This window comes from Xyrauchen texanus, chromosome 31 (genome assembly GCF_025860055.1).
Source record: "Xyrauchen texanus isolate HMW12.3.18 chromosome 31, RBS_HiC_50CHRs, whole genome shotgun sequence".
Lineage (NCBI taxonomy): Eukaryota > Metazoa > Chordata > Actinopteri > Cypriniformes > Catostomidae > Xyrauchen > Xyrauchen texanus.
Genome location: NC_068306.1, coordinates 31,401,546 through 31,473,634, shown reverse-complemented (window position 1 = coordinate 31,473,634; position 72,089 = coordinate 31,401,546). Strand labels below are relative to the sequence as shown.

The 72,089-nt window shown below is 38.7% G+C and overlaps 2 protein-coding genes across 2 annotated transcripts; one reads left to right on the top strand and one right to left on the bottom strand.

The window, feature by feature from the left end:
• The first annotated feature begins 24,530 nt into the window (after positions 1 to 24,530).
• LOC127624923 (uncharacterized) lies at positions 24,531 to 61,348 on the top strand. Its single transcript, XM_052099850.1, has 10 exons — positions 24,531 to 24,861; positions 25,099 to 25,223; positions 29,941 to 30,138; positions 33,757 to 33,892; positions 41,345 to 41,509; positions 43,935 to 44,112; positions 54,466 to 54,588; positions 57,721 to 57,863; positions 59,122 to 59,333; positions 60,997 to 61,348. Exons 1-10 carry the CDS (start codon positions 24,721 to 24,723, stop codon positions 61,346 to 61,348), a joined length of 1,773 nt encoding a protein of 590 aa, XP_051955810.1. The 5' UTR covers positions 24,531 to 24,720.
• Positions 61,349 to 64,438: 3,090 nt separating this feature from the next.
• Positions 64,439 to 71,784, bottom strand: LOC127624759 (vesicle transport protein SEC20-like). The gene is made up of 6 exons (XM_052099623.1): positions 71,363 to 71,784; positions 71,095 to 71,187; positions 68,085 to 68,176; positions 67,874 to 67,975; positions 67,575 to 67,693; positions 64,439 to 65,438 (listed from the first exon to the last, which is right to left on the bottom strand). The coding sequence occupies exons 1-6, from the start codon at positions 71,444 to 71,446 to the stop codon at positions 65,242 to 65,244; spliced, it is 687 nt and encodes a 228-aa protein (XP_051955583.1). The 5' UTR covers positions 71,447 to 71,784; the 3' UTR covers positions 64,439 to 65,241.
• Between the last annotated feature and the right edge of the window lie 305 nt (positions 71,785 to 72,089).

Sequence of the window (72,089 nt, the reverse complement as noted above, 5' to 3'; positions counted from 1 at the left end):
TTATGATCTTGTATAGCTAAATATACATATACTGTATAATATATTATTATTATACTTGTTTCCACAACCTCACATTAACTAAGACAATAGTTTATTTGCACTTCAAGAAAAAAGTTGAAAGGTGATTAAGATCTTTAAAAACTTTGAGTTTTTTTGAGTTGATCTTTAAAAGCTGAGTTGTCACAGCACCTAAAATACACACTTTCCCTTGTACTTTCAAGCACATTTTAACCTAACATCTGTATGTTGGGTTTTCAGACATGATATTTGTCTGAGCTATAAAGTGCTTATTTTAGTGCTTTCTCTAAAAAATTTACAGTGGTTTATATGTTTTAAACTTATGACAATGTTTGCACTGTGGGGCCCATTTTCATGATTAACAGTCAATAGAAATTGGGCCAGAATGTCCAGGGGCACTTTTTAGTCCCAGTCCACTCCTGCCTCTATAACTGACATCTATATTTTCCTCAAGGATCCAGAGTATCATCATCATCATCTAGGAGCACTTTATTTTTTAAGACAGATCAGAGCGGATAGTGAAGGGCAGATAGCAGGAGAATCACTCACACCTCCATTATTCCCAGGAGTCTATGATTGCTCTGATGATGCTGGTGAAGGGAGGGTGTGTGACTTTGAACAGAGGGTGTGAGGAGTGAGGGAATACCCTCATGAAGAGAGATGGCAAGTGGTGTGTGTGGGTGGAGAACGAAGAAATGCCTTCAAATGCCAAATCTCTCTCTCTTTCTCTTTCTCTCAGTGATGTGTGGTGGCATGAGGAAGCCGAGCCTCCAACCCATGTTTAAAGATTCATGATGCTGAGCTCTGCGTTTCAGCAGAGAGCTCCACTTACACACATACGGTTCACACACAATCCATATGCTTCTGTTCCAGCAGAGAAATGCTAGCTCATATCCTTGCGCAGATGGCTGCTTTGGTGTAGTGCTCTCTAACGTTTTTGTTGCTTTTGTTTGTTTGTCATATTTTTCCTCACTCTTTCCCAATCAGTTTCATCAGGGATGAACTGCTGAATATTCAGCAGAGCATACCTGATTTTTTTGCTGGTGTTTGATTATTGACGTTTTATTAGCCATTTTAGTTGGAGGCGCAGCGGTGCTCTACAAGTGATCCAAAAGACGCACACGAGGGAAGCGAGTCTGCGCGCTTGTGAAGCTTCCTCAACACCGCTTTAGGACTGCAGAGTATTCATCTGGCGAATGTCCACTCCTTCACCAACAAAATGGACAAACTGCTTCTGCTCACTCAAACAAAAAAGGACTTTTCTAACTCAGCTACTCTGTGTTTCACAAAAACCTGGCTGAACGAAGGCATCCCGGACAGCACGTTTCATCTGCTGGGCTTCCAGCTGTTCAGAGCGGATCGCATTGCGGAATCATTGGGGAAAACGAGAGGTGGTGGAACATGCTTTGACATCAAATAAAGTTGGTGTACAGATGTAACAGCACTGAAGAAGATGTGTTATCCTAATTTAGAATCGCTCTTTATCAACTGTAAGCCTTTCTACTAGCCGCAGGATTTTTCCTCGTTCATTCTGTTGAGTGTTTATATTATGAAGGTGTGGGAATGCAGGAAGAGGCAGACGGGAGGTTTGGGTCCAAACGCGGTACTTTTATTAAATAGAAAAGAACATAAACACAGGAACAAACTAAAGGGTCCACGATGGGAAAAAATAAGCTAAAACACTGGGTAACAGGCTGAAGGGGTGCAGGTGTGGGGATCCACGAAAGGGCTGAGGAAACATACAGCGGGGAGCAGGTAGCGAACTTCCACGAAGGGTCGGGGAGCAGGTAGCGCACATCCACGAGGGGTTGGAGAATCCTAGAATGAGCACAAATAAACAAGGAGCAGGGAACAAGGACAAGGAACATGTAAAGATATTAACGAACGTGAAAACGGACAAGAAAGTTCAATGATCGACCGGGGAAGGAGAAAACAGCGGGGTTTAAATGGACAGACACGGTGATAACAAAATGACGAACAGGTGCGGACAATAAAGCTGTGACAGCCCTGGGAAAGACGGGAAGTGAAGTTTACACACGGACAGTGAGGCTCAGGGCGGACAACAGGGAAAACGTGACATGGAACGGGATCAGTGCTGGGTGAAACAGAAAACACAATGCGGACGACACGAAACACGGTGCGGATGACACGACACCGTGACAGTTTATATCCCACCACAAGTGTACGTGAACGCAGCATTGCAACAGCTGGCTGATCACATCATACTTTACGTACATCATATATTATTATTCTGGGAAATTTTAATACAGCTAACCTCAACCATGAACAGACAAAATACAAACAACACATCACATGCCCCACCAGAGACTTAAATATACTGGCTCACTACTACACCACAGTACACCACTGTAAAGGATGCATATCACTCTGTCCCATGTGCAGCTTTAGGACTCTCTGATCACTGTCTGGTTAAACTTCTCCTGACCTACAGGCAAAAACTAAAATCAGTTAAGCCTGCATTAAGGACTTTAAAGAGATGGACCAATGAATCAGAGCTGGAACTACAAGGCTGCTTTGACTGCACTGATTGGAGTTATTTTGAGGCTACAGAAACAGACCTTGACGAACTCACGGATACTGTGACATAATATATCAGTTTCTGTGAGGATATGTGCATCCCTACTAGGAAATTTTTATCATTCAATAAAGATAAACCATGGTTTACAGGAAAACTCAGACTTCGTCATTCCAAAGAGGATACTTCAAGGAGATAAAATATTTAACAACCAGGCCAGGAACACACTGACTAAGGAAATCAGAGTGGCTAAAAGAAGCTACTCTGAAAAGCCAATGATCCTGCATCTGTGTATAAAGGCCTGAAAAGCATCACCAAGTACAAGACCCCTCGCTCTGTAGAAAGTCAACTAATGGCTGATGAATTGAATGTGTTTTACTGCAGGTTTGAAAAGTCCAGTCTAACACCCCTCCCCTGCTCTGATATTCACTTCACACACACACACACACACACACACACACACACACACACACACCCCAACACCTCCTGGATCCCCCTCCAGTTACTCAATCTGCACTTATGATCTGTGAGGAGGATGTTTGCAGAGTCTTTCGGAAACAAAAGACTAGGAAATCTTCAGGCCCAGACAGTGTTTCGCCTGCCTATCTGAAAGTCTGCACTGACCAACTGGTCCCCATCTTCACAAAGATCTTCAATAGATCACTGGAGCAGTGTGAAGTCCCCTGCTGCTTCAAATGTTCCACCATCACTCCAGTCCTATGCACATTTACTCCTCAGGGAAGCATACACTTTCCACTGCTCTTCTCCCTGTACACAAATGACTGCACTGCAAATGACCCCACTGTCAAGCTCCTGAAGTTTGCAGACGACACCATAGTCATCGGTCTCATCTGCGATGGTGACGAGTCAGCTGGCTGTCTGGTGTGGTCACAACAACCTTGAGCTGAACACACTCAAAAAAGGGGAGATGATAGTGGACCCGCCACCACCATCCTGAACAGCACTGTGGCAGCAGTAGAATCATTCAGATTCCTGGGCTCTACCATCTCTCAGGACCTGAAGTGGGAAACCCACATAGACTCCATTGTGAAGAAGGCTCAGCAGAGGAAGTTCAACCTGACACAGGAGCTGCTGGCACAGTTCTACTCGGCCATCATTGAGTCTGCCCTGTGTACATCTAAAATGATCTGGTTTGGTTCAGCCACCAAATCAGACAGAAGGAAACAACAACAGACAGTCAGGCCTGCTGAGAGGATTGTTGGTGCAGGTAGAATCACTCTGGACCCCACACACCCTGCCCACTCCTTCTTTGAACTGTTCCCCTCTGGCCGTTGGTACAGATCACTGAGCTCCAGGATATCTAGGCACAAGAACAGATTTTACCCTCAGGCCATTTTCCTCATGAACAATTTAACTGCCTCAGGACTCCCCCCATAGTGCAATAATGTAAATACATATCTCATGAACATATGTAAATTCACATATTTAATTCAATAACTGTACATAGCCCTACCTTGCATATACATTACCACTTTCACATGTACATACGCCATTCTTTAATATGTCCTATTATTCTTATGTCTATTTATACTCTTACCTTGTTTTATATTCTGTGACTTACTATATTGTTCTGTGTGCACTTGTTTATCCTATCACCAAAAACAATTCCTTGTGTATGTGAGCACACTTGGCAATAAAGCTCATTCTGATACTGATTATAATTTACACAGCCTCATGTCATTCAAAACCTGCATTAATTTTTGAGAATAAAATAAATTGTAAATGATTACACGTCTCTTTTTTCCCCATACAATAAAAGTAAATGGGGACTAAGGCTGTCAGTCCCTAACATTCTGCCTGACATCCCCTTTTGTGTTTAACAGAAATCATATGAAATTTGAACATGAGATTAGATTAGTTTCAAATGTACGATTGTGCAGAGTACAAGTACAGAGCCAATGAAATACAGTAGCATCTAAACAGAAGAGCAAATAGCAATACGTATTTAAATTATGGTGCAAATTTAGAGAATGGCAGGTAACTTTTACAAAATGCAAAATAATAATGTAAAAATACAGAACCCAGACTTGGTCAAGTATGTAAAAATTTGCTGATGGGTAAAAAGGAGGTACAGTATAATACATGGCCAACTGAGGATGAGTAGATGACAGTATTGGCAATTATCCCTTAAACATAGTAAATCTTTTATTCAGTTTTTTCAATATTTTGATGACACAAACAGGTATTTCCCATGCAGCCTAGAAATTCAGTTTACTAAATTAAGATTAAAACAGCGGACTGACTGATGCCTCAAACATCAAATGACACAATGAACTGTAACACAAAAGTGTAACACAAAAGTGCTGTAATCAGGACATTCACTTTTAGAATAATTTATTTTCAATTTAGTATTAATGAGAGAAAATGAGACAAACCTTAAACCGCAGTGAGATTTTCTCTGCTGTCTCAATGATCTTCACCTGTTCATGTTTGAGCAGGTAAGCCAGAGTCACACTGGAGTGGCATCAACTCTCCACATTGATTGACTGGCTACAGCAGTGGTTCTCAAACCTGTCCTGGAGGCCTCTCAACAGTACACAGTCAAAATGTACGCACTATTAAATATTTGAGCGTTGCACCATTAAACTTAAGTAGGACGTTACCCTACGTATGAACTAAATATTTACAGAAGCACAGATGGAATAAAAAAGCTGACTGTTATTTTATGACATCAATGAGCTCATGTTTTGGTTGAGTTCAGTCCTTTCGACATGTACACTCACCTAAAGGATTATTAGGAACACCTGTTCAATTTCTCATTAATGCAATTATCTAATCAACCAATCACATGGCAGTTGCTTCAATGCATTTAGGGGTGTGGTCCTGGTCAAGACAATCTCCTGAACTCCAAACTGAATGTCAGAATGGGAAAGAAAGGTGATTTAAGCCATTTTGAGCGTGGCATGGTTGTTGGTGCCAGACGGGCCGGTCTGAGTATTTCACAATCTGCTCAGTTGCTGGGATTTTCACGCACAACCATTTCTAGGGTTTACAAAGAATGGTGTGAAAAGGGAAAAACATCCAGTATGCGGCAGTCCTGTGGGCGAAAATGCCTTGTTGATGCTAGAGGTCAGAGGAGAATGAGCCGACTGATTCAAGCTGATAGAAGAGCAACTTTGCCTGAAATAACCACTCGTTACAACCGAGGTATGCAGCAAAGCATTTGTGAAGCCACAACACGCACAACCTTGAGGCGGATGGGCTACAACAGCAGAAGACCCCACCGGGTACCACTCATCTCCACTACAAATAGGAAAAAGAGGCTACAATTTGCAAGAGCTCACCAAAATTGGACAGTTGAAAACTGGAAAAATGTTGCCTGCTCTGATGAGTCTCGATTTCTGTTGAGACATTCAGATGGTAGAGTCAGAATTTGGCGTAAACAGAATGAGAACATGGATCCATCATGCCTTGTTACCACTGTGCAGGCTGGTGGTGGTGGTGTAATGTGTGGGGGATGTTTTCTTGGCACACTTTAGGCCCCTTAGTGCCAATTGGGCATCGTTTAAATGCCACGGCCTACCTGAGCATTGTTTCTGACCATGTCCATCCCTTTATGGCCACCATGTACCCATCCTCTGATGGCTACTTCCAGCAGGATAATGCACCATGTCACAAAGCTCGAATCATTTCAAATTGGTTTCTTGAACATGACAATGAGTTCACTGTACTAAAATGGCCCCCACAGTCACCAGATCTCAACCCAATAGAGCATCTTTGGGATGTGGTGGAACGGGAGCTTCGTGCCCTGGATGTGCATCCCACAAATCTCCATCAACTGCAAGATGCTATCCTATCAATATGGGCCAACATTTCTAAAGAATGCTTTCAGCACCTTGTTGAATCAATGCCACGTAGAATTAAGGCAGTTCTGAAGGCGAAAGGGGGTCAAACACAGTATTAGTATGGTGTTCCTAATAATCCTTTAGGTGAGTGTATATGATGAGGTTGACATGTACTCTCGTTTACATTTACTGGAGAAAACATTATGTAAAATAGGTCTTCAGCATGAAACCGATCTAACGGTGCACATTCTTGAGTACGGTGTCAAGTTTAAAAATATACAATATGTATAAGATATACATTGAATAAATGTCAATTTCTCCAGCCTGTTGGATGAGTATTTTTTTATTTATTGTCCCTTATTTGTTTTAGATAGTTATTAAATATTGTTATATAGGCTAAATATACCATTAATTAAATAGTTTTATTACGTATCGTATTTTATTTATAACAGTTGACAGTTACGGGGGCAAACAAGGTTTCAACATTAACTGTAACGAGATAAAACTGAAATGAACGGATTTTTAATACTTCTGTGTACAAATTTGAAGGCTGCTTATTGGATCAATTAATTTAAACTTCATATTACGCGACTACGCATGACTTTACGGAGAGCTTACAACCTACTAGTTAAGTCTTGCTTTAAGAACAGGTGGTGCAACAAAATTAAGCACTGACTTAGTTACAAACTAACTAGTAGTTACTAAGCTTTAGTGTGAACTTTATGTCCTAACTTACATAAGAACCTATGCACAGCTGGTGCAACCCTACCCAGCTCATTAGTGGAGACTTAAATTAGGTGTTTCAGAATAGGGTGACATGCAAATTGTGCTGGAGGGCTTTCAGGCAAGAAGGTCTACCTGCAAATTTTGGAAGTGCAAGAGAAATATTTGGAAATGAGAGCAAAGAAAAACACAATGCAAGTGTGCAAAAAAATAAAGTAAATATTAGCAAAAAATTTCAGAGAGAGCAAAAAGTAATATAACAGTATAATAAGAGGAAAACATTATTTTGTTTGCAATGCTGATGCTTTTGCTTTCGATTGCCTGGGGGGGTTGCAGTACATTTTCAAATATATCTTTAATTTTATAATACACACTTATTATTTTTTGACCTGTGACCACAATATATTTGCCATTTTTGATGCCATGGTAGCCCACTTAACAACAAAACTGATATGAAAACTGTATTGCTACATTAGAGCTCATATTTAACTGTAGAAGATATTTAACAGATTTTGCAAGCTAGCATAGCTCATTTCACCATTAGCAATGTGCTTAAAATATTAATATTAAGATATATATTGTTTTGTAATATTGATCTGCAAAGGTGTTGGTGATTTCCTATGGTGCTTGCTTTGGATACTCCCCTAAAGAAAAGACTGGCAAAATGTACATTTAAGAATGAAATACCATTTATATTTTCTAGTAAACTAAATTCAAGTTTGCATCACAATTTCATCGTTAATTTATGCCTCTGTGTTGCATTGAAAGTTATACACAGATACAATTGTGATAATTTTTGGATCATAGGGACAATTTGAATATATATTAGGCTAATGGGCATGTAGTAGCTGAATACTGAAAAATAATCCTCATCCTGCTGGAAAAAAAAAAGAAAAAAAAACAGCTAAAACCAGCCTAAGCTTTCAGGCAATTTTTAGCTGATCAGGCTGGGAGACCAGCTGGCCTACCATCTAAAACAGCTGAACTCCATCTTGGTCCAGCTGGATGACCAGCTTAAACAAGCTAAGACCAGCCAACCAGTTTAGACTGGTTGCAGCTGACTTTTTTTTTTTTAACTTATTAAAAAACTTTTAAAACTTTTTTTAACTTTACTTATTAAGTATAAGTGTGTTCAGTAGCCAATCACATGCAAACACACCACACATGCTCTCCAAAAGTTTAATTTTTATGTATTTATAATTTCTGTACAGGAGGATGAGTGATAACATTTTAGACTTGGCTCATGTTTCCCAAATCAATATTCCATATCTTGCCTAGGTATCTGAATCTGTTGCTTCGAATGATTTCAATGTAAAACAAAAGCCAAGCATCTTGACTCTGACAAAGATATCTGCACATGTATACTGTATATACAGTATGAACTATACTTAAGAATGGCTTGAGGTTACTTTGAGATCCTGAAGAGTGATTATCTTTCACTGCTCTGTCTACATCTCACGCAGAGCCATGTGGTTTCTCTGGAAGGAAAACAAATGGAAAATATCCTCAAGAGACATGGATAGATCCCCATCGGAATTCAATCTAGCACATCAGGGTCATGCAGAGAATGTAAATCTCATACAAAATCACTCAAAGTCTGGTTGTCTTGAATGGTGTGTAGTGTATTCCAATAACAGGGGCACTCCAGGACAAATTGGCTTCTGTATGCCACAGTGAACAATGAGATGGTGGAATTCTGTGACCATGGCAACATCCTATTAAAAATCCCATAAAATCAAAATAGGACTTTAGTGGCTTTTAGTCTGTTTCGTAATGCTTTGAGGTCATCGATATGTTTGTGTACTCCTAAATGTTGATCAAATAAATTTTAGCTGACAATACATATGCATTTAAAATGTACAATCTTTATCTTTCAGTAGAATGGACCAAGAATGATGACTCTGATCTTGTACTCAGGGGCTTAAACAAATTTTACTGCATGGTATGTGTTATATACTACCGTTTAACATTTTGAGTTGAATTTACAGCAAAAATAAATATATCCTGGTGTTTCAGTACCGTTACCATGATTTAAATTCATTTATAACTGGGAAGCTTTTGGACAAAGATGTGAGTTGTGGCCCTGGAGGTAAAGGGTGGGTTGTCAGAGCCAATGGATGCAGTGTAGATTACAGAGTGAAAGAGAACCGCTGAAAGGTTGGTTTGCAAAGAAAATATGTGTTAGTTTCCTATGCTGACAAGCTCTCTCCTTATTTGCAGCCAAAATTAGATTCAAATGCATTGCTGAAAGCAATATTATTTTTCCATATGCACAGTGATTTTGGCACCTCATTTGACTGGGTGACGTTGACAGTGGTCACAGTGTACTGTACATTCACAATGTACTCTAAGCAAGCCAACATAATAACCACCCATAGAACAGACAATATTAAATAAGATCTCTTTAAAATTTCAATGGTTACTCCTAGACAGCAATGAGATGAAATGGAGAGCAAATGGAGACTCGTCTTTGTCGACGAGTACGGATTTTTAATACCCCTGTTGGACGGAACACCTCGTTGCATTCTCGGGGAACAGAAGGGGTCTCCCCCGCCCCTGGCAGTGGTTCTCCTGCTCCAGGTGGTCTACAGTGAGCCCCTCCCCACTCACGGTCAGTGGTCTCAGACCCCACCGCGTTTCAGCGGCTGGTAGGGGCCTCCTCTGCCCCTGGCAGCGGCCCTGACCACTCCAGGCGGTCGGTTAGGAGCCCCTTCTCCCCTCGCTCTCGGCGGCCGTTCCTCCGCTTCCAACCGGCCAGGCTCCTCCATTGGGGTGGATGGTAGTGGCGAGAACTCTACTACGGCATATCCTTCATCCTTACCGGGTCTTCGGCACCAGTGTAAAGGGAATATAAGGGAAAGGAGGAGGCAAGAACCAGCTTGACATTGTAATTAATATTTTAATGAAAAACTTAAACAAAAGACACAAACATCAACACACGATGGTCAGCTGCTTGTTAACGATCTCTCTCTCACTGTTACAATCCCTGGTTGTCAGCTCCGTGTTTCTCGTGTCCTTTGTAAAAAACTACACTTCCCACAATTCCCGGACCTGATTGTTGTTTGTGATCATCCTGTGTCTGTGTATTTAAACCCTGTTTGTTTCTCCATTCCTTTGTCGATCGTTGAATGTTTCTCATGTGTTTAATGTTTCGCTGTTTGGATGTTTTTGATGTTCCCATGTTTACTCCGTTACCCGTCAAGCCGTGTTCATCCTGCCGTGTTTTCCCAGTTCCGTGTTCCTCCAATGTGTTCGTGTTTTAGTTTCAGTTTTCCCCCCGTGGATGTTTCTTTTGTTCCTGCTTGTTTGTTTTCACTTTGATTAAAAATAAAGAACCCGCACTTAGATCCCACTCCTTGTCTGCCCTCGTCTGCATTCTTAACACTCACGCACAACCATCCGCAATTGGCCTTTATCCCTCTCTAAGGCTTAATTAGCCTGATAAGGGATCGGGTGTGTAGAATCACCACCCGGCCCAGCACTCCACCCTGTTACAGTCCCGGCCCCGCCCTCCACCCTGCAACAGTCTGCAATCAAAAGTCAGAGATTTCACCAAATTCTTCCAGGACCCAATTATCTTAGCTATTTTATTCACATAAATTTGTATAGCTGTATACTCTTACTGTATGTCAACAATTGTCTCAGTTGTGTCTATTTTTATTTCTGCAACTTATATATGAATATGACACTTCAATAAAATATAACTGAGAACTCCATTAAGTCTCCAAAGCTTTAAAATAGCAACCTCTGAGCAATACAATTTTCTTGTTGGCAAACACTGGCATTGACCATGTGCATAAATCAATGTTTAGCTCCAACTTTCATGTGCATCTATGACAACAGTCGTAATTTTAAAAGATTACTCTAGGACAATGGATTAGCTATCTGCATAGTGTAGCTTTTCCTGTATCTCTTAACCTACACTTCCCTGCTGGCATGAAACTCTTTTACTTATTCATCAAGTCCTGCTTTATGCTTTTTTAAATCCATGTATGACTGACATACAACTGAAATTCCTAGTCTTTAAAGGAATAGTTCACCCAAAAATGAAAATTGTGTTATTATTTACTCACCATAACTTAATTTTCAAAACCGTATTACTGTCTTTCTAAACCAACTTAAAATGTGACTTTTGCACTATATTCTATGTCTTCTGAAGAGAAACGAACATTTTTGTGACGAAGAACAAAATTTAAGTCATAATTCACTCTCAAATTAAATCAAATAATTAATAAAGCTCTGATTTGCAAATCAGTCTAGTAGTAATGATAAGCTTTTAAGCTAATAAGCTTTTTGTTTTTTATTGTAACATGTGTTGAACAGAAGCGCCGGCACACCTTGGATACACTTCCTGCTGCTGTTCTACACTGGTAACCATGCCGACCACACAGATGGCCAATCTAGTCTATTCCAATCAGAGCAGTGCCACCCTCGTAAGGAATTATTAATAGCCAGCAACCCAAACCTCACAGCAAACCTCATCAGCTGATCTCTAATAATCATAAGACTTGATGAATCTCCTTTACACAGAGCTCTCATGGACATCAAGATGATTCTCCACAGTGAAATGTGACCTCAGAGCACCTAAAAATCTTTCACCTCGAGTGTGTGTGAGAGTTTTGTGTATGACTGAGCGATGGCCTTTAGTCATGCTCAGTCAGTTCATGTCACTCTGAAATCCTGCGATAATGAGAATTTCAGTGTTGCCACTGGCTTCATATTTAATCTACATTTTATTTCATAGTAGGAGAGTTTCTGCTTTCCATTGGCAGTGAAATAATTGAGGGATGGATGGATGGATCTTTCTGATGAATGATATTGGAGGCATGGATGGATGGATGGAGACATGAATTGATGGATAGATGAATAGATGGATGGATATTTGGATGGATGGAAGGATGGAGGAATGATGTAGGCATGGATAGATAGATGGAAACGATAGAGGAGATGGATGTATGTATGTATGGATGAAGGGATTAATGGAAAGATGGCATGGATGATAGAGACATGGATAGATGATGGATGGATGGTGGGATGGATGGATGGATGATGAAGGCATGGATTGATAGAGGCATTGATAGAGGAGATGGATGGATGGAAGGACAGATATATCGATGGATGGATGGATGGGTGGATTAATGGATAGATGGCATGCATGATGGGGACATGGATAGATCAACGATCGATGCATGGATGGATGGATGGATGGATGGATAGATCTTTCTGATGGATGGATGAATTGATGGATGATGAAGGCATGGATGGATAGATGCATTGATAGAGCAGATGGATGGATGTACGGATGGAGTCATGAATGGATATGTCTCTGGTCCCTCCTTCGATGTAAGTCTGGATGGGATTCTTTTCACAATTTATCATCTACCAAGTGAAATCATAAGTTTGTTCACTTAGAAAAGTTATTAAATATCACACCTATCCTCAACAAGTAGCATGATTTGAGGTATAATTCTTATCTTTAGCACAAACAGTGCAGATGAATTATTGACCTTTAATACTGAGGGTTAGGAGTTTGTTGAAATCTACAGTATATATATTTAAAGGCTGTTATATAGACATATGTAATGATATACACACCATCAAATTAGGTTTCCATTAAAGATGTCATATGAGATTATTATTTCTGGAGTAAGGTATGTCAATTGCATTGACTTATTTCATTTGTATAGTTATAGACAGGTGCCCTTTCAACTATTTTATCATAATCCAACATGTTAGAGTGGATAGTTTCCTCTACAAATACAGTGCATAGGAGCAAACATTTTGAAAAGCAATTACTGTATCTTGGCCTGTGATAACAAGCATGAACCTGATATAAAAATCTGTTACCGTCTTACTGCTCAGGGAGAGAGTAAAGGAGGAACAAGTTGCCTTGGCAACCGAAAAGACTTGTATGCTCATTCAGAGCATCAAATTAGATTTGTGTGACCAACTGGGTTCGTTTGCACAGACGAACAGCTGATGAGCTTCTATTACTGTGTGTTCAATATCTTTTGAGATGTCAAAAGGAAATCCAATACAGAGGCCCTGTGATTTTGTGTGGACTGAGTAGAGAGAGACAGGGAATCTGTATTTGCCAAGCTTTATAATCTTGTATCCACTTTCATTCTTTATGATCTCATATGGATTGAACAATATGTGCAGAAGCCATAAATGGAGCCCACACAAAAGAGTGGGCAGTAACTCACATGATCATTTAGCAATGTTCTACTGGTGCATATAAAGTTTTAGGGTGACTATAATGTAGTATTTTTCATGATCAAATAGGATGTATTTTTGTGTTCAAATAGTTTGATATTTGCTCTGTTCCAAAACATAGTGAGCAGCCTAAGGAGGCGGAATTGTATGGCATCATCAAATGCAAAATGTTTTAATTGTATTTGATTTGCAAATCAAACACAAACTGGAGCCTTAAATGTGAAACAGGAGTCATTTGACATGAAGTGTTTTATATTGCTGTCTGAGGCAAAGAAAAATGCATTTATAGGTCATAATCTGATTAATCCCTTTTTGAGAATGAGATTGACACCTCAATATAAAGAATAAATATGTAAGTCTTGTTTCTGATAATATAATCTGACAAGTCATTTGGATATGTCCTCCGGTCTTCATTTGCAATGCTGTAAAACAAATCCTGTTGTTTTTACAAAAATAAATAAATAAAAATGGCAGCTGTGGTTGCCAGAATAATTATGTAAAAAAATACAGTAAAATGTAAACAACTTTACAGAACAACCTGTACATTTTACAGTTTAAAACTGTTGTAATTTACATGACCATGCTGACACTGTAAAAAAATGTACAGTAAAACAAATGCCATAAATTTGATATTAACTTCCTGAAACTGTAAAAATCTGCTTTTTACTTTATAATGTATTGTCAATCACCATACAAATTACAGAAAGCACATGATGACATGATGTTCACCAATAGTGGCTCTTCCAGGTGCAATAACCAAAAAACCTATTGAGACAATGCTCACTCACACAAACACTAAAAACCATCAGGGTAACACATGTGAAATTAAAATAATGCAGTAAACATCAACTAAACGACATCAAATATAACGCAGAACACCGCAATGAACGTCACTGATATAAAAAAAAGAAGAAACATGACTATTCTCATGAAATATGATGGGTTATGCAGGGAATTCTGGGAACCTCCAATTATTGTATTTTACTGTAATTTTAACAATAATTGTACTCTCTTGTTAAACAATGTTTTAATGTTTACAATTAATTATACAGAAAAATCATAGTTTTTACATTTTAAACATTTACAATATTTTATTGTAAAAACTACTGTATTGTTTTACCGTATATTTTACAGCCAATACTCATTAATCAATAAAAAAAAAAGATTCTGTAGAATTTTTCAAGCATGTTATTTTTACAAATGATTGGTTGCCTCTCTTTAATTTTATATAGTTTAACAGGTCAGATAGGCCCACAGAGAAATGAATAGTGACTATTTCCCACAGCTTAAACTAAGCATTATACAACATCAAAACTACAATGCATATCCTTAGGGTTATTTGTTTGTAAATCTAAATTAGACAATATGCATTCTCCATAATGTGTGTGTGCAGATTCATACACTGCCATTCAAAAGTTTGGACACGCCTAGTTATTCTTAATTATTTTATTAATGCCATCAAACCTATGAAATAACACCAAATTGAGAATGGAAATTATGTTGTTTCTAATTATTGTCAAACAAAGCAAAACTATATTATATTTACTGTATCTTCTTAAAGGAAGCCACCCATTTTCAATATTACAGCTCTATACTGTACTGAGGTGCATCCTGAGATAATTTTTAAAGAGATAGGGTAACACTTTAGAATACTGTATCTTACTTAATGCATAACTAATAAGGAATTACTGCAGAACTAATAGGTCATTCTTCATTAACACTTAAGTCACTACTATTAACTACTAAGGAAGATGTGTTAACTAATCAGTATGTAATAGCATTTTATAGTTGTGTTAAGTAACAATTAGCTAATCAATAACTATTGAATTCAGTCATGCCTCCTGATTAACTACTTTTAATTATCTACTAATTCAGCTTCAGGAGAAATAACTATTGAGTAACTACTAGTGAACAGTCGATTAATTACAATTACAATAATATCATAACAATTAGCCATTACAATATTCAGGTTGTGGCACTTTCTTCTTCCTTACTTCTAATGTTATTATTACTATGGAAATGCAATATACATTTCATGGAATTACTACACTCCCAAAATGAGTCATTACAGCGAATTTAGTAGTTTTGGCCTGTATGGTCAATTGCTTTGTGAGTGTGGTCTGTAACCAGAAATCAACAATGGAATGGAACCCCATCCCCACTATAAGTGACTAGCCAACTTACCTCAGGTAGGTTTATGATTTATATACAGTATAGTGTGTGTGTCTCTTGTTTTCCTCAGCACATATCAAATTACATTTGGGTAAATTATTCCTGTATGTAAGGAAATGACTGAGGGGAAGGGAACATACAGGGAACCCCTGAGTAATTAATAAAAATTACCACATAATTATGAGGGAATCATTTACAACCTGGAACAGTATTCTGACATGAAAATACAGGGAACCCCATTAATGAATGATTGTTTAAAACAACAACAAAAAAAAAACTTTAACAAGCGTGGTACATAGTAACTGAGTTTTTATACTGATTTAGCATTTTAGTAAAATGTTTGACACAAGTGTCTGTTTCACTTTTTTTATTAGTTTAGTTTATTAGTAAACAACTTTACTGAACATTGTAGTGTTTGAATTACAATATATGATGTAATGCCTTAAATGCAGTAATACTTTCTAATGTCCTTCATCAAACGCCTCAGAGGACCATATCTGTGCTCCATCCCCATCCAATAAGACCACACAATACAAGCCAAGTGTTCCTTCAAGAGCTTCTCAGTCTTGTTGCCTCTCAATCTCCAGATCTGACTTTTGTATGTAGACCACAGCCTTTCAATATGTTGTGTGTGCCCTCCATGTTTTACATTTAAAAAAATATTTTTGCCTATTTTTAAGATTTATCCATTTCAGTTGAATAACAAATTTCCATCTAATGTTTTTGTTTTAAAAAATTTCTTTAACTAAATAAAATGTATAAATCTTACCAAATGCAAGTTTTATTAATTACATTTTCTTCAAGACTATTCAATTCAATTAGATGGAAATTTGTAAATAATCTTAAAAATAGGCTAAAATATTTTTTGGAGTGTGGTGTCCTAAAGTACTGGGGAAATGTCTTAGAAAAACATTTGTCTAGAGAGTATGTTATCAAAAACAATGCCATAAATAGTTTTCGCTTCTCAATTAACATCATAAAAAGCTAAATGAATATTCAGTGTAACTAACAGACTCAATAATGATGAGATCAGGACCTAATTGGGGTCGTACCATATGTGGCAGTGAACTCTATTTGATTGATAATGTCACAACAGATGATAGTCTTATTGAGTTACTAATCATGCACCTTTTTCCTCTCCCAGTGTTTCTACCAGAGCATGCAATACAAAGATACAAAAAGGTCCTGCAGTACTTGGAACAGGGAATCACTAAAAAGCTGGCGTACCTCAAGTGTGGGATGGACCGCAAAACAATGTATTATTTAACTGTAATTTTAAACATGTATTAAATACATACATGTATTAAACTTGATTTGTATGACAGTGTGTTTGTTTTCTAGTGTGGAAATAAAGTTAAAAAAATTATAAAAAGTTATCAAAACTTATTGCAAATAATTCCAATGTTCTTATAATTTGTCATCTTGTAATGTGGAATTACAGTTCTGTACCAGATAATCATTCATTAATGGGGTTCTGTAACGATGTGAGGAAGAGGCAGACGGGAAGTGCGGATCCAAAAGCGGCTTTACATTTACATTTATGCATTTGGCAGACGCTTTTATCGACTTACAGTGCACTTATTACAGGGACAATCCCCGGAGCAACCTGGAGTTAAGTGCCTTGCTCAAGGACACAATGATGGTGGCTGTGGTGATCGAACTGACAACATTCTGATTACCAGTTATGTGCTTTAGCCCACCTACGCTGTTTCTCACTCTTGTGTGAGTTCGAGCTGGTTCGAGCCCCACAGCCACCACCATTGTGTCCTTGAGCAAGACACTTAACTCCAGGTTGCTCCGGGGGGATTGTCCCTGTAATAAGTGCACTGTAAGTCGCTTTGGATAAAAGTGTCTGCCAAATGCATAAATATAATAAATATGAAATATACACAACAATATTATATTGCTTCTGAACAGTGTTGGGGTAACACATTACAAGGAACACATGTTACGTAATCAGAATACTTTTTGAGTAATGAGTAATGCAATATTTGTTTTATTTTAGACCATAATATCTGAGTTACTTTTTAAATAAAGTAACACTTTGCTTTTGTACACCTCTAATTTCCCTGTGTTGCAAGAAATTAGGAGTAAATGTGTGCAAACTTTGGGGAGGAGACGTAGTGCATGATTGACATCGTAGTTCTATACATTATGAGGCCACAGACTATTTAGCAGAGATGAGTCAATTCTATTTAAATGAATGGGAGAAACGCGTTTTAGCTCAATATGAGGTCAACATTCAGTTGAGTGAAACGCGATTGATTCATGTGTTAATTCACACTGCAGTTAAAGAAACAGTGAACGCATTTAGGCAGAGGGATTACCTTCCACTGGCCATGACATGATACACAGGGTGAAATATTCACTCAATTCACTGACTTGTGCAGATTAACTGCTCCGTGTTACAGCTCCCTGTGACTGGGAGAATGGGATGAGAAAAGCTGACTCTGGATCAGTGGTTCTGAGCAATGATCTACATAATTTGTTTATGTACAGAAAATGTCTTAGTTTCTAAAAAGATTCTACATTTCTGTTTTATAATAAACAAGTATTCTGATTGATGAAACAAACAATTTTTATGACATTTTGGTAGCATTGAAAATTATTCCATTCAAGTATCAACATGCGCCTTTGAAGTTGTGGCGTCTGTACGCACCGTGGATCAACTCAAAACAAGCTTGCACAAAGATGACTTAAGTGAAAAAATTGTCTTTATTATCAGACACATTCCTTGAACATGTTAGGTTGGTATTTCCCACTGAATTTAATCCTGACTTCTGAAAAACATCTCAAGTTGAATGGCATTGTTGATGGGCACAGCACATGATGACATATATGATGCAGGTTCAAGTGTTGGACTTCGCTGCTTTAGTTAAGACAGTGGTTATTCTTCATTATTCATATTGGCTGCCATGTTGATTGAAAATCAAATCATGTATATTTCAGTTATTGAGTCTTTATTATAAATATGATGCGAAGACCTACTTTCTAAATATCTGTTTGTTTTCTATGTTGTTTTGACATGAGTGTTTTACAGTAGCTAGCATGACCTGTAATGTCTCTTGTATGCAGTGCAAGGCTTATTTGTATGGGTATCATAGCACAGTAGAAGAGAAAGTGGTGGTGAGAAAAAAGTAATGCAAAAATAATGCAAAAGTTAAGTAACAATTTACTTTCCATAAGTAACTTTTTTATGGAGTAACGCAGTATTCTAACAAGTTACTTTTAAAAGTAACATTTCCCAACACTGCTTCTGAATATATGGATTTAACCACTGGAGTCTTATGGATTACTTCTATGTTTCCTTTATATCATTTTTGGAGCTACAAAGGTCTGTTCTCCATTCACTTGTGTAACGTTACTTTTAAAAGTAACTTGTTAGAATATTGTGTTACTCCTTAAAAAGGTAACTTAATTAATTAAAAAGTTAATTTTGAGGACCTACAGAGCTGAGATATTATTTTTAAAATCTTCGTTTGTGTTCTGCTGAAGAAAGAAAGTCATACACACCTGGGATATCATGAGGGTGAGTAAATTATGAAATCATTACAATTTTTTGTGAACTATCACTTTAAACAGTATTGTTTCGTTCCAATTTATGTTGGACACTTGTTAATCACAATCCAATCCAACTGATGCATTTACTGTTAAAAAATAACTGTTTTGTAAAAGACGTTATATGTAGACACATATTTGCGGATATCCAGTACAAATGCAGTCAAACGTTCTTGCAAACATGGCTCAGAAGATTGAAGTTGAACTTTTTGCAGATGCCACTTTAATAGTTTGTGATTGAATGCCATTAAAATCATACATTTGCAAGTGGGACAACTGTGACACCAAAAGTGTCAACAATGTACATGAAAAGAGTTGAAGAATTGAATGTGCACTCTGCAGAAACTGAAATTGTGAAGGCAGCCAGCTGAATTATGATATGTCTCCATCTTGTGGCATTAAGTTACAATATTATTGTAACTTAATGAAGTCTGTCAGGTGACAGACTTCATTAAGTTACAATAATATTGGCAAAAATTGCCTAGATTAAAACTAGGTCATTAGAGAAATTTCATTTTCTGTTTAGAATGCTTAGGACTGAATTTAGAATGCTTGGGTGCAACACATTGTATACATTTTATACATTTAAATGAAATAGGAATATGTGGATGTGCTCCAAGGGTCACAAAACTACTATTGTTATTGTTACAATTAACAATATGAATTTTGTGTGTGAAATAGACACATGGCCATCTATTAATGAGGGGCCACAGGGGACATATTTGTTACATTTCCTCTTCAGTGGCACCATGGTTCCTCTCTGTTGTTGCTTGGCAACCATTTCATACTGTAAATGAGGCAAACATTTTAGATTAAAAAATCATCCTGTTACACGATGGCATAATTTGTGTGGAAACAAAGAGATTTTCTCTCATTATTCCATTTAATTATCACAATCAAAAAGAATGTAAGTGTGTTGAAGTCCAAGACAATTTTATAATTTTCTCTCAAACGTTATAGTATTACAGGTAGGCCTATTATATCAGTAAATTCTGAAAGTGCAGTAAATTGAAATTAGCCTCCACCGTCATTAAAACAAGAGATGATCAAAAGTGAGAAAGGTTCTCCAAGCTTATAACAATGTTTGAAAGATTCCATACTAATGCGTTATTGTTTTATATTAGCAACCGTAAGTGTAACTGACAGAAACGATTATTACTAGGGATGCACCGATCCAATACCTGTATCGATATCAGCTCCGATACTGCCGTTTTTAAATTGATTGGGTATCGGTCCGACGAGCCCGATCCAAATCCAATACTGTGTTCCAATCATGTCCAATCATGTTCATTACTGTCAAGCTCAAAAAATGACATAAAAGAACCATTAAAACACAAATAAAGTAGTTCATATGACTCGTGCATTATTCAAAGCCACTTGGAGATGTGCGATAGTTCTGTGAATCACAAAAGGTTGTGTTACAAGTAAATATATAAAATGCAAGGGCAGCTCCAGTGCATTAGTGAATGGTGCTGCCCTGTTGACACATATGTGCACCTTTTTTTTCAATATTTATTCAATATATGAACACTTCTCACAAACAAAATATTAGATGTAGATGCTCAAAAGTTTGTTTCACTTATATGCATTTAGAACAGCACCAGAGGTGCATTTTACCAGAATTTGAATAAGAAGCTAATTAAACTACAGTGAACTTGCCAACAAATAGCCACAAACAAATCAAATCAAATCAAATCACTTTATTGTCACACTACTGTGTACACAAGTGCAACAGTAGGTGAAAGTCTTGTGAGCAGTTCCGAATAACATAGCAGTACCAATTACAATAAACAACATATTTACACAACACAATTTACATATCAAATGTACACATAATTACACAACACAATAATAATATACAATGTACAGTAAACAATACACACAATATAGAATACACATACAATACAAATTCAAAATAAAGAGTATTTAAAAAATATATATACAGTAGTTGTATTGAGGAGAATATATTTGACAGTCCAGTGTGAGATAATAAGATGAAGATTAATAAACTGCAGTGCTGATTATTGATTGTGAGAGGTCAAATGTTCAAAAGTCTGATTGCTTGGGGGAAGAAGCTGTCATGTAGTCGGCTGGTGCGGGTCCTGATGCTGCAATACCGCCTGCCTGATGGAAGCAGTGAGAGCAGACCATGACTCGGGTGGCTGGAGTCTCTGATGATCTTCCGAGCTTTTTTCACACACTGCTTGTTATATATATCCTGGAGGGAGTGAAGCTCACCTCCGATTATGTTTCTGGCAGTTTGCACCACCCTTTGCAGGTCTTTGCAGTTGTGGGCGGTGCTATTGCCGTACCAGGTGGTGATGCAGCCAGTCAGGATGCTCTATACACTGATGTATAACCGTGTGAGGATGTGGTGGTTCATTCCAAACTTCCTCAGCCGTCTCAGGAAGAAGAGGCGCTGGTGAGCCTTCTTCACAATGGCCTCAGTGTGGATGGACCATGTGAGTTCCTCAGTGATGTGCCCACCGAGGAACTTGAAGCTGCTGACTCTCTCCACCGGTGCTCCATTAATGGTGATGGGGCTGTGTTCTCTGTCTTTCTTCCTGAAGTCCATCACAAACTCCTTGGTTTTACTGATGTTTAGGGAAAGGTTGTGCTCCTGACACCAGCGTCGTATCGTCAGCAAACTTAATGATGGCATTGGAGCTATGTGTTGCCACACAGTCATATGTGTATAGGGAATACAGGAGTGGGCTGAGAACACAGCCCTGCGGGGCTCCAGTGTTGAGGGTCAGTGATGAGGAGATATTGCTGCACATTCTAAACACCTGACGTCTACCTGACAGGAAGTGCAGGATCCAGCTGCACAGCGTGCTGTTTAAGCCCAGAGCCCAGAGTTTCACATCAAGCTTGGAGGGCACTATGGTGTTGAATGCTGAGCTGTAGTCTACAAACAGCATTCTCACATATGTGTTCCTTTTTTCCAGGTGGGAGAGAGCAGTGTGTATTGTAGATGCAATGGCATCATCAGTAGAGCGGTTGTTGCAGTAGGCAAACTGCAATGGGTCCACATAGGTGGGCAGCACAGAGCAGATGTGATCTCTGATTAACCTCTCAAAGCATTTGCTAATGATGGGGTCAGAGCAACAGGACGCCAGTCATTTAGGCAAGTGATTTTGGCTTGCTTTGGTACAGGCACAACGGTTGATGTTTTGAAGCATGTGGGGACTACAGACAGGGAGAGGTTGAAAATATCCGTAAAAACACCAGCCAGTTGGTACGCGCACGCTCTGATGACGTGGCCCGGAATGCCGTCTGGACCCGCGGCTTTACGGATGTAAAGGACTTCCTGAAGAGTTCAGAATATCAAAATAAAAGCATGAGGGTATAAAGGTTAAAGGTGTCACGGAGGCAGAGATATGAACTCAGTAGCAGGGTTTATTGAACAGATGATTGAAACAGTGATGTAAACATTGTGAGTAAATCCCATTGAGCAGAGTGGCAAACAGCTGGTGATTAACAGCCAAACAGGGTATAGACACGATGAACAGATAACTCACAACAGTCTTATGATACTAGCAGGCAATAATGAAGACACAGGTATGTTTGACATAGTCAAAAGGTGTGGAGACTCAGAGATACTATAGATGAGAACAGACAAAGTGTGCTTGGGAAAGTGGGGTATATATGCAGTCCTTGATTAGCCACTAATGATATGCAGGTGCCTGTAATAAGAACTCAGGGGAGAGTGAGCGCTGTGATGGCAGTGAGGAAGAAAGAGAGAGAGAGAGTGGATCCGTGACAAAAGGTGCACGATTGAGATATATTACTATGTATCAATATTATAATATATTATTATTATTATAATTTGTTTAAAAATTTTAATAATTTTTAAGTTGAATGGGTTCCAAAAAATAAATGTGTGAATGAAAAGTGAGCTGATATCTTACAGCAATTCAGGAGATCTGAATCCTTTAATGTCCAGATACAACTTGAAAAATGTTTGCAAAAAAAAACAACAAAAACGCTTCTTTTCAACTGATGACTTATACTGGAATTTCTGTTAATTTAGCTGCTACATTATCTGGTATAATAGTTAGTTATAAAGTGTTTCTTAATAACCTGTACATTTATATTGAAATAATGTGTAGTTAGCGGTTTTATTTCTTTACATATTAAAGAGTACACCCAATTATTTCCACCAATATTAAAATCGGATTGGAAGAGAAAAAGTGGTATCAGTGCATCCCTAATTTTACAAGGGTACATTTGGTGTTAACAGTTTACAATAAGGTTCCATTTTTAATTTTACACCACTTATTAATCTAGGTTCATGTTAATTGTAGCATATCTGTAATCAGTTCAATGGAAAGGAGGAGGCGAGAACCGGCTTGATGATATAAATAATATTTTAATTTTAAACTTAAACGAAAGACAAACACAAAAGACGAACATGTCCGTAAACGATCTCTCTCTCTCATCGCACCACCGTCTGCCATCGGCCTTTATCCCTCTCGGAGGCTTGATTAGCCTGATAAGGGGCTGGGTGTGTATAATCACAACCCGGCCCCGCCCTCCGCCCTGCCACAATATTCTAATACATTTTCTAAAGTTGTATTTGTTAATATTAGTTAATGCACTATGAACTAATCTAATTAACAATGGACAATTGTATTTTTATTAACTAACATGAATAAAGATTAATATATGCTGATAAAATATATTATGAATTGTTTGTTCATGACTCTTAATGCAATTACTCATGTTAACTAATGAAACCTGTGTAAAGTGTCGTACGGGGCTTACCACTTCCCAACTAATTCAGCAAATTGCAACACAGAAAACACTAATTCTGATATAATTTTTTAATTGTTAAAGGCAGCATTTTGTGCCGCAAACCTTTGAAAAGTTAAAGAGATAGTTCACACAAAAATGAAATTTATCTCACCAGTTTACACTCATACCATCCCAGATGTGTATGACTCTCTTTTGAAAGATTTTTAGAAGAATATTTCAGCTCTGTTCGTCCATACAATGCAAGTGAATGGTGACCAAAACCTTGAAGCTCCAAAAAACACATAAAGGCAACACAAAAGTAATCCATTAAACTCAGGTGGTTAAATCTTTATCTCCAAAAGCAGTATGATAGCTGTGGGTGATAAACAGATTAATATTTAAAAGTGTCCTCAGTAACTTTTTGTTTGTGTCAACTTGGATTTACAGTGACATCGAGTGGTGTGGATGGAGCATCATTCATGTTTTATTTACAGATGCCGCTGTTGAAATTTACACAATCAGCCATGATAAATTTAATCCAAGAGTGAAAGTGTCCAATAACAACATGGTTACTGAGATTAAGCGAGTAGTATTCAGCTGGTCATGTGAATCTAAAATGGCACATCTTGGATGGTATGAGAGTGAGTACATGATGAGATCATTTTTATTTGAATGTGCACTATCCCTTTAAGATTGAGGCACAATTCACGTTGTGTCCGACAGGTGGCGCCATACCTGCTTGTACACATCCAGACAGACCAACACAGAAGTAGACGAGAAAGGGCTTTGTTTTTGTACTTTTGTTATGGTTATCATTCATGAAATCCTGTGGGGTTTTTTATTATTATTATTTTAGGGGTTATATATCGCAATATCTTTCTGTAATAATTCTGACACTAGCGGTTTGTACTTGTTAAGCGCTGTTAATAAAGATAATTATTATTTTGATGGTAAATGATGGCAGAAGGCAGCAGTAATATTGCCAGTCTTCCTCCAGGAGACCCGCAACTCATTGCGTTCATAGTGGAGCATCTGAAGAACAGAGGTCTGTTTGATGAGTTTAGACGAGACTGCCTGGCAGACGTGGACACGAAGGTGAAACACACTGCATCCTGAGTTGCTTTGATGCTTTATATGCAACAACAAAGGTTGTGTCTCTAAAGCTGGTGAGCTGTCTACTTAGATATCATTTCTGGGCATCGTTTGCGAATGCTGTCTAGGTAGGCAGCTCACCTGGTTTTGTGTACTTCTATGTCTTTTGCTGTTTATTCCCCCTCACTGCCTTCATCATCTGTTTAATATAAACGGACCTGTTTTCATATCTCTCTGCAGCCAGCTTACCAGAATCTCAGACAGAAGGTTGACAGCTTTGTGTCCACTCATCTTAGTACTCAAGAATGGAATCCGTCCATCAACAAGAACCAAGTGAGGAATGTCTTGAGACAGAGCGTTGTTCAGTATGTATCAAGTCCATTCTGCTGCTGTAGTTGTATTGATTTGCTTCATATATTACATTGTGTTTAATGTTAGGGGCAATTTAAATCAAAACAAATTAATTAAGTTGTTTGAAAAGTTAGATAACCGTTTAATATGACAGTAGTTTTTAAAATAATAATAATAATAAAATGAGTCTTTCCTTACTATGACGGGCACAGACAGAGACTTCAAAATTTCCAAAATGAGTATAATTTCAGAAGCAGTTTTTTGTTCAACCAAAATGAAGATTTGGTGTAAACACAAAAGACACCAGTGACTCTGGATTTTGATTTGGAAATTTTGGAGACTTGGCTCTGTTTCAATGCTTTATGAACCAATTTAAGCATTTTATAGCCTACATATTTACCAGTCTCAGCATACCTGGGAGCTAGGGTTGCAGCGGTATACCAGTTTCACGGTATACGATGGTATAAAAATTGACGGTTATCATACCATGAACATTTGCATATCTGCGGTATTGAGAAATCAAATACAACCGGACGCAGAATCTCACCTGCACATGTGCATCTCCTTTCCTCCTCGTCTGCCTGTCAGACTCCTCAACTTGCGGCACACACACATGCAGCGGAGAAAATGTCAGAGAGAAGCGAGGCGAGGGGTTCTGACATAAGTGAGTGTGTGTGAGTTAAAGCAGTGTTTCTCAACTGGTGGGTCGCAGGTCTATTTGGACTGGGTCGTGGAGGGCAGGGAAAGAACAATGACATGTTCTTCCGTTGAAGATATTTCGGCAGCCATACAAGTGATAGCCTATTAAGGACTGCCGAGGCAAATTTAATGATAATCTCGCAGTCAGCTAAAGGCTTCTCATCTGCACTTTTGCACAACTGTAACGGAACCATCTCGCGATCATGATCTCTTTTATCTGGGGCGCGTGTGCAAACACCGGGCTTCCCTTGATATTTTGGCGTGCAGACCTCAAAACTGATGTGACCAATTTCAATTCGAGTGAGATTTTTCTTGTTTAAAGCGTTACGGAGGAAGTCAAGTCAAACCCATCAAACAGTAGGCTGCCCTGACCTACCAAACAGTACTGAGGAGGAAAAGAGCAAAACTGTGTTATGCGCAATTTTTTATTTTATTTGTTATACATCATCCCCTTTACAAAATAGTTTTACGAGTAAAAGTAACTGTTATATTTTGACAAACTGTTACAGTTTCTTATGAAATAATCATAAAGGTAGAATCTATTAGACCTCATTTTATATCAACAGTGGCAGTTTTAGTTAAAGTTTCAAGATGTGTTTCAGCTAGTATTTATTTTTTCATAAATAATATAATACAATTTATTATTATTATTACTATTATTTAAGACTAGCTACACTGACCTAATCATGTTAGCCTAACGAGGAGCCTTTCCTCCTGTGCAATTTGTATGTTCTGTTTAAGTAAATATGCTTTTCAATTGTTAAAAGGGGAGAGTAAAAATTCCTGTAGATTTTGTTGTTGACATCAACAACAAAAATAATGTTACTTGATGCATGTCCTTGTACTGGAAAACCATGAACAAATCTATACAACATAAAAGGAAATGCAACCCAGATACATTAAATCCAGGTTACGTTTTTACTATGGTGGGTCACCACTTGATTTCCAATGTAAAATCTGCGTCCTGAAGCAAAACCAGTTTAGAGTTATAGGTACAGACAGGAGCAGACAGGCTGCGCTGTCACGCACCTACAGTATATGTTAATTATTAATAATCACAGGACATTACTTTAAAAGCTCACACAGCTGATGTTATTTTTCATTTAGTAGTTAATTTAACATGTAAACTAACATGCTTTATTTATATAACATGGTATAGTTACATGCTATTTTTTACCATGTTTAGAATTTTGTTTATTATTATAATTCTGTTAACTTACCGTGAAAACCGTGATATTTTCTGAGATGGTTATCGTACCTTGAAAATCTCAAACCGTTGCAACCTTACTTGGAGCACCCTCTCTCAAAACCGTTTTGGCAGATTGTGAGGACCCACTTTATCAGCCAGCTGTGGGTTAAACACTTCCAAATTGACAACGCTATGTTTAAAGAATTGTGTGAATTGTGCGTTATTGCAAACTCATAACGTATGCACGAATGGTGAAAACACGTCATCGTTCTGCGAAAAACCATTTCCATCACGTTAATATGCATTTTAACTAATGCAAATCTCTAGAAAATCCATCTCCTCTTAGCGCATAAAATTTAAAAATTTTGCATATCAAGCGTTTCCATTCAGGAACTCTCCGACCAGTTAGAAACTCATAATTGCGGTAATTGACCCTTCGCTAAGCCACGCCTACTTTTAAGGAGGACTTTATCAAAATAATTCAAAATTTTTTAAAAAGATGTTGCCGGCTCATTTATAATAGTGACTCAAGTTACCCAGAGAGGATACCTGCCGTGTTTTTCTTTCTTTTTCAAAATAATCTTTAAATAAATCTGGAAAAGAGCATAATTTGGATTAAACTGTGTCAGAACTTGACCTCGGAGCAAATGACACCTACATTTGCTCCAAGGTCAATTAAAGCTAATATATTTGAACATTAACTAATTTATGTATTGATTCAAGTCATAGTAAAAGTGATAGTAATTAAAAAGTTCACAGCATCAAAGTGTTTTGAGACGTTATAAACAGCTCTGTTCACTTACACTAATGTTATTAGATGTGTAATCGCTATGAAATGAAGTCTTTCTGTGTAATTTTCTGTCTAATCACTGTGTAATTTGATAATTTATTTGACAAAAAGCTTCATATGAATATGCATTACAGTGTCACTCTTCATACCAGCCCACGTTAAAATATTATCCATTCCGTTAATGAGAATATTTTGGCAAAAAAACACGTCGTTCACGGCAGTTTCCCATTAATTCCAATGGGGAGTTCAGCAGAGCTTGTCAGAGCAAGCAATCGTAATCAAGGGGGGCGGAGCTTAGCGAAGAGTCAATTCCGACATGATGTGAACACACCATTGGTTAAATCTACACTATTTAAAACTACAAAAGCATAAAACTACATCAGTTGTGATTCAGCACTGCTCATGTGTGGGATGAATCTCATGGTTTGAGCGAAGACTTGGAGATTACCTGTAGAGCGGAGTCATGATGCACTGCATTCCAAATGGCATGAATCACCCTCCTAGATAAATCATGATAGTCCTGCTTTAAGATCGCTTCAAACTGAATTTCCAACAAAAATTACTTAAAAAGTGAGTTCTGAATGACTGTTGTTTTTGAGCCCCACACCTTTTAGTCTTTCAAAGCTCTCAGGGTGGATGATAAAGTCTTGGAAGGGAATAGGGCATAGGGATGATCACTTCTGAATGGAAAGCACCCATCACAAGCTATTTTCATATTATTGCATTCACTTAAACATTTATAACCGATAGCCTATTACTTTCTTTGAGGAAGATAAACAACACTCTTAATTATATTTGAATGTGATTATTAAAGTGTTTTATCCACTATACAATACACATTCATGTTTTATTGTACAATTTAAAAGGTGAAACAACTGAAACAATTTAAAAAGTTAAAGACACTATATTTTTATATTACAATCTACAGCCATAGTGGAGAATGCGAGTGAAACTGAATAATACAATTGTAGGTTTATGAACTGCAAACAATAACACCATAATATAAAAATGCAAAACGAGGATTTAATAATTATTAAATACTTTATAGAACATGAAAATGTTGGCATTATAAACAACTTGAGATGAGCATGGCTAGTGTCTGTACACTCATTTATTACTCCAAAAACACTTTATTGGCTTACACTTTCTTGCATTGTTTTGACCATTAGGTATTCTTCAGGAACAAAACTAACTAAATAAATAATAATCTTTCAACTTGTGCATTTCTGTGACCTCAGGTAAAAAAAAAGGCTAATAAAACACAGCACACAAATACTTGGAGACACTCTTTGGGAATCTCAAAACTGCAGCAATGTTATAAAATACTCAGAAGTACTGAATATTAGTAAACAAAAAGCATAACAACCCTACCAGAATACATACTCACACATTACAGCAGGTAAACAACTTCACCAAACAGTTAAAAATGCATGAGGAGAGTGATTTCACAGCACTGCTGAACAGCTTTTGCAATCCCTTCCCGCTTCTCCAACACTCGCGTGATTTGCGTCACAGCCGAACCTTCTTTCTAAGCTTACAGACATGACGTAAACATGCAAGGACGAATGGCGTATACCTGCGATTTTGTGCCAAATCTATCCCAATGGCTGTAAATAAAAATCTCAGTTGTAGAATTACCTTAGTGAATCGGAGTAAGCAAAAACATGGTTTGGAAGATGGGTTGTTAGTGTACTCTCTCATTAATCAAATACAGTACGTGGATTTAGATGTCTGTAGAATAACAGTATTTTGGCTTTGTCAAGCCAACATAGTCAACTTTAATATACTGGAGCCACACACTATGGGCCCATCAGTTTTTGAAGGCGAAACTAAATTCATTTGTTTGTTACACAGAAGACTCATAAAATGTCTTGCACGGTGTTTGGCCGAACAGTGGTAGATTTGTAGTTATTATGTTTGTAGTTCAGTTTGCTTATTGTAGTGGTGCAGAAATGACATGCTTTAATAAAATATGTGAGATTGTTAACCTATGTAAAACTTTCAATATTAATTCAGTATTCATATTGGATTGAAAACATGCTTATTTTCACAGATCAGGGATGTTGGAATCAGGGGTAGACAGAATTATTACTCAGGTGGTGGACCCCAAACTGAACCACATCTTCAGACTGCACATTGAGAATGCCATTCATGATTTCCTAGCCACAGAGAAGAAAGACGAGGGGCCGTCAAGTTCAAACCCTGAAGCTGAACAACAGGAGACAGCAAGCAATACTGCTGCAAAAACACAATAAGGTACAATAACTTTATGCCGATGGCATGTTTAGTACTGTTACCTCTGTCTTTTTAACATTGACCCTTGCATTATGTAGCAAGACAATTAGTCATTTAATCTTTAATGTTACTTTAAGAGACAAGATGAACAAATTCTTTACCATATATTTTATTTGCATTACTATTTATTTAATACTTGAGCCATGATTTTCTAGGTACAAGGATAATTTTTTGCCACCTCACAAGGGTATTAAAGGAGCATCAAAAGTTGTCCATCGATGATCGGGTACCATGGATGAACAACTGCAGAGCACTGGGATTTTGGGAGTTCTTGTTGTTTTAAGGTGGTTGTTTTGGACAATTCATGTCTGTACAAAGCTTATTACATACATGAATGTAAGCTGTCCAGTTTGGTTTAGTTTGATGAATGGCCTCATGAAGTCTTTTGAGGTAAAGAACTGATATTATTAGATATAATTTAAAAGTATGTTGGAATAAAACATAAAGATGATTTAAAATGTTTGTACTGAAGCCTCTTTTCTTGATTAATTAAATGTGTGCTTTTTTGTAGTATTTGAATGGGACACATTTCTAAAATAAATGTAACTCTTTTGAGGTAAAAATGCCAATTTTGTTGCGTGATTTTTAATACCACAAATACTTGCTTTTTTGTGTGTGTGTGTGTGTGTGTGTGTGTGTGTGTGTGTGTGTGTGTGTGAAAAACATGTTACTAATTGACTTGGCCATTGAGCAATGCTGCATTTTTCTGGACTCTTGTTAGCAGTGGCATTGTTGGGTGGAGGGAATCTTCACCAGCTTTTTCTTTTTTCAATTCCATATGGACAATAATGGGAGCAAGTACCCTCAAGAATTCACCGTGTTCTGTACCATGCTGACACAGTGTTATATGATTGAAACCATTTGGGGCTAAAAGCTTTTTGACCCGGGACTGCATTCGAAACTCCAGTGTACTCATGGCATGGACTTCCAGAGAAGGTTTTGCGGTAATGGAAGAGCCTCTGGAGAGATGTCATGTCCCAGCTTAGAAGAAAGGTTGACTGCTCCAGCTTGTTTCTGTCTTTCAGCACCTCTATGCTGAGAATGTGCCGTAAAGTCAGATTGCTAAAGAGCCGCAATAAATCTGACATTCGCTGCTTGTTGCAGTAAACCTCTTTGCAGTTGGAGGTTAGTTCTAAATATGGATCCATATTCTTGTGTTACTATCTCACAGTTGTTCAACTCATGGAAAATGTAATAAAAGGAATAGTAGAAAAAGAGTTGTAAACTGTTCTTCTGTTGTAAATAGGGTTGCTAAATTAAATGTGTTTCTTCAACTTCTGGCACTTTACTGTTGCTCTGTGGACATCTACAAAGTTAAGTCTTGTTAAAACATTTTTCATACAATCACTAGTTTTTTTTATTATTATTATTTATTTGTCTACAAACAATGTCCAACAGTGTATTAACATGCACCACAGGAGATTTGTCATGTTTAAAAGTCATTAAATTCAGTATTGTGTTCAATGGAATTCTGTGCTGGAAGTGATATTTTAAATGTTTTTGGAATAAAATGACTGACTCATTTGTCTTTCCAAGGTTAATTTCATAGCTAACATTTTATGCATCTTTAATGCACACAATTAAATAATATTTTTACACATTTAATGCTTGATTAGAAATGACGCGCAATAAAAATATTCTGCTCTCAAGTGATATTTACCTTGATTTATAATTTTTTTTCAAACATAACATACCAGAACTCAAGCATGCTCTTTACATACACTTTTGGTTAAGAAAAAACTATTAGGGGCAGAATTGTTTGGTCTGATGAAATGATGCCACAACATTGGGACAGTTGGTCATTTTGAAAAAATTATGAAAATCATTTTCCCACAATATATATTGAAATGGCTCATGTTTATTTCACTCTGTTCAGCTTTTCATCATTTAAACTGGATTTTCATATTTTAAAATCAAAGTCGTGCACGTGATCGCCTCAGTGGAGAGGAAGGGCGCTATGTGCAAGCGGAACACCCAGTCAGTCGTTCTGTATTCCCGAGTTCTACGTGCTCGGACCTGAGAGAATACAGGACGAAACCAACTCAACCCTGAGGGTAAATGTATTGGGTGTTGCCCAGCTCGCCGCTCTGCAGATGTCTGCTAGGGAGGTGCTGCTGGCCAGAGCCCATGAGGATGCCACAGTTCTCTTCGAGTGTGCCTCCTCCCAGGGGTAGGGCTTGCATGTTCACTACCTGGTCCCAGAAGGGGGTCGTAGGAACCTTGGCCACATAGCCTGATCGAGATCTTAGGATGACATGGGTGTCTACCAGACCAAACTCCAGGCAAGTGTCACTGACAGAGAATGCTTGCAGGTCCCCAACCCTCTTGATGGAAGCGAGCGCAATCAGGAAGGCCGTCTTCAAAGAGAGGGCTATGAGCTCAACTGATTCTAGGGGGTCTCTGGAGGCCTGAGAGGACTACGGAGAGATCCCATGAGGGGAACAGGCGTGGCCTGGGAGGGTTCAGCTTCTGGGCACCTCTAAGGAACCTGATGATCAGGTCGTCCTTCCCTAAGGACTTACTGTCGTGGTGAGCCAATATAGCGGCTACATAAACCTTCAAGGTGGAGGGGGACAGCCTCCCGAGATCCGAGAACCAAGTCTGTGTGGACCAATAGGGGGCCACAAGAGTAACTTGTTCGTCGTCCTCCCTGACCTTGCACCTTGCTCAGCACCCGTGCAAGTAGGCTCACTGGGGGAAATGTGTACTTGCGCAGCCCCCAGGGCCAGCTGTATGCCAGTGCGTCTATCCCGAGGGGAGCCTCCGCTAGGGAGTACCAGAGCGGGCAGTGGGAGGTCTTTTGTGAAGAGAACAGGTCTACCTGTGCTTTGACGAACCACTCCCAAATCAGCTGGACTGCCTGGAGATGGAGCCTCCACTCTCCGCTGAGCGTGCCCTGTCACAACAGAGCGTCCGCAGCCGTGTTGAGGTTGCCCAGGATATGAGTAGCACACAGCGCTAAAGGAGGAGATGGCAGGCGACATGTGACGAGTGCGCACACCGCCTTGGCGATTTATGTACACTATTGTGGTGGTGCTGTCTGTCTGCAGGGGTAATCCTGTCCGCAGAAAACAGAGGTCTGTCCAGGGGTTGAAAGTCTGGCGGTAGGAGGGGGTGATGAACACACGGTATGTGCAGTGGCGCCATACCATCTCGGGACTTGAGTCTGAAGCCAGTGCTGAAGCAGTCTCATATGCATCAACCCCAGCGGCGTGTCCACTGCGGAGGATGCCATATGCCCCATATTGTCTGTTTACCAGCTCCAGATCAAACGTCTCGTTCCCTGGGTCGTCTGTCTCAGGAATGCTTGGGAGCCTTCTGGGTCCTCGAGGACGTCCGAGAGACAGGGGGCGTGCGCTTCCTTTTGGGGTGCTCGACACTGGGGCTGAGAGCTGAGCCCAGGTTGAGACGGAGCTGCCTGACGTTTAGAAGCCGCAGGGGGACGCCCTTGGTGAGCAGACGGAGCACGGTTTGCGCTGGAACGGCTGCGAGGCATGATGTGAGAGATAGCCTCCGTCTGTTTCTTCACCTCCGAAAACTGCTGTGCGAAGTCGTTGATGGTGTCGCTGAATAGGCCGAGCTGGGAGATGGGGGCGTTGACAAGCGAGCATCTCGACCAGGTTCAACCACAGGTGACTTTCCTGGATCATGAGGGTCGCCATCGCCTGCCCGAGTGCCCACGCTGTTACCTTCGTGGCCCGGAGGGCAAGGTCAGTCACAGAGCGCAGTTCCTGCAGCACATCGGGGTCAGGACTACCCAAGTGGAGATCTTCTCCCCAATTTGGAATGCTCAATTCCAAATGCTCCAAGTCCTCGTGGTGGCATAGTGACTCGCCTCAATTCAGGTGGCGGAGGACAAATCTCAGTTGCCTCCATGTCTGTGTCCTTCAATTAACACATCTTATCACGTGGCTTGTTGAGCGCAATACCATGGAGGCATAACACGTGTGGAGGCTATTATTTGCGGCATTCACACACAACTCACCATGCGCCCTACCGAGAGCGATACTCTAGAGACCATATTTTAGCGACCACGAGGAGGCTACCCCATGTGACTCTACCCTCCCTAGCAACTGGGCCAATATGGTTGCTTAGGAGACCTGGCTGGAGTCACTCAGCATGCCCTATATTCTAACTTGTGACTCCGGGGGTGGTAGTCAGCGTCTATACTTGCTTTACTCCTTTTTTTTAACGCTAAATATCAGAGAAATGCTCTAAAAACATACATCTGACACACATAATCCGACAATTAAAAATAGCTCAGACGGAACATAAGAACATGTCCTGTGAGGGAGGGCGTAGTTTCCAGGGGGGATGGGTAGTAGGTAGCACCCCGTAATCTAAACAAGCAAGTACAACCCCCAATTTTAATACCAATTTTAATACCATGATCAATGGAAATGTACATCCCTGCCTGTGAGAACAGGACAGATTGATGAACTAAATGCAAAATGGATTGCTGTTGATTGTAGGCTTATATTCAATGATATAAGAAAAAAACTAACAATATAATGACTTCTAAAGTCACTTTTTGTATTGTCTAATCAACGCTGTACTATTCTGCCACAACAACACAATCTATTTCAATCTGAATAATTTGTGTTATATATATAATATTTATAATTATAAAAATGATTATGTATCCTTTTAATAACTAGTATTGAATTGATACGAAACGATTAAACCTTGACAACAGATATTATTTTATGAATATGCACCTCTGAGGTTACATAATTGTTGAAATTTGTTGCCGTTTAGTGCACAATAATATAGAGGGTCATAAGGCAATGTTGAAGATTCAGCTATGTTAACAGCTCCTTGGTTTTACCATGTGCAGATTACTTTGCGAATGAATCAAGCTCTCAGATTTCGTTATCCAATGTTGAAAACTTGACACAGTGACACAGCACTTTTGGTCTTGGATATGCTGCAATTAAATCACACTGCCCTTGGAGAGGGTTGGTAATGTAGTGTGAAATTTTATGTTCAGGGCATCAGTTGGGGAAGAGTCTTCTGGACATTATTAGTAATCACCAGTAGTAATTAGCGTGTGGGGATGCGGGAGAAAATCCAACAGTCCATCCTCCCCCAGATTCTCCCGAAACACAGCTGCTGGTCGCTCTTGAGTTGGCATTCCAAAGAGCAAGCCACAACAATGAAATCCCCAATCCTCAAAAAAGTCTTGCTGCATCTGTTGAGTTTAATTGCTCTTCACATTTTTTCACCCGATGCTGGAGGAGATTCATTACAGCATTAAACTAAAATCGGCCCCATTTAAAAACTGCCCAGATGTTGAAGAAGTCCAAGGGAATTGGGCATGCCAAATTGAGAGAAAAAGGGGCACACACAAAAAAAAAACATAATAAACGTGGGTAGCTCAGCGAGTAAAGACTCGCATAAAGTAGAAAACAGAGTAAAGAGTTCTAATCCTGAGTTACTCCAGCCTGTACTGCTAGAGCGATGACTGCCTACTACTGCATTAAGGTGGTACTTCAAGCTCTGATGGTAACAAAATTACTTATTACATTCCAGGGGAATGGTCAATTTTTGTATGCAATAGATAGATAGATAGATAGATAGATAGATAGATAGATAGATAGATAGATAGATAGATAGATAGATAGATAGATAGATAGATAGATAGATTGAACTCCCAATTTCTAGCCTATTAAATATTTGAGCTTGACTTTAAATTTGTATATTCACTGTAGAAATTTCCATAAATTGTTTTATTCATCTTTATATCTTTTTCAGGCCTAGAAATACTTTTTTTTGAAAAAAATTCCATGACATTTACAGGTTCTCCAGGACTTTAGGAATCCTGATATACATTTATCATACATTTGTTTGTGTATGTGTGTAATGCATATAAAATATGCATTGTAAAATGATCATCATACCTTACCATACTGTTTGTACAATATTAAAGCTGTTATGGCAGCAAGGTGACCGTATAAAATAGCACTGCTCTAAGAATATTTGTTGTAATTTAATTGGTATTCATCTAATAATCGGAAAAGAACAGAATTAGATCTTTTACTTTTTATAGCTTTTTTTCACCTGCTTTGCATAAACAAAACAAAACAATTAATATGGTAATTTTCACACAGAAGAGTTTTTTGAACAAGTAAGTTTATGCAGTTGAACCATATCTGCCTATATGTAAGCCCTTAGAATTTTCCCTTCAACATAATTATGCCAAAATACAGTCATTTCCTTGTGTGTACTCGTTAAATAGATGAAGGCAATGCCCTTCAAAGGCGCCATCCATGCTCTGAGCTACATGTTTGTCACAGCTGTACCGGTCATAACATAGTAGAGTACAAGAGTTCATATGTCATATATTTGTAGGAATGTGTCTGTAGGACAGAGTTCATTTTGCTATTAACAGTAGGGTTAACGAGGTTAACGCCAACAAGTTGTGTAAATCCTCTCAGCAGGTGTGTGGGCAAGTGATCAGACATTTAACAGCAAAAACAAGGAGAGCTTCCTGAAAGTAAATGTGACTTCCCTCACAAATGTCACCTGATGCAAGAGCGTAGACGGACATTCATAACATCTCCACTTGGCCAATTGCATGGTGCACATGCTCTTATTGGTTCTCATTCACTGATAATCATGCGCAGGTTGCATACTTACAAAAGTATGGTTTGATGTACAGATTTAGCTGTTTCAGAAGGAAATTGGTACTTTAGTTCACCAAAGTGGCATTCAACTGATCACAAAGTATAGTCAGGACAATACTGAAGTCCAGGGCATTCTCCCTCCCATTACTCGCCGGTCTAGATAGCGTCCATTTGGTCAAACCACTTTAACTTTTCCTTGATGGTTCTGTAGTCACATTTAATTTATTTGTTTACTTTTCCCTACACTGTTGGTTAGCCGTTTATGCAGCCAACATCTGAGACACTTCTTGAAAGACTTGCGTTGTTTCGTTCGTTGCTAACGAGAGGAAAGACTACACCTTGTTTATTGACCATGGCATGGTTTTGCGCACAGCCATTTCTTTTTACAATTTGACAAATGATACTGCTTTCGCTGAAGCTAACTTTAAAACTAGCGGGTTGATGTCCTGTGTCGTAAATCCAGTGACGCTGGTAGTGATGATTTTCTCTGACAAATCAGTGATTTGCAGGGTTTTGACATCACATTTAGTATCGGCTCGGCTTGCTTGGAACCTCCACCAAGATGGTGCTAAAAAAGTACCAGGTACTATCCCCAGTGGAAAACCCCCCAAAAGCAAGCAGAGTTGAGTAGAGTCGAGTTGTACAGCGCAGTGGAAAAGCCCCAATAGATCCTCCCCTGAGTGATCTACACACAGTCTGCCATTTTTTTCCGCGCTGGAGCAGATACAGTGAGAAGAATAATGTGTCAGATTCATAAGCATCATAAGTGTTCTGTTGTTGGCTGTGAAAGTGAACATAAGAGTCTTCAGAGCCACTGAAGATGCAGTGAGCACGTTTTGTTTTTGAAGGAAATTTGCCTCAAAACATAAAAGAATTTGTGTATGTTTGTGCAAATAATTTTACACTGACTGTTTTGTGCTTGAGTGTCAATATAAAGCAGTACCAACTGTTAATGTTCCAGCATTATTTCCATATTTATATGGCACTTTATATTTTGTGAATGTTTGCAAATCGCCTTTCCAAATTTGCTTTAGCTTATTTCACGGCTAATGCAGCTAAAGTTACCATAATCTCTGATTGTATTCACGGAGACCAGAGCTATGTCTGGGGCAGGCAGCAGCAGCAGCTCATTTGCATTTAAAGAGACACAAAAACAGCGTGTTTTGGATTCCACTTAAAAAGAGGCATTTATAACATGGTATAATAAATGATCTGTGGGGTATTTTGAGCTGAAGCTTCACAGACACATTATTTGGACAACTGAGACTTATATTACATCTTGTAAAAAGGGGCATAAAAAAACGGCAAAAAAGAAACAGCTTTCTCTAGAAACTCATCAGTCAATCATTGTTTTGAGGAATGAAGGCTATAAAATGCTTGAAATTGCCAAAAAACTGAAGATTTCATACAAAAGTGTACACTACAGTCTTCAAAGACAAAGGACAACTGGCACTAACAAGGACAGAAAGAGATGTGGATGGCCAGATGTACAAATAAACAAGAGGATAAGTACATCAGAGTCTCTAGATTGAGAAATAGACACCTCAAGTGTCCTCAGCTGACAGCTTCATTGAATTCTACCCACACCAGCTTCATGTACAATAGTAAAGACAAGACTCATGGGTGCAGGCCTTATGGGAAGAATTACAAAGAAAAAGCCACTTTTGAAACAAAACAAAAAAATAAATATTTAAAGTGGGCAAAGAAACACAGACATTGGACACCAGATATTTGGAAAAGAGTGTTATGGATCTTAACCCCATTGAGCTTTTGTGGGATCAGCTAGACTGTAAGGTGCCACATCAATGGCAAGTGCTACAGGAAGCGTGGGGTGAAATGTCACTGGACAAACTGACAGCTGGAATGCCAAGGATCTGCAAAGCTGTCATTGCTGCATGTGGAGGATTTTTTGATGAGAGCTCTTTAAAGTAGTTTAAGAAATTCTGAAATTGTATTGTTTTTTATTGCAATAGTAATTTTTAATGTTATTATTATCCTGACTATACACTCACCTAAAGGATTATTAGGAACACCATACTAATACTGTGTTTGACACCCTTTCGCCTTCAGAACTGCCTTAATTCTATGTGGCATTGATTCAACAAGGTGCTGAAAGCATTCTTTAGAAATGTTGGCCCATATTGATAGGATAGCATCTTGCAGTTGATGGAGATTTGTGGGATGCACATCCAGGGCATGAAGCTCCCGTTCCACCACATCCCAAAGATGCTCTATTGGGTTGAGATCTGGTGACTGTGGGGGCCATTTTAGTACAGTGAACTCATTGTCATGTTCAAGCAACCAATTTGAAATGATTCGAGCTTTGTGACATGGTGCATTATCCTGCTGGAAGTAGCCATCAGACGATGGGTACATGGTGGCCATAAAGGGATGGACACGGTCAGAAACAATGCTCAGGTAGGCTGTGGCATTTAAACGATGCCCAATTGGCACTAAGGGGCCTAAAGTGTGCCAAGAAAACATCCCCCACACCATTACACCACCACCACCAGCCTGCACAGTGGTAACAAGGCATGATGGATCCATGTTCTCATTCTGTTTACGCCAAATTCTGACTCTACCATCTGAATGTCTCAACAGAAATCGAGACTCATCAGACCAGGCAACATTTATCCAGTCTTCAACTGTCCAATTTTGGTGAGCTCTTGCAAATTGTAGCCTCTTTTTCCTATTTGTAGTGGAGATGAGTGGTACCCGGTGGGGTCTTCTGCTGTTGTAGTCCATCCGCCTCAAGGTTGTGCATGTTGTGGCTTCACAAATGCTTTGCTGCATACCTCGGTTGTAACGAGTGGTTATTTCAGGCAAAGTTGCTCTTTTATCAGCTTGAATCAGTCGGCCCATTCTCCTCTGACCTCTAGCATCAACAAGGCATTTTCGCCCACAGGACTGCCACATACTGGATGTTTTTCCCTTTTCACACCATTCTTTGTAAACCCTAGAAATGGTTGTGCGTGAAAATCCCAGTAACTGAGCAGATTGTGAAATACTCAGATCGGCCCGTCTGGCACCAACAACCATGCCACGCTCAAAATTGCTTAAATCACCTTTCTTTCCCATTCTGACATTCAGTTTGGAGTTCAGGAGATTGTCTTGACCAGGACCACACCCCTAAATGCATTGAATCAACTGCCATGTGATTGGTTGATTAGATAATTGCATTAATGAGAAATTGAACAGGTGTTCCTAATAATCCTTTAAGTGAGTGTACATTGTGATCAGTTGAATGCCACTTTGGTGAATAAAAGTACCAATTACTTTCCATAAGAGCTAAATCTGTACATTATTCCAAACTTTTGGCCGCCAGTGTATGTGTGCAGAAAACTACTCACTCAACATTTCCACTGAATTCCCAAGTATGTAAGCACATACATTTGTTCCTACCCTTGCTTAAATGTTCATGAATTTTATCCTAAATTTTTAAATCATTTAAGAGCAAACTTTTCAACGAATCATGATGTGAAAACCTTTGCAGTTTTTACGCACATATACATGCATATGCACAGTTGGTGAATGAAACCCATTTAACTTAACCTACATTACTATCACAAGTGTAATTAACAAAAACACCACACACCCCTATAAGGAGTTCAGGAACAGTTCCCTGTCTGGAATGATGGTCATGTTTTACCCCTTGCTCCCATTAGCGTGTATTCTCTACAAGGCTGCAAATAGGTCAGATTTATGAGCGGAAGCTCTTTGAGAAATGCAAGAAAAATAGCTGTAAATTCATGGGCAGTGTTTGAAATATTTACTTTGGTAGTAGTGTAAATCTGTTGTCGTATTGACTAGTCCCCTGACCTGATGTAACAATGACGATGGAGAAGGTCCTATTTATGAAACATCTATTTAAGCTTTGCATAAACATTTAACTCTGTCTAATCCTCTAATTCCAGGATGACCATGTTTCTTTTACCATGTCCTGCAAATTCAGTTAGTATTTACTCACAGCTTTAATTTGTAGATACTTTGAAGGATAAAATCTTACTTTTAGACCACAATGTCAGATTTTTTTTAAACTTTTAAATAAATACCTGAATATATGTCTTGGATAATTTAATAGTTGGTGATACGTCAAGGAGCTACTGTTAATATCAACCAGACCAAAACTGGCCATCTATGGGGTTGTTGACAACCTGCAGTTTAATCCATGGATTGACTGTAGTTTTCGTAGAAGATACATCTATTTCCAAACCCACCCTGGTGGTTGATATATCGTACAGATCTTACTGTGAATAAGCCCTTTTCACAATGACGTCAGATAACTTCCGCTTTTCCGCAAAGCAGTGTAAACGTACTTCCGTTTTAACTTACGCGTGCTGGTTAAAGTTACTTCAGGAAAACACAGAAGGTGATCATCGACAATACGAAAGGTAAAATTAAAATAATAATAATATTTACGTATGTAGCGTTATTGGTTCTTATATTTTGATTATTTTGATGATGTTAATGATCATTTCCAGTAACTTATTGCATGCTTTAACGTGTGACTGTCAGATTGAAAAAATGCTGTCACAGGTGGAGGCAACGCTCATCATCCCTCCACTGAAAAAATCAAATCAGCTCAGCACAGAGGACACATTGAAGACCCAGGCTATTGCCCGCTTGAGAATTTTAGTTGAGAGGGCGATACGCAGGGTGAAGGAGTACCACATTTGGGATGGGCTTGTTCCTCTTTCTGTGGTAGGTTCAGTCAATCAGTTGTGGGCCATCTGTTGCCTACTCTCAAACTATCAGGGACCTCTTGATATCAAAGGGGACAAACCCGTCTGAAGTGTTTCCTTTCTTGGGTGAGATTAATTCTTTATTAATTCTTGTACTTTTAGGTGTTTGACACTGTGTAGATACAGTGGGTACGGAAAGTATTCAGACCCCCTTAAATTTTTCACTCTTTGTTATATTGCAGCCATTTGCTAAAATCATTTAAGTTCATTTTTTTTCCTCATTATTGTACACACAGCACCCCATATTGACAGAAAAACACAGACTTGTTGACATTTTTGCACATTTATTAAAAAAGAAAAACTGAAATATCACATGGTCCTAAGTATTCAGACCCTTTGCTGTGACACTCATATATTTAACTCAGGTGCTGTCCATTTCTTCTGATCATCCTTGAGATGGTTCTACACCTTCAATTGAGTCCAGCTGTGTTTGATTATACTGATTGGACTTGATTAGGAAAGCCACTCACCTGTCTATATAAGACTTTACAGCTCACAGTGCATGTCAGAGCAAATGAGAATCATGAGGTCAAAGGAACTGCCTGAAGAGCTCAGAGACAGAATTGTGGCAAGGCACAGATCTGGCCAAGGTTACAGAAACATTTCTGCTGCCCTTAAGGTTCATAAGAGCACAATGGCCTCCATAATACTTAAATGGAAGACGTTTGGGACGACCAGAACCCTTCCTAGAGCTGGCCGTCTGGCCAAACTGAGCTATCGGGGGAGAAGAGCCTTGGTGAGAGAGGTAAAGAAGAACCCAAAGATCACTGTGGCTGAGCTCCAGAGATGCAGTCGGGAGATTGGAGAAAGTTGTAGTAAGTCAACCATCACTGCAGCCATCCACCAGTCGGGGCTTTATGGCAGAGTGGCCCGACGGAAGCCTCTCCTCAGTGCAAGACACATGAAAAAACACCTGAAGGACTCCAAGATGGTGATAAATAAGATTCTCTGGTCTGATGAGACCAAGAGAACTTTTTGGCCTTAATTCTAAGTGGTATGTGTGGAGAAAACCAGGCACTGCTCATCACCTGTCCAATACAGTCTCAACAGTGAAGCATGGTGGTGGCAGCATCATGCTGTGGGGGTGTTTTTCAGCTGCAGGGACAGGACGACTGGTTGCAATCGAGGGAAAGATGAATGCGGCCAAGTACAGGGATATCCTGGACGAAAACCTTCTCCAGAGTGCTCTGGACCTCAGACTGGGCCGAAGGTTCACATTCCAACAAGACAATGACCCTAAGCACACCGCTAAAATAACGAAGGAGTGGCTTCACAACAACTCCGTGACTGTTCTTGAATGGCCCAGCCAGAGCCCTGACTTAAACCCAATTGAGCATCTCTGGAGAGACCTGAAAATGGCTGTCCACCAACGTTTACCATCCAACCTGACAGAACTGGAGAGGATCTGCAAGGAGGAATGGCAGAGGATACCCAAATCCAGATTTGAAAAACTTGTTGCATCTTTCCCAAAAAGACTCATGGCTGTATTAGATCAAAAGGGTGCTTCTACTAAATACTGAACAAAGGGTCTGAATACTTAGGACCATGTGATATTTCAGTTTTTCTTTTTTAATAAATGTGCAAAAATGTCAACAATTCTGTGTTTTTCTGTCAATATGGGGTGCTGTGTGTACAATAATGAGGAAAAATGAACTTAAATGATTTTAGCAAATGGCTGCAATATATCAAAGAGTGAAAAATTTAAGGGGGTCTGAATACTTTCCGTACCCACTGTATACTGTAAATACAAGTGCTTTGTAATATATTTTTAAATTAAATTTGCTACATTTTCTATGCTTTGTATGAACATAGGGGTTACTATATTTTCATGGTTATTAATAAACAATGTTGTGAAGCATTCTGTAAAAAGTTTATCCAGAGTAAAATGAATTTACATCTTAACCAATAAAAGAAAGAGAATATCTTTAAAACTTGCCATTTTTTTTATTTACATATTTGGTAATAGCATTTATGTGAGATGAAGGAAACTAATACAAAACTTTCATAGCAGCTCAAAGCTACAAACAAGGTTGAAAACTGGTTGAAGAGCGACCACTGCTCGATAAGACAAAGGATATTTACATACAATGCAACACTGACTTAAGTTGTAAATTGAAAAAGTATTTACAACAGTAATTACATGCATCAGATGTTCATAGAAATATTTACATTTGAACATTTGGCCTTAACGTAATAATACATCCATGTATATGTTGTGATCAAAATAATCCAGCTTGTCGCATTGAGTTGATGATCTCCTCATCCCTAAATATTCTTTCAACTGTGAAGTCAGTGTGGGTATCTGTTATAAAATCACACCACTGAAGTCCGCTTATGGCCAGCTGGCCTTGAACCTGATAGTAATATTTGTGGCTTTTCTTAAGGCAGGCCTGGCCTCGAACTGTGATCAGGTGTTTAACTTGAGCAACATCTTCAACATCACAACTCTTAACCTCTGCCAACCCAAATGGTGGTGTTTCTCTGGGGTTGAAAACTTTGGCATCAGGGCTGGCTGCAAGGTGAGGTGCATCAGGGTGGATGAGGACCCCACACTGCGTCACAGTGACATCACAGAAATCAGAATATTGCCTTAGTATGTCAGGCTCCAGGTCCAGCCTTCTTTTCATAGCTGCTGTCTGAGGAGTTCCTCTCAGAATGCGAGCAGCTAAGGATTTTGCAGTTGACTCTCCACAGACATGACATATCTCACCAAATCTGCTGGCTGTAAGTCGGGGTTTGCGTACCTGGGTTCACAGCTGGCATTCTGACTGCAGTCGTGTTTCTGCCTCAATAGCAGCAGAGATCTCCCTTGACACTTTAAGGCTCTATAAGTGCCATTGTTGCTTGTAGTTAGGCTCAAATTGTATGTGAAATTTAAAATTGTGACCTTCAATGGGCAACTGAGGAAATCCAGGGGCACCAGGGTGTTTAATAATGTCTCTACTTATCTCAGGAGGGCACTGGTAAGAGAGCAAAGACCCAAATGGCACCGGGCCAAATTTAGAGTTCACAAAATTAAGGGCCTCAAGCCCGTGGAGCAATTTGCAAATGCCTGGTTGTGGGCATTTGTCTTGCAGTTTCTCAACACTGGCAAGGATGTGAGGATCTGGAAGAGGACATGACAAAAATGTGAGATGTATATTTTAATAAACATGAAAATGTTTTGAGCTGCCCCAAACCCTATATATTAAGAGATGTTCATAATTTACAGAAGATATCAGCTGGAAGTTTAAAGGGAAAATATACTAATCATTGTTCTGTTATACATTAACATATATAGACAGGTGTTAATTCATACTTGCCACCATATGCTCTGTACAGTGTACATTTCACACCAGTTCGGGCATGATCCTTGGACTTCGGTACTGGTTTACACACTACCATGTCATTTGTTGCCTCAGGAGTAATTCCCTGTAATATATTGATGATAATTTATTAATTGACATAGCCATTACAAAATTATAGTCCAACATCATTAAATGTAATGAATGTTAACGTATTACATGTGTCCTAGGCCGGTGCCAGGTCTGCAGTGAGCTGGTGCATGACAGTGGCAATGGCACTGTCTTGAAGCCCATGGTACAGTAGTGAGCACTTTGAAACAATAATGCCACAATGTGGTTGCACAGTGCTTTCCCAGCAGAGCAGGTACATGACATGCATTTCAGTACCACAGGAACCTCTTTAGCATGAAATGTAACCTGATAATAGAAACATGAAAATAAGTCTTTCCTGCACAACAATTTTACATTTCATTGGAGTAATTGAACAAACTTAAGGTTTTAAAGTAAGTCCATGAACTTTGAACACCTACTTTATTTTAACATCACACAGCATATTTCTCAGTCTTATTGTCCTCAAACAACCCTCTTCTGTTTTTTAAATGTAAGGTTGTCATCTAGATTTTGGTGCACCACACTCATTGACATCAGGCTGAGAAACACACTGAACCACAATGGAACTTTGTGGGATAACGTTACTGCAAAGTGTCTGCAACCGCAGCAGAACATGAAAATCAGAAAAACCTGAAGGTGATGAGCCTCCTCATTTTTCATCATGGACCTGTGACCACGCCCACTCACTGTCACCTCATCGACAACTACATTCGAAACTATTCCAATGCAATGTTTTGGTGAAAGGGCACAACATTAACCATGAATGTGTTACTGACTTTTATCTAACAATACACAATCTGTAGCTAACATCAGTAATAAACATGATTGCAACAAGAGTTTACAGGTCTGTATTACAGTAAATTAATTAAGAATATGGACTTTCACTGCAGGAGAGAAAGCTAACAACTATCGTTATCCTAACTCCTCCGCTAACGTAATTTGGGCAGGACAATACAAAATGCTTACCTTCATATGCAAACAGGTACTGCTCAATGAAGAATTTGTATCCTTTGTCAAGTTTGGAACGTGTTGTAAGTGAAAATTTGTCTGCAAGTCGCTTTACATCATCTAGATGTATTTTTGGCAGGTGTCGAAGGGACTGGGTAAACTCCATAGCGTTCCACTATGCTGGCGGAAGTAAACATACACTGCTTTGAGTCAGAACGGAAGTTGCGTGACGTCACGTGAAAAGGGCCTATTCGCTGACAGTAGGTCAAAAGTTTTGCTGCTGTAATCAGCCTGTGCTTACTAAAAATCAAATCACTGCCCCAGTGGCTATAGCTGGAAGTGTTGTTGAACGAACTGTAGGGGCATGTGTAAGCTCCAGTTTCTGGGTAAAATATTCACAAGTTGGTGCCAAAAGCAAGTTGTATATTTAGTTGTAAATTATCTAACATAGTCAACAGGAATGCATATTTTATTAACTTTACCCCATTACCAATATCCCGACCCTAAACCTCACCATCATTGGAGTAAACATTTTATTTTACAGTGTACATGCAACTTCCTAATCATGCTCAGCATTGCTGATGTGAACAAATAACTTCTTGGTTTCCATGGGACTAGTACCCAGGACTAGTTGTTGGGTGAGCAATTAACTATAACTACAATGTACACTTATTTAATATATTTCTGTATTTTATCAAGGCAATTTTATGTGCTAAAACTTTCCCAGGTGTTCCATTATTGAGTTGAATTGATGACAAAGTTATCATTCTTCCATTGCCAAGTGGGCTGTAATTCACTAATACCATTGATCACACACAGTGCTAGGGATTTTAACAAACCCTAACCCTAAGAATTAAAGTGTGGTGAGAAAATTCAACCTGCATTTGTGCTACAGACATGAATAATACCTAAAATCATGTGACTCCTGTGTGCCACTTTCTGTGCTCTACAATAATTTCCAAAATAAACTTTCAGGGGGAAAAAAAAGTTAATCAGAGAGACATCCCAAGCATTCTAAACACCTGAGGCACAACTGCACAGTGCCTGATGTCCTGGTGTACTGGAAGGGCTGCAAAACCCTTTGTGTTGTTACAGTAAACTAAAGTGATATACACAAGCAGAACTGTATATTCTGTTCTGTTTCCAGATCATGTCTGTTAAATAAACAGTACATATTTTGAGACTGATATCATTAACGCTGTGGCGACATTTTTGCAAAATTATGTTACCTAGTTTCTTACACGTATTGTTGCCATTCGTAGGTGAAATCCATTGTGTGGCACTAAAAGTGAGTTCATTTTGCTTCCAGACAGCTGATGTTTTTAAGGTTAATGTTCTATCAAGTTTTAAATCAACAAAACCTACCACCCCACCTTAAACCTAAACGTAATAGATAGTGTTATAAAAGCACATGAGAGAGGAAAAGCACAATTGCCGAAGCATCCACGTCGATTTGTGGTGCTTCGGCTCACGTGTCAACACGTGTGCTCTTCAGGACTTGTACCCCTGTCCTTTGCATATGTAACGGGAGCCAGCTGGTAGATAGCTGTGCAGTGACCTCACTGTAGTGTGTAATCCTCACTCTCCTGACCTCAAGAGGTGCACTAGCGACTGACGCTAGAGGCTGTAGCCTTTAGCCTCCTTGTTATCGCACCAGCCTCCCATGCCGGAGACGCCGGTTACACATAGCAAGTGCAACACTTGATCAGTTAAGCTACCGCACAATTAGATCAGACTCAAACAAGCTTATAAATGTAGTTGATTATGAAATACAGACGTTATGTTTGAGGAACAGGGTGAAAAGTGTTAATGAACTGATAATCTGCCATTTTACTCATAATTTCTGTGAAAGGGAAGTCATTGTCTTGGTAGGTTGAGACCAGGTAGGTTATCCTTCAGGACAAACAGAAATATGAAATCTACTATTTTTGTTGTGTTTTGTACAACTGTTCTTGGAGGCTAATCAGCAATTATTTCAACATCTGTTTATTATTGTGGAATCATCCATTTCAGATAATCTTTCCCTCAAATACACATAAAAACAAAAGGTACTGTGATTGGGTGCTTCACATGTCAGTCAGACGCAGAGGTGTGTAATAACGGGCAACATTTACTCCGTTGCATTTACTTGAGTAACTTTTTGGATAAAAAAAATACTTTTACAGTAGGTTTAAAAGTGGGTACTTTTTACTCAAATGTAAAATTAAACAAATGTACTTTTACTTCGTAACAGTGGGCAGCATTCCTGTCCGAACATTACTGGGTTTCATTTGAATTAATACGTCATTTATTGAAAGATTATTGAATGGAAATTTATGACAGCAGAATTCCACACAGCTTGCTGTCACAGACTGTCACTCAAGACCTGTCCATCACTGCTGCAGCATCAAGCTCTTCAAAGTGTAACAATTTCTTCACTCTGCACAGTAAGAAAAAAATTGTTTCGTCATGCAATGCCTTCATTTAACACCAAGACAAGCAGATATTCAAGATTAAAATCGAAGCTCCAACTTAAAGCAAATGGATATCTTCAGGAGCGATGTGATAGCTGAGGATGAGAAACAGATCACTTTCACATTTTTCTTCTTGTGTTATTATTGGTGATTCACATGTCTAGCAAAAAATGTCTAGGTTACGAATGTAACCTCCTTTCCCTGATGGAGGGAACGAGCTGTTGTGTCGAAGAAGTAACACTAGGGGTCTCTCTTGAGAGCCTTTTGCATCTCTGATCTATGAGAAATGGCCAATGAGAAATTGGTAGACAGAATTTGCATGTCCGAACACGGCCAAACCGTTCCCAAATCAGCTGGACCGACTGGGGGTGAAGCCTCCACTCTCCACTGGGCAAGCGTTGTCGTGATAGCGCGTCCGCTACCATGTTGAGGTTGCCCGGAATGTGAGTGGCACGCAGCGACTTGAGTTGCTGCTGGCTCCAAAGGAGGAGACGACAGGTGAGTTGTGACATGACGGGAGCATACACAGCCTTGGCGACTTATGTACGCTAACGTGGTGGTGCTGTCTAATTGGATCAAGATGTGTTTGCCCTGAATTAGCGAGAGAAACCTCCGCAGGGCAAAAAGTACAGCCAACAACTCTAGGCAGCTGATGTGCCAGCGGAGCGGGGCCCCTTTCCAATGGCCCGTGGCTGCGTGCCCATTGCACACAGCACCCCAACCCAATTTGGAGGCATCTGTGGTGACCAGGACGCGTCGGGACACCTGCTGCAAGGGGACTCCTGTCCGTAGAAAGCAGAGGTCTGTCCAGGGTTTGTACGTTTGGTGGCAGGCGGGGGTGATGAACACACGGTGCATGCCGCGGCGCCATGCTCATCTCGGGTCTCGAGTCTGGAGCCAGTGCTGAAGCGGTCTCATATGCATCAAACCCAGCGGCGCGACCACCGCGGAGGACGCTATATGCCCCAGGAGCCTCTGGAAATGTTTTAAGGGGACCACCGTGCCCAGCCTGAATGCCGTGAGGCATTTTAACACTGACTGCGCACACTCGTTGGTGAGGCGCGCTAACATTGAGACTGAGTCTAACTCCATGCCGAGAAAAGTGATGCTCTGAACCGGGGTGAGCTTGCTCTTTTCCCAGTTGACCTGAAGCCCTAAACGGCTGAGATGCCTGAGCACCTGGTCCCTGTGGGCGCATAGTAACACTCGGGAGTGGATCAGAATGAGCCAGGTGTTGAGGTAGTTGAGAATGCGGACACCTGCTTTCCGAACCGGGGCATGGGCTGCCTCTGTGACCTTCGGGACAACGCAAGGGGACAGGGACATGCCAAAGGGGAGGACCTTGTACTGATATGCCTGGCCGTCGAACGCGAAGCGTAGAAAGGTTCGATGTCGATGCAATATTGAGACGTGGAAGTACGCTGTGTGATCCTTCAGGTCAGAGTGCCATGAGAACGGCATTTGCGGGCCAGGTAACCCAGAGACAAAGGGAATTGATCTTTTATTGAGAATGTGGGGGCAAAGTAAATAAACTTAACTGAAAATTCTCCTCCCGGCCCTGCACCGGGGATGGGGTGGTCTGCTTACCAGCTCCGGAGCAAACATCTTGGTCCCTGGGTTGTCCGTCTCAGGAACGCTTGGGAGCCTTCCGGGTCCTCGAAGGGGTTCGTGAAATGGGGGCGTGCGCCTCCTGCGGGGTGCTCAACGCTGGGGATGAGAGATGGGCCCGGGTTGAGGTGGAGCTGTGTGTTTCTTAGGTGCCGCAGGAGGACGCCCTCGGTGGGCAGACGGGGGCACGGTCCACGCTGAAGGTGCGGCAGGGCATGATGTGCGATATGGCCTCCGTCTGCTTTTTCACCGCTGAGAACTGCTGGGTGAAGTCATCGACGGTGTCGCCGAAAAGACCGAACTGGGAGACAGGTGCGTCGAGGAAGCGTGTCTTGTCCACTTCGCGCATCTCGACCATGTTCAGCCACAGGGGTGGTTTTTTTAATCGGTTTTTAAGTGGTTTTTAACTGTACTTTCTCTTGAGTACAGTTTTTGGCTACTCTACCCACCTCTGGTCAGACGGTCTCTGCCTATCTAAAGTGGGGGGTTCCTGGCCAGCATATGCTCCAGCAAAGGTCCAGCTTTTTTAGACTAGCTGACATTTATTGAAAGTTTTGTAAGTTTAAAGATGTGCAATCCTGAGTTTGTATTTGCAATTTCTAAGATAATATGAAAGAAAATGTTGCTGTCCCATTGCATTGTGGAACTTATAATGGCTACAATTGCAGATTTCACCAAGATGGGGGAAAAAAATAAAGAAAAATCTATAAATTTAAAGACAATCAGCTCACTTTGACCTGTCATTGTGTTCTTGGACCACAAAATATTACTCTTGTCCTGATGAAAAACACAGTGTAACGTAGTTCAATGGGCAAGGAGGAGGCGAGAACCGGCTTGTCAATATAAATAATACTTTAATGAATAATTTAAACAAAAGACAACAACACACACACATGACAGACATGTCTGTAAACAATCTCTCTCTCCCGCACAATCCTCCGCAGTCGGCCTTTGTCCCTCTCGGAGGCTTGATTAGCCTGATAAGGGACCGGGTGTGTAGAATCACGACCCGGCCCTGCCCTCTGCCCTGCCACACACAGTTTCTTCTTGTGAAGAATAGAATGTATCAAAATTATAAACACAAGGGCAAACCCCATAGAGAATAAAGTAAACATTTACATATTTCTAATTAATTCAGAGCAAATCACAGTGAAAAACACTGCAGTCATCATCTGTGCTAAATTATCTCTAGAAACATCTTGAGCCGTCACATGATGTTATGAGAATGGTGCAATTCATTTTAGTTTTTCCAACACAGAGAGGTTCATTGCACACATTGATTTGAGGAGAAACTTTAAAGACTTTTTCTATGATCAGTTACTACAAGCTGTCACATATAGAGGGGAATTTGTAAACAGTAATATTATTTTAACCAAATAAACAGGAACAGAGAGATTTCCTTTGTTATTGGCAAGGGCTGTTTGTATTCAGCGCAATGGATGACTAATGTGTAATACTAAACTCGCAGCTCTCTATATCTTCTGCCTTAAAAACTTTTAGAAGGAGGAGTGTTGGAAATTACTTTGAATTACTGTGGGCAAGGGTTGATGGGTGTAAAGGAGTCAGTGGAAAGGAGGAGGCGAGAACCAGCTATATAAATAATAGTTTTAATGACAAACTTAAAAGACAAACACACACATGACGGACATGTCCGTAAACTATCTCTCTCTCGTCGCACCACCGTCTGTCATCAGCCTTTATCCCTCTCAGAGGCTTAATTTGCCTGATAAGGGACGGGGTGTACTGTGTATGATCACAACCCGGCCCCGCCCTCCACCCTGCCACAATGGGGAATATAGGTTTCCTTCTATAAAATTGTATCCAGTTTGCAAGTTCTCTTGGACTCCACAGTGGTTTAATGTGTTAATATATTGTATAAGGACCATTTAATCAAGTTATTGAAAGTTAAAGGTAGATGTCATGAGCAATAATTCTAAAGTGCAGATATGAATGTAAAATACATTGCAAAAATATTTTTCTGTCCCAAATAATATTGTGAACAGGGAGGAAAACAGCTCAATTGTTTGCCCTAATCAGTGTGTCACCTTGTCTGTTACACTCTGAGACCAGCAATATATTTTGTTTAAATGACTGGAGTGTGGGCAATATGATAATATATCATCTAAAAAATATGCAAATACAATAAAAATTATAATAAGTTAAAGTTTAAGAAAATAATCCCATAAATAACTGCACTTGTTAATATGATATGTTTTACATGCGCTACTTTACTACTTATGTACTACACCCTGCCCCTGGATTTTCAGGAGTAATCTTGGAGCACTGTTCGGTTATATAGTAAATCTAACTAACTAATCTAAGATGTTGAAATCCCCCCCATGTTTTAATTTAAGTCTCCAATTTAAGTAGATTTTTATCCTATGACTACATTTACATTCATTTAAGAAAATCAATCTATCTCAAGTCAAGTCAAATTTATTTGTATAGCGCTTTTCACAACAGGCGTCATTTCAAAGTAGCTCTACATGACATTATGCTATTACAGAAAATGTATGAATATTATGCCAATATTAGTTATTTTTGTTTAGAACTATTAGTGGTTAACATTAGTAAACCAAGTAAGTTTTGTGAGTCAATGTTTAAAAAAAAATAGTTTGTATGAACTAAATGTTTTAGTGTTAAAGTCTTTGAAGTCATCCCGAATTGACTGAGTAAATATAAGTACATGCAAGGCGTAAGCGGTTTGGGGGGCAGGATTTTCCATTCCAGCCTCGTGCTCGCGGTAACCGGGAAAGCATAGCGGACCTCTGTGCATCAGGCTCAGACTGGGCGCACAGACCCAAAGGTGGCGGCCCAGATGAGTCATCAGCATCAGACGCCGCTGTAATGCTCTCCGATGCAGCGGCGATGTCGTCATCCAATTCCGGGAGCTCAAGGGACCGGCAGGCCGGCTGCGAATCGGGCCGCACTCATCCCAAGCTCAGACGGAAGCAAGCAAGCGTGCCGGGGAGGCGGGTGGTTCGAGGGGATTTACCTGGCGAACGTAGCCCGTCATTATCCCCAAATCGCCTCCATCACCCGCGGCACCTGCCTCAATCCCGTAGGAAAGAGGCGAGGCGCGGGGGGCGGCTGAAGTGGCTTTCTCTCATGGTAAAAGAAAGCTGCGACCGCAATGCTGCCACGGCTATGTTCTCGCACCATTGGAGAGAAATGGCTCATCCCGAGCTCAGACAGAAGCCAGCAAGCGTGCCGGGGAGGCGGGTGGTTCGAGGGCATTTACCCGGCGAACAGAGCCCGTCATTGTCCCCAACAGCATGCAAAGCGTCAGAGGAATACAGGAACAGGTGTGACTCGTAGCAAACAGCATGCACAACCATCGGCTCTGAAGAAAATTTCTGAATGAACTCATGAACTCGTATGTCCGGGGGCGGGGTATGCAAATACTATCTGCCAACTTCTCATTGGACTTTTTTCATAGATCAGATGCATATTCGGTGCTCAAGAAAGACCCCCTAGTGTCGCTTCTCCGACACAACATCGAGAGGGCGACAGACGGGGAACTGACAGTTTATAATTTATTTGGACTTGCCCTAAGGATAATGAGGAGTTAATAGTATTAAGAAGAGGTTCTGAGGTTGCAGGAAACACCTCTGTTAGGTGTTTAATCGGTACTGCATCTAACATACATATTGTTGATATTGATGATTTTTGTTAGCTTATATATCTTTCTGTCCATCCATCATGATGAGACAGAGAGGAATCTGTCTGTCTGTCTGTCTATCTACATATCCGTCTGTCCACCCGCTCATCTGTCTGTCCATCTGTCAAGATGAGACAGATGGTAATCTGTCTGTCTGTCTATATTTCCATCTATCTCTATATTAATCTGTATGTCAGTCAGGGTCTATCTGTCAGGATGAGGCTGAGGGAATGTCTGTCTCTCTATCCATCTGTCTGTCAGTCAGGATGAGACTGAGGGAATCTATCTGTCTATCTGTCTGTCTGTCTATCATTGGTTTAAAAATAGTGTAAGGAAGACCCACCACAAATCAATTTGCAAATAAGTTCAAGAATAAAACCCATTAGATTCTGTATGTAAATACTTAAATTACAAAATAAGCATGGGTAAGTTTTTGAAGTCAATTAGAGATTTTCAAACTTTAATCTTAAATCTCTCTCTCTCTTTTTTTTTAAATACAACCCACCCGCACTGAAATGATCTACAAAACAATCATTATGAATTAAATTAAACAAATTAAGCTGCAACTGTACATACAGCTCTGAACTTTGAATGGATATACAGTGCTTTTTCTCCTTGACTGTGATTGGTCAGCACCTGTTCACCTCCTTCATCCAAACTGACATGAGTTGAGGAAACAAGGGCATCATCCATTCCCCCTCTGCGCCTCTGGCTTATGCAGTACTCTCTTCACCGCATGTACCACTCTGAGCAATGCTACAGTGATCCAAAAGCTCAGTAGAAGATACATTCCCGTTTTACACACGCTTATCATCGTCATAACGAGAAATGCATGTAAAATGTATCACAGGACTGTTTTTACTATTACTGGCGGTGCGGCAAATACGCGCGACTGATTCAAGCAGCGCTCATGACAACTCACAAGAGAGATCACTGAACATCCAGAAGAGAAGGCTGTCTCTCCAGAACACAGGTAACAGCATTGCGCAGTGAAGTGACATAGCACACACAGAGAAATGAAGTCTGCTTCAGTTGTATGTGTCTAAGATATGAACGTGTTTAAAAGGCTTGTACCATAAAGCAATAACATTTTATATGTTCTAACTCCGTAAAGAATACCAACGGAGACAAATAATGTATGCATGGTTCTTGAATATGGGAATTCTAGTAGCCTACATACAATTCAGATTGTTGACTATATTCTAAATGAAATGCATATCTTTGGCAACTATCAGGAAACTTTAAACCTGCATTGTATATTAACATGCATGTTTGTTATTTCAAACAATTCAAACTTTCCATAACGCAATATTTTACACGTTCTAAACGTTTAATTTAGATTGATATTATTTTCGAACCCAGAACTATGCAAAAAGTCCATACACAAACGAAACCACAATCCTGAATTTCATGCGTCAAACTTAACGGGCATAGAACGGTTTTGAATTATTCAAAGGTTTTAATTTTTGAACGTTCTTAATCACAATGTTTCAAACAATGCAACTTGGAATGATAGTTTTGGTCAAATGTACAATACAGTATTCATATTGCATGTTACTTTAAATCTAGGATGCTAATTGACGCAGAACGATGCAAAAAGTCGACAGACACCACAAAGAGACATTATATGCAAAACTGAATGTGCAACCATTTCTAATATTTCACAATAATAATCACAATGTTTAAAACAATGCCGTTTTAATCGCAGTGTTCATGTTACACATATTACCTGTTACTATAATCAGTTACTGTATTAAAAACAGTGTTTGATTACAAATAATTGTACACATTAAGAACATAGATAAGGTTACTTGTAAATTATTATTAGATTGACACACAAAAATCTCATGCAATATTCTGTAAACGTTGGTTGTTATAATATTTATATACAGTAGGCTACTGTGCATAAGTTTTAGGCACTTGTAAAAAATGTTGCACAGTAAGGATGTCTTCAAAAATAATTAAATGAATAGTTTCAATTTGTCATACAAAATCCAGTAAACATAAAAATGCTAAAACAATATTCGGTGTGGCCACCTTTGCCTTTAAAACTGCACCAATTCTCCTAGGTTCACCTGGATACAGTTTTTCTTGGTTGTTGGCAGATAGGATGTTCCAAGCTTATTGAAGAATGCGCCACAGTTCTTCTATCTATTTCAGCAGTTTCAATTGCTTCTGTCTCTTCATGTAAACTCAGACAGACAGTCTGTTGCAGGGCTCCCTGTTCTTCTATTCTAATCTATTCTATTTACAAGTAATGTTTGGGAGTCAGACATTTATATTTCCTATTGATACACTAAAGCTGAAGATATAAATAACCATCTTAAGACAAATGCTTTTGTGAAACATCTTATGTGTCCAAGACTTTTGCACAGTACTATATATATACTCACCTAAAGGATTATTAGGAACACCATACTAAGACTATGTTTGACGCCCTTTCGCCTTCAGAACTGCCTTAATTCTACGTGGCATTGATTCAACAAGGTGCTGAAAGCATTCTTTAGAAATGTTGGCCCATATTAATAGGATAGCATCTTGCAGTTGATGGAGATTTGTGGGATGCACACCCAGGGCACGAAGCTCCCGTTCCACCACATCCCAAAGATGCTCTATTGGGTTGAGATCTGGTGACTGTGGGGGCCATTTTAGTACAGTGAACTCATTGTCATGTTCAAGAAACCAATTTGAAATGATTCGAGCTTTGTGACATGGTGCATTATCCTGATGGAAGCAGCCATCAGAGGATGGGTACATGGTGGCCATAAAGGAATGGACATGGTCAGAAACAATGCTCAGGTAGGCCGTGGCATTTAAACGATGCCCAATTGGCACTAAGGGGCCTAAAGTGTGCCAAGAAAACATCCCCCACACCATTACACCACCACCACCACCAGCCTGCACAGTGGTAAAAAGGCATGATGGATCCATGTTCTCATTCTGTTTACGCCAAATTCTGACTCTACCATCTGAATGTCTCAACAGAAATCGAGACTCATCAGAGCAGGCAACATTTTTCCAGTCTTCAACTGTCCAATTTTGGTGAGCTCTTGCAAATTGTAGTCTCTTTTTCCTATTTGTAGTGGAGATGAGTGGTACCCGGTGGGGTCTTCTGCTGTTGTAGCCCATCCGCCTCAAGGTTGTGCGTGTTGTGGCTTCACAAATGCTTTGCTGCATACCTCGGTTGTAACGAGTGGTTATTTCAGGCAAAGTTGCTCTTCTATCAGCTTGAATCAGTCGGCCCATTCTCCTCTGACCTCTAGCATCAACAAGGCATTTTCGCCCACAGGACTGCCGCATACTGGATGTTTTTCCTTTTCACACCATTCTTTGTAAACCCTAGAAATGGTTGTGCGTGAAAATCCCAGTAACTGAGCAGATTGTGAAATACTCAGACCGGCCCGTCTGGCACCAACAACCATGCCATGCTCAAAATGGCTTAAATCACCTTTCTTTCCCATTCTGACATTCAGTTTGGAGTTCAGGAGATTGTCTTGACCAGGACCACACCCCTAAATGCATTGAAGCAACTGCCATGTGATTGGTTGATTAGATAATTGCATTAATGAGAAATTGAACAGGTGTTCCTAATAATCCTTTAAGTGAGTGTATATAATATATATATATATATATTTATAGAACCTAAAAAGAACATTCCTAGAAAATTAGGAATTGGTTCCCCAAGACAACCAAATGGCAACCATATGCTAACGTTAGGGGAACCTTCTATATATGCTAGGTAGTTGACACTTACAGTAACATGTCCATTAACTTTTTTTTATGCAATATTAAGACTGTTTACCAATTCCTTTTTAAGGTTTTAACAATTTTTAATCACCCTTTTGCCTTCAGTGTAGTTCATTATTAAATGGTGACTTGTACAAATACATTTTTAAAAGTACACATTTTCCATTTAGTCTTTCAATTAATATGAGAAGTTATAGTATGTAAAAAAAACTGCATTAGTTTTGTCGAAACTGCTAGTATGCCAGTTACCTATTTGTTCATCTATAACATTTGCAAAAACACAGTAACATGAATAATGTAAGGTGACAATTTTTCCAATAGTCGCTTACAGTTCTCTCTCTCTCTCTCTGTTCACTAGCGGAGATTCAGCAGTGTCTGGTGAATGCGGGTGACGTGGGATGTGGGATGTTTGAGTGCTTCAACAACAACTCCTGCAATATCCGTGGACTACATGACATCTGCTTGACATTCTTACACAATGCGGGCAAATTTGACTCCCAGGTTTGATTACTTATTTACTCTGATCACAAGGATTTTCCAAGCTTTCCAAATGTTTTTGCTATAGTAATTAACTGTAGGTAAAGTCTGTCAAGACAAAATTTGATGTTGACTTGACAAAGCCTTCTCTGATTGTTCAAATTAGTTTTAAAATTTTGATGACATTAAGACAAACAGCTACAGACAGACAGACAGACCCATTAAAACATTCAGTCAATGAAAGTCTATGGAATTTCTGAGATTCAACAGTCTGCTGTACAAAATCCTTAATTCCAATCAGTTAGAAAAGTCATAGCAACACGAGTCAGAACAGCTTAAAGGTCTGTACCAAGTTTGTGGGATATAGCTTGAAATCTCCTGGAGGAATGAGTTAGTTTTTATCTTGTTTAAGGATTTTGGGAAAACCCTAAACCAAGGGCTGGTTGGATACATCACCACACATAACATACAGTGCATATAAAAAATATAAATACAACAGGAAAGACTATATATTTATATACAAAAAGTGTATGTGCATCGAACTCCAGTTTAAGGTTCCCTAGATTCACAAGCAAGAGAAAAGAGATACATTTTCAGTTGAGACTTGAAGAATTCAACAGATGGGGCCAAAATACTGTAAGCCTGCAGACCCCTAGACAAACTTTTGTTTACATTCTATATTGCCATGGAAAATAACTGTCCGCTGAGCTAGTGGGGGATTCCGTTTAAGGGCAGAAAGGGGCTTGAGTTGAAACTTTGTAGAAAACTTTGACTTTTATGACGGTAACAAAAACACATAATTTTTTTTTAACGTTAAAATCACAAAATTTGTTAATTTAAATAGATTTTGAAGCATTGTATTCTTTTAATATGCAAATATTTTCAGTGAAGGGAAACTGTCTACATACTTTTACGTCATTCAGTATCTTAATTTTCCCACAATGCAATGTGAATTAGACTGTCTTACTAAAGACAGCTGTTTTATGCAGCAGGCTTTCTCTGACAAATTTAGTTAGTCAGACTAATTGTTAGACAAGTTCTTTAGTAAATGGACATTTTTAAGCCAACATAATTATAGTAATACATATTATGGACATAGTAATGTTGTTTATCATATTAAGTCTAGGGTTCCGTTCTAGTGGAATCTAGCCTACTTAAATTCCAATGTGTATCTCACTGAGAACTGAGAGAAATATCATAACACATACTTAAGTTGAAATTGACATTGTACACATTTTGCATAAACTGCATGTTCTAACAGCTAACTCCTGTATCACCTCAGGGAAAATCATTCATCAAAGATGCGCTGAAGTGCATGGCCAACGGACTGCGTCACAAGTTCAGCTGCGTCAGCCGCAAATGTCTGGCCATTAAAGAGATGGCGTTTCAACTGCAGCGGGAGTGTTTTGTCAAACACAACTTCTGTGCTGCAGTTAGAGAGAACGTCAATGCCATGGTGGAAATGATCCACTTCAAAGACCTGTTTCCCAAAGGGTAAGTCATTCAATAACAGACATGCAGAAAAGGTCTTCAGAATGTCATTGTGTCCACTCAAGTGAATTCAACCATATATATATTAAATTGCACATACATACTTCCTATTGTAACAGGACATTTCAAAGGTATTTTTTTTTAATAGCACACAGTTTATAGTTTACATCACAGGTGTGAACCACGTTTTTCTACTTGCTATTGCTAGTCAGAGGCAGGTGGTATTAGGGTCATTTTAATTCTAGGGTAGACGTTATTGGACAAAAATCTGGAAATGCCCAAGAGCACAAAATGAGTCATCAATCTTTTTAAACAATTTTCTCAGCAGGAGAATTTTAAATTGGTACATCTGCAGCTTTTACTGTACACTTGGATATATAGGCCTATATATATATATATATATATATATATATATATATATATATATATATATATATATATATATATGACTTCAAAGCTAACAGACATGAATGAAACCCACAAAACTCACTCATTTCACCTCATAACCTCATCCATTTTTTGAATTTAAGGTCCCACCTCTTTCCTCAACCTTTCTCTTATGAATAGTGTAACAATGAGTCTGTCTGGAGTGGTGGTGGCATAGTGGGCTAAAGCACATAACTGTTCATCAGAAGGTCGCTGGTTCGATCCTCACCACCATTGTGTCCTTGAGCAAGGCACTTAGCTCCAGGTTGCTCCGGGGGGATTGTCCTTGTAATAATTGCACTGTAAGTCGCTTTGGATAAAAGCGTCTGCCAAATGCATAAATGTAAATGGAAATGAAAAAAATGCCAAAATTGCAGGGTCATTAGTGATCCAAGATATGTAAGGTTGTCACCATACAGTATATAGTGCTTTCATAAATAATATAATTGTTATTATTTCATATCTACATTTACTATCGCAGGATATCTATTTATTTGTTTATTACAAAAGATAGTAGTACTATATTCATTCAAATGACTGCTATGTTGGTTTTCTGCGCAACAACAGTGAATTATCAATATCCCAAATGCATTTACACATACGGTATATACCTCATACATGCTATTTGTTCCATATGTTGGTGCTGTTAATTTGAATTAAACATTGCTGTTTGAGGTAGAAGCAATGTGGAAGTAATTATAGCAAGTGCAACATATGAACAGTACCTGTAATGGCTTTTGCCATTGAGGGTTACCGTGAAATTCAAAAAGTTGTGTTTCTATTAAGACTCACTCAATAAGTCAATAAGAAAATGCATACGTCTAGGTTTTATATATAGTTTATGTGTTATGTGTAGCTGAATATGTGATTGACAGCCAGTTGCATGTCATAACAGTTTAGAGTGGAATTAATAAATCGCATTTTATCATTTATCGTATCATCTTATTGATAGATGAAAATTAAAAAAATATACATTAAATTGTATTATTGTTTCGAAATTCCTTTGAAAATTTTAAACTATCTGGGCATTTTGGTGATCCATTTGTGATATATATACGTGCCCGGTCGCTAAAGACACAAGGTTTGTGACAATGATTGGCAAAACACCCATATATTTAAGGGTTAATAAACTTGTTTCTATCTTGCTAACATTCATTATTTTAACTTTCACAAAACCTGTCAATATACTCCATATTTACATGGAATAACTTTGGTTTTACTTGCCTAATCTTCCCAAAAGGCCCCATGTGGAGTTGGTGAACATCCTGTTGGGCTGTGGCGAGGATGTACGCATGGCCATCGGCCGACGAATACAGACTGAGTGTGAGCAAAACTGGGGTGCTCTGTGTGGGAGTCTGAGTCTCTGTGCGCATGGAAAGGTGGAAGATGAAAGTTCCACCCTCGCCCCTCCCTCCACCCCAGTGGGAGCTAACGCCAACTCCCTCCCCCCTGCAGGGCTTGCTATCCACGAGACTGATGTGGAAACGGTTTGGACACTTACAGAACAAAATGAAGATAAAAATCAGAGTCAGTCCTCAGGTCCACAGTCTCAAGACAATGTCTCTGATGCTGAAAAAGAGCTCAAGAGGTGAAGGGAAGGTGCCCATCAGTGCCTTTAGCCCATACATACACAAAGGCTCTCAACTACTCTATGGACATACAGTATAGGCTGCAGTCCCCAGTGATTCTAAAGGACTTTTCACACTGTGCTAAACCCTAGGTTAGCATTACCTGGATTAAGGTCACTGTTACCCTTGGTTAAACCACATTTAACCCTGGGATCAGGCCAATTTTATCCCTGGGTTAAGGCCAGTTTTCTGTTTTTAACTCCTAGTTTCGAAACCCTGCTTCGGAGCATGTTAGCACAGTTTTTGTGGTGCTGGGAAGATAAACCAGGATTACATTAACCCAGGGTTTTGAATAACCCTGGGTTGATCATTTCAAATGTGAAAAGCCCTTAAGAGCACCAGTGATCACAGGGTATTTCAAAGTGATGTTATATATAGATCTTCCATTGGTCATAGTTATGCTACAAATGTTTATGATTTGGTTTCTTTTGTGTTAACATGGACTGATACAGCTATATTTGACAGAAGTCCCAAAAATGTTTGCAGTATTTCAGTGGTATATCAGCAATGAGATGTATTAGTAAATTGTGGACTATAAATAGAAAAATAGGTTAAAGCACTTTAAATGAAAGTGAATGATCCATAAGCATTACAATATGCCTATTCCTTTCTTTTAATTTTGCGATGAAATATGACCCAGACATGCATGACATTCACCCACTGGACCTCCTTGTAATTATAGAGCACAAAACATGTACAGCCTTAAAACAACAGATATAAGCTCTTAAATGCTGTAGGCTTCACGCAGCAGAGGTGCTCAGTCTCAGTCGACTGCAGTGTTTGTGTTGCCAAGACAATGTCACATATATCTAATATGTATTATCAGAATTTATAATTTCATGCTTAGTATTTTTTCATACATGATAAAACTATGCCTTCCTATAAAGTAGAATGAAATTTGAAAACATGATTGTGATGAGGAGGAGGTTGTGGCTGGGTCGTGAGGATGCAGGAGAGAGATAATGGAGGAGCCAGGAATGCCAGAGAGAAAGAGAGAGAGAGACGCATGCGGCAGTTGTGTGTGTATTGTTATGTTTCAGTTCAGTGTTTTATGCTGTAATTAAAGTCTTGTTGATTGTTAATCCAGTACCAGCTTTCTCCTTTCCTGATGAACAAGAGGCTTGTCTGCCACACTGGTGCCGAAACCCGGGAAAGGAGGAAGCGCACGCTGTCCTGGAGAACTCGCCGTGAATCCTCACGGCCAGGATATATATATATATATATATTTCTGTATGTATATGTATTTTTTTATTTATTTTAAATTCTCCAAAGTTATGCATGACAATTAGACATTTTTGTATTATTATTTGGAAATCAAGTTTGTTACAGCTATTACATACTGCAGTGTCGTTATCCAACTAATCTTTATATAAATCTTGTACTATTTATTTTTTATTATTTTACTGTTTATGTTTTTATCAATTAATGATTTTTTTTGGTATCTATCAGTATCAAAATAATTGTGTATTCATATAAATGTTTTTTTTTTCACAATAAATTAACCTTTTCAGTTATTTTGGATTCAGAAAATACATGACTGAACACTGCTCGTTTCTGCCATATGTGGGGAAACAAATTGTGCTTTGGTCATAATTACAAGATAAAAAGTCCTTATTATTAGATATATAGTCATAATTATGTGATTAAAAGTAATACTTATTTGGGTCAAAGTAATTTATGATATGTCAAAATTATGAGATAAAGTAAAAATAATGAGATTAAAAGTCATAAATCTGAGATTCTTAACCATAATTATGACAAATTCAAAATTGTGAGATAAGTCACAATGATGAGATAAAAAGTAAATTATGAGATTCTAATCCAATTTATAATAACTTTTATCTCATAATTATGACTTATCTTTTTTTTTCTCTTTTTTCATGTGGAAGAAACGGGCTTCCATAACAATCAGTTATAAAGAAACTATTAAGAAAACAAAAAGATACCACCTCTGCTTAGGTCATTTTGTAATCTCAAACAAAGTACTGCAAGACCACAGTGTTTGTTTTGTGCAGTACACCCACACACTGGATTATTTCTGCGTACTCTGGACCTGGTGTTATTGCAAAGTATAGAATAACTGAAGGGCAAATAGCTCTACTGAAATCACACAAGGTCTGGAAAGGACCGGCGTCTGTAATGTAATCACAAACTTTTGGCCCCGAGAGTAGAGGAGCCACTTAAAAATCTCATCTGTGTTTATATCAGTTTTTGCTTTATGTACCCAAGCTGATTTACATCAACACAGAGCAACACAGTGTATACTGTTTACACTCACTGATCACTATGGATCACTATGGTCCTAATAAACTTCCAGACGTGGTCTTCTGCTGTCTCAGCCCATCCGCCTCAAGGTTTGACGAGTTGTACATTCTGAGATGCTATTCTGCTCACTAGAATTGTACAGAGCTGTTATTTGAGTTACCGTAGCCTTTCTGTCAGCTCGAACCAGTCTGGCCATTCTCCGTTGGCCTCTCTCATCAACAAGGCATTTCCATCCACAGAACTGCCATTCAATAGATGTTTTTTTGTTTTTCACACCATTCTCTTTACACTCTAGAGACTGTTGTGTGTGAAAATCCCAGGAGATCAGCAGTTACAGAAATACTCAAACCAGCCCATCTGGCACCAACAATCATGCCATGGTCTAAATAACTGTGATCACATTTTTACCCGATTCTCATGGTTAATATGAACATTAACTGAATCTCCTGACCTGTATCTAAATTATTTTATGCACTGCAATGCTGCCACACGATTGGTTAATCTGATAATCAGATAAATATGCAGGTTTAGTAGTATTTAGTGAGTGAATATATATATATATATATATATATATATATATATATATATATATATATATATATACACACTGTATATACACAGACACACACAAAATCAACCAGCTCAATTTTGTCATCTACTTGATCAAATCAGAGTGATACTACACCCCCCCTAGTGGTTCAGACACACAGTTCAGCATGAAGGGTCTTGTATATTTTGCATAAAAAAATGGAGCCATATATAAGAACGATTATTTTGTATTCATTTATTTATAAATTTGCACACAAAATTAAACAGAAGCAGATTAAAAAAATGGCTTATACAAAGTACTTTCCCACAAATCAAAGTTTGAATGAAATGAAATAATTTATGTCTATAATATGTTCTATACAGAACATCAAGTATTTAATCAACTTTTATAAGAAGTGGCAGCAACTTTGTTAAGTTCATAAGGCATTGACATTATGCCGAGTTTATGCAGAGATTACCCATCAGGGTCTGGAATATTACTGAATTAACCTGAGATCAAAACATCCAACATTATTCCCAAAGAAAAAAAGTGGATTACAATTGCACAAAGGGTAAATATGCAACTAAAATGGAAATGTAATCAGTAAGACTAATAATGAAAAATAACAGAGTCTGCTTTTATTTCATATTGTTATTCTAAATTCTAAGACCTGACATTTTTATAATAGCTCTTTAATGTCCTGCCTTATTGCCCTAGACCATTTTCAAGCCAGTTAATATGGACAGAGTACTTCAATATATTTTGTAATTAATGGATACAATTTGTTCAGCAACTCCAACATTGCAATCTAGTACAAGACCTGTTCAAAATCTCATTGTCTCGGTTGTTATTTGCATACTGTTATTCACTGAACCTCACTAGCATTAGTGCACGAATGTGCGTCTTCCTCCCAGGCAATGGAGGAAGAATGGATTCTTCATCTCCATAAGTCATTTTAAAATTCATGCCAGGTCTACCGTGAAGATTGAGGGGTCAAATTAGGTTGAAACATTCACAGAATGATTTTAAATGGCAGGCAGATGGAGGCTGAGTTCCCTTTTCACTAAATGAAGGGGAAGAGTCTCTTTTTCAGGATGTAGAGCACTGTTGCCAGAAACAGAGAGAGAGCTAAAAAGATCAGCAATTTGTCTGTCAGTTCACGCCGATTATATTTCAGGATGAGCTTTCTTCCCAAATGGATGGTGCTGGTCATCGACTTAAACTCTTCATTTGTCTCTTGCACAGTCTTTGAAGATGTAGCTGGAAATGGAGCCATTGGAGAAAAGAAATACAAACATGTAAAACTTGCAATAGTCCTGACAGGACAACTGAAAAAGTGCAAGTCATATTATCCCAGCCACATTAAAGGAACAGTTCACCCAGTGTAGAAAATGCTGTCATTATTTACTCACCCTTATGTCTTTCAAAAAACACCATAAAAGTAGTTCATACAACTAATGCACCATATTCAAAGTCTTCTGAAGATCTTCGGAGCATACTGAAATTTAGGTTGTAATTCACTGAAAATCTTCCTAGCTGCTGCAGCTCTCAAATCTCACTCTTGCGTATTTGAAATGGCACATCGCGTTCGACTAAGTTATGACACATGCAATAAATTATGTTTAGCATCAGTCAGAGGAGGACTGGCCATCAGGAGAACCAGGACTTTTCCCAGTGGGCCGGCCGCGAAACAAAGTATGCCAAAGTGGGCCGCGATAAGCTGAAGGGGGCCATGATATTGAATTGCATTACTACAATTATTTTTAAGGATTTTCAAATTATTTTGTGTAAGTGGTTGTTTGGTAACTTATATGTGTGAGAAAAAGGGGTAAAGTTAGTTTACATCTTTTGTGTGGGTTTTTAACAATAAATTATAAATAATTTTCATTACTGTAACTTACTCATAACTGACACAAGCACCATACACGTAAAAATATATATATACACTGTAGAATGTATATATTTGAATTAAGCTGGAAGGTGCAAATTGGTTGCGCTCCCATAATGAGATAAATTGTTTTTAAAGCTTATACTAAATGTTGACGTAGAGTTTAAAACATATTAAATTATTTTCAAAACACTCAGCTTATCCTGAGTGACTCCAGCCAGGTCTCCTAAGCAACAAAATTGGCCCAGTTGCTAAGGAGTATAAAGTCACATGGGGTAAGCTCCACGTGGTCGCTATAATGTGGTTCGTTCTCGGTGGGGCGCAGGGTGAGTTCAGCATGGATGCTGTTGTGGGTGGCGTGAAACCTCCACACGCGCTATGTCTCCGTGGCAACGCGCTCAACAAGCCACGTGATAAGATGCGGGGGTTGATGGTCTCAGATGCGGAGGCAGCTGGGATTCATCCTCCACCACCCGGATTGAGGGAATTGGGCATTCCAAATTGGGTGAAAAAGGGGGAAAACAAAATCCCTCAAAATCCCAAAATTTCAGTTCACCCAAAAATTGTATTTCTCTTTTCAGTTACTCACTCATGTCATCCCAGTTGTGCATCTTTGCGACTTTCTTCTACAGAACAAAAATGAAGATTTTTATAAGAATATTTCAGCTCTGTAGGTCAATACAATGTAAGTGAATGGTGACTAAAATTTTGAGGCTACAAAAAAGCACATAAAGGCACCATAAAAGTAAACTATATGACTCCAGTGGTTAAATGATACATGTGGGTGAGAAACAAATCAATATTTATTTTTACAAGAAATCTACTTTTAATCTTGTGCAACCCTACGTCCACATGTGTTGACAGTGTATTTTGGCATTGCTATATGCAACGCATAATTCAAATGTATTTAAATCGACTCTACACTGTCATTTAAAAGTTAAACTTCTGGCGCACCGCGTCACGTGACACAACAGCATATTTTGATTTCCTTAAATGCTGCTAATGGCACAGCACCAACAAAAGTGCCTCTGGTAAGAAACCTTAAATGTTTTTTTATTGAAACCTTTTTGGGTGTAAAGAGTAGTGTCTCTTGTTTCATTTGATATGCTGCTTTCATTTGATATGCTGCTTGATGACCACATACATGGACTTTGGGACATTATTCCCTTAAAATTTGAAAAAACGTGTTAGTTATTTTTAACAACTTTCAACATTAACACATTTGTGGGTCATTTCGCTTTATTTGAATATAAATTGTGTTATATTTGATTTTTGTTATCCCTGTACAATACGGTTCTATTCATTAACATTAGTAAATGCATTCTTACTGTATATATTTACAGTGCATTTCACATGGAAAATAAATGTATTCATGCCAAAGATGGACATTTTTGCTTATAGGTTTTATAGCTTGGTATTATTTAAAATTTCACAACTTAGTCCCGTTAGATATTTTAGTGATGATATTACTGTAAGTCCTATGACCTAGAGCGCATAGACTCTTTTACCTAGAGTGCCGATGGTCTCTTCACTCTGCTGCACCTGCTGTGCCATCATTCGACTGATGCCCATCAAACTCCCTGTGATGTCACTGGAAGTCTGCACCAGACTCTCTTTAGTTGCTTTCCTAAATCCAAAGAAAAATGATGAATTTATTAATTGCAAAGTAAATGAGTTTATTAATGGGTTTCTGGAATACTTGATACCTATTGATGTAACAAATGGGATAATGTACAGTCAGGCGGCAAAGAACAGTTTCACTGGCATGAATGATCCAGCAACAGCAGCAGTAAGCAGTGTGATTTACCTCTGTCTCACAGAGTCACCTCCCTGAAGCAGTTCATCTTTCTCCAGGTTATCGATGGCCAGTTTACAGGCCAGATTGGCCTTCCTCCATGCCATCTGGTTACTGAGACATAAAGGTAGTGATTCAATTTTAATTAAAAGATAACATCTAACCAATGTTATTAGAAAAAGATTAGACCAATGCAAACCAAACAATGCAATGTTTCTCTAACCTTAACATCTGCTTACGATGGCATTCAGTTTCACTCAAGATAGCTTGCTTGTCGGTCTCTCTGTCTTGCTCTTTAGCCATCTGCTCCATGTCCTATCAAGGATATATGTTTATTTTAGTCAGGTGCCACAGAAGTCCTTGAACAGTGTATTAAGATACAAATTTCATTGTATACAGCCTGAATTTAGTCATGGGATAAAATTCACTACTGATGTTTTCAAAGTTTCTCATAAAGAGGTGCCTACAACCAAAAGACGAGTGATGAGTTGTTCCACTGAGAAAACCAGGTTTAAATCTTTTTAAAACCTAATGTGTATATAAATATATATACATGTGTGTGTGTATATATATATATATATATATATATATATATATATATATATATATACACACACACACACACACACACACACACACATACATACACAGTTGAAGACAGAAGTTTACATAAACTTAGGTTGAAGTCATAAAAACACATTTTTAACCACTCCAAAGATTTCATATTAGCAAACTATAGTTTTGGCAAGTCGTTTAGGACATCTACAGTGTGCATGACACAAGTTTCCAAATTGTTTCACTTTTAACTGACCATATCATAATTCCAGTGGGTCAGAATTTACATACACCAAGTTAACTGTGCCTTTAAGGAGCTTGGAAAATTCCAGAAAATGATGTCAAGCCTTTAGACAATTAGCTTCTGATAGGAGGTGTACTGAATTGGAGGTGTACCTGTGGATATATTTTAAGGTCTACCCTCAAACTCAGTGCCTCTTTGCTTGACATCATGGGAAAAAAAAAAAAATCATAGACCTCCTCAAGTCTGGTTCATCCTTGGGAGCAATTTCGAAATGCCTGAAGGTATCACATTCATCTGTACAAACAATAGTAAGCAAGTTTAAACACCATGGGACCACACAGCCATCATATCGCTCGGGAAAGTGACACATTCTGTCTCCAAGAGATGAAGGTAATTTGGTGCGAAAAAGTGAAAATCAATCCCAGAACAACAGCAAAGGACCTTATGACAATGCTGGAGGAAACAGGTAGACAAGTATCTATATCCACAGTAAAACAAGTCTTATATCGGCATAACCAGAAAGGCTGCTCAGAAAAGAAGAAGTCACTGCTCCAAAACTGCCATAAAAAAGCTAGACTACAGTTTGCAAGTGCACATGGGAACAAAGATCTTACTTTTCTGAAAAATGTCCTCTGGTCTGATAAACTGTTGTACTGTTTGGCCATAATGACCAGCGTTAGGTTTGGAGGAAAAAGGTTGAGGCTTAAAAGCCGAAGGACAACATCCCATCCGTGAAGTATGGGGGTGGCAGCATCATGTAGTGGGGGTGCTTTGCTCCAGGTGGGACTGGTGCACTTCACAAAATAGATGGCATCATGACGGAAAATTATGTGGATATATTGAAAAAACATCTCAAGACATCAGTCAGGAAGTTAAAGCTCGGTCGAAATGGGTCTTCCAAATGGACAATGACCCCAAGCATACCTCTAAAGTTGTGCCAAATGGATTAAAGACAACAATGTCAAGGTATTGGAGTGGCCATCACAAAGCCCTGACCTCAATAGAAAATTTGTGCGAGCAAGGAGGCCTACAAACCTGACTAGGTACACCAGTTCTGTCTGGAGGAATGGGCCAAAAATCCAGCAACTTATTGTGAGAATCTTGTGGAAGTTAAACAATTTAAAGGCAATGCTACCAAATACTAACAAATTATATGTAAACTTCTGACCCACTGAAAATGTGATGAAAGAAATAAAAGCTGAAATAAATTATTCTCTCTACGATTATTCCGACATTTCACATTCTTAAAATAAATGAGTGATCCTTACTGACCAAAGACAAGGAATGTTTTCCATGAATAAATGTCAGAAATTGTGAAAACTTTAAATGTATTTGGCTAAGTTGTATTTAAACTTGGCTTTACCAGACTTTCCACATTGGAGAGGACAAAATGTCAGAGGAGATTACGGTTTCTACAGTGAATGACACTTCAATGACACCGCAAAAATGGGAGGAATACCCCTGCTTGGAAGGCTACTGAGATAATAGGATGAATTTGACCACAATTACATTATCTTCAGAAAGCTGACTAACGGACTACAGCATCATCAACAGGTGATCGCACACGCTCCATCTCTCCCTCTCCCTCTCCCACGCACGTGCATCCTTGTTTCTCCAATAACATGTTAGAAACAGCCAAAGCTGTGAAGCTAGTTCTAAAATTATGTTTTAAAGACACTTGGATGCACCATTTGGTTTGAACCAGCAACAGCAGATTCTCATCCGCCGCATAAGAAAGTAGTTCCATGCACAAATGCGTTTTTATGACCGTACTCAGTTTTTCCTAATTTTTTACAATTTACTTGATCATTCCTACTGTTGTATATAAGCAATATCACACTCGCAATCATGCTATATGGCCCTACATCAGCACTGCTGTGATTACCTACGGCCGAATCACAGCAGTGATGATGTAGGGCCATATCGCACTCTTGCTCTTGTGATATTGCTTAAATATACATAACTAAAATATACTAATACACAAAAATGTATTTAGCCTATATATTATTTCAAAGTTTTATTTGTCAAATGTAGAATAACACAATACAAAAAAACTGTTTTGATTGGTTGTGAATAAAATGTGTTTTCATTCAAGTTAAATAACCATAAGCTAGCTAAAATGAAAGCAAGTTATCTTAAATGAATACATTGTATGCTAAATAAGAATATATAAAGCATTTGTAACACGTGTCATTTAATAATTGTTATATTAAAATATAGACTATAAAATGTAAAACTCGATATAAATCGATATTATAAAACTGCCCATTACAATAAAATCTCACGGTAATATTTTCTTGCTTATTCTCTCTTTTTAAAGGAGATCCCACATTAATTTCGCATTAGTAACAATAACGGCAGAAACATTTAAATATAGGTTATGAATGTGGCATTAATGATCTGACAGTATGTTAAATTGTTGACTGTACCTCACCTGAATTCTCTGTCTTAACTGACTGAACTTTTCCTTCACTGTGGCATTCAGATCCATCAGCACTGTCTGCGGCCCAGAACATTCTCTGATGTCCTGAAACAAAACATCATCGTAACATTGGTCAGCTTTTGAAAAACAAGAACCTACAATGTTTCCATCAAATGCTCACTGTGCTGCTACAGATGAAGTCACAGAAAGGCAATTAAGGCAATATCATTATTTCTACGATTAACTTGCTGACAGAAATGAGAATAAGAATGAAGTTTACCTGAATAATAGCTTTGATCTCTAAATCGTATTTAATAATTTCTTGGCCACATATTCGGACATGGACATCAGCAGAGGACGCCATGTTTGTTGTTTAACGGAAAATCAGAAGGTCCAGATCTTTTTTCATAACGCGTTTCGTTGAGTCTGACAAAACGGTTCTCGGAGCGATGAAGTGGCTTGAGAAGTGAAGTTCTAGGTGTCATGAAATCAACGGAGAAACATTACATTGTATTACAGTCTTTGAGTCATTCCACTATAAATGTTGTATACACTGTCACAGACTAGTTAAATAATCTTATGTCATAACTCAAATAAATACATATTTATAAATATAATATTGGTGAAGCTTTTTTATATTATACAAATATATATATAAATAAAAGCATAAATATTTCACAATCTAAAAAAATCATACATTTATAAACCCTTTAATCTCAACACATTGTGGAATTATTATTATTTTTTAATAATTATTATTAATAATAAGATGAGTAATGTGACTTCTGGAGTACATTGATCATTTAAATGAATAAATGTCAACTTTTTTGGGACAAAATAAATAAAATAAACACTCAGTATTTATTTATTTAACTATTTTTTATTTCAATCTTATTTTTATCCTTATAAATAATCAAATGTTTTATAAAAAATAAAATTATATATATATATATATATATATATATATATATATATATATATATATATATATATATGAATCAAGTGTA

What these genes read in the sequence shown, in the direction of transcription:
- LOC127624923 (XM_052099850.1), top strand. Translation starts at nt 24,721, where the DNA reads ATGATGGCAGAAGGCAGCAGTAATATTGCCAGTCTTCCTCCAGGAGAC. An exon ending in TTCGTGGCCCGGAGGGCAAG is followed by an intron (nt 33,893 to 41,344) that starts GTCAGTCACAGA and finishes ATGCTGTCACAG; the next exon opens with GTGGAGGCAACGCTCATCAT. An exon ending in CGGGCAAATTTGACTCCCAG is followed by an intron (nt 57,864 to 59,121) that starts GTTTGATTACTT and finishes GTATCACCTCAG; the next exon opens with GGAAAATCATTCATCAAAGA.
- LOC127624759 (XM_052099623.1), bottom strand. Translation starts at nt 71,446, where the DNA reads ATGGCGTCCTCTGCTGATGTCCATGTCCGAATATGTGGCCAAGAAATT. An exon ending in AGATCAAAGCTATTATTCAG is followed by an intron (nt 71,188 to 71,362) that starts GTAAACTTCATT and finishes GTTTTGTTTCAG; the next exon opens with GACATCAGAGAATGTTCTGG. An exon ending in AGAGACCATCGGCACTCTAG is followed by an intron (nt 65,439 to 67,574) that starts GTAAAAGAGTCT and finishes CTCCATTTCCAG; the next exon opens with CTACATCTTCAAAGACTGTG.